General features: G+C 40.6%; 2 protein-coding genes and 1 long non-coding RNA gene across 6 annotated transcripts; 1 reads left to right on the top strand and 2 right to left on the bottom strand.

Annotated features, from left to right (window-relative positions):
• Positions 1 to 27,133: 27,133 nt before the first annotated feature.
• Positions 27,134 to 36,269, bottom strand: ecrg4b (ECRG4 augurin precursor b). Its single transcript, XM_067458347.1, has 4 exons — positions 36,194 to 36,269; positions 33,435 to 33,482; positions 29,995 to 30,161; positions 27,134 to 28,105 (listed from the first exon to the last, which is right to left on the bottom strand). Exons 1-4 carry the CDS (start codon positions 36,261 to 36,263, stop codon positions 27,956 to 27,958), a joined length of 435 nt encoding a protein of 144 aa, XP_067314448.1. The 5' UTR covers positions 36,264 to 36,269; the 3' UTR covers positions 27,134 to 27,955.
• A 2,866-nt stretch (positions 36,270 to 39,135) lies between these two features.
• LOC137093528 (uncharacterized) lies at positions 39,136 to 44,526 on the top strand. 2 transcript variants are annotated; one of them, XR_010908477.1, is made up of 7 exons: positions 39,136 to 39,196; positions 39,290 to 39,348; positions 39,691 to 39,793; positions 40,916 to 41,019; positions 41,142 to 41,222; positions 41,354 to 41,435; positions 44,133 to 44,526. It is a non-coding gene; the product is annotated as an uncharacterized lncRNA (long non-coding RNA). The 2 variants fall into 2 exon arrangements; XR_010908476.1 differs by lacking the exon at positions 39,136 to 39,196 and having other exon boundaries at positions 39,203 to 39,348.
• A 5,323-nt stretch (positions 44,527 to 49,849) lies between these two features.
• otos2 (otospiralin 2) lies at positions 49,850 to 71,181 on the bottom strand. 3 transcript variants are annotated; one of them, XM_067458345.1, is made up of 5 exons: positions 70,988 to 71,181; positions 69,489 to 69,566; positions 69,282 to 69,351; positions 59,721 to 59,738; positions 49,850 to 50,261 (listed from the first exon to the last, which is right to left on the bottom strand). In XM_067458345.1, the coding sequence occupies exons 3-5, from the start codon at positions 69,343 to 69,345 to the stop codon at positions 50,077 to 50,079; spliced, it is 267 nt and encodes an 88-aa protein (XP_067314446.1). In that variant the 5' UTR covers positions 69,346 to 69,351; positions 69,489 to 69,566; positions 70,988 to 71,181; the 3' UTR covers positions 49,850 to 50,076. The 3 variants fall into 3 exon arrangements, with proteins under 3 accessions (XP_067314446.1, XP_067314447.1, XP_067314445.1); XM_067458346.1 differs by having other exon boundaries at positions 69,282 to 69,354; positions 69,513 to 69,566; XM_067458344.1 differs by having other exon boundaries at positions 69,282 to 69,354; positions 70,988 to 71,180.
• Between the last annotated feature and the right edge of the window lie 908 nt (positions 71,182 to 72,089).

Below are 72,089 nucleotides of genomic sequence, written 5' to 3'. Positions count from 1 at the left end.
TAGATAACAATACACTGCATCAAATATCAGATTTTCTGCATCTGTGATATTTGATTTTGTAAGCCTAATTGCTCCGTCACAATAACAGTATTAATGTCCCATGAATTTCAATGCTGATTGGTGTGAATGGTAATGAATGGTCACACTGTGAACAACTATCCCTTATAACTTGCTTCTGAATGTGTGCTTAAATATATATTTAGGTATATAACCTACTTCATTACCTACTGACACACTTCAAATATCTAATCTACACTCCCCAATGAAGTCTGTCTAGTTGAGAGTAGGCCTATATAGGGTTTCTTAAAAAGAGAGTTACTGTTTAGCAGGCTCTGAACGAAGCTGACATGTGAAATTGTGTTGCATTTCTAGGCTGGTTGTGAAATGGAAAGGATCTTTCAAAATAATAAGCCATTGTAGTGCATGGTTCTGCTCTACTCAAAGAGGCAAAGAAGTTGGGGGAAACAAGGAAATGCACCAGTCACTGGCAACTATTGCAGATGTTCATATGGCGCAATTACTGTAACATCTCTAACAAATGCATCTGTCAACTGATATATTCAATAGACCCACCCATTGTACATTTACAATGCAACCCACAAATGCACATCATTTTGTGTTTGCAATTTTAATGTAAAGCACAAATATGTTTCACACAAATGTAGAAATGTGTTTTGGCAGCCTATTTACTTCTTTGTACTTCTTTGTATTTGTAAAGGAGGCCTTTTTTGCCTAGCAGATAAGTCTCTAAATTGCATACATGTGAATCACAACAGTCTCATGAATGTGAAGCTAAAGCACTAATAAATGGCTTAAATGTCACACACATACTCCTGGGCATAATAATATATAATAATTATAATAATATAATAATTAGCAAGATATGCAGTAAATAAAGTAACTTAGTGCAAAATAGCCTTCTCCAACTTGCAGGAAGAAAAGTCAGTCTTGGTCCACTCAATGTTAATGGTGTTAAACACTGTTTGAGTAGTTTAAATATACATCATAGTTTGTTTGACTTTAAAGTGCAACCAAATATTCACTATAGGGTTCAAATCTAAACACTTACCAGGCCAAAACATGAGCCTAATGGACTTGTTCTCAAGCAACATCTTGGGTATCTTCGCAATATGGGCACGAGCATCTTCTTGTTGAAAAATATTATCTGATCATTCCTGTTTAAATAACATTTAGGTAATATTGGTGGGAAGCAAGCAATATTCTCCCGTACTCCAGAGCATTTCTAACAGTCAAGTAGCTCACCAATACCAGTATAAACACACCATGCTTCACTCTGGATGCATTTTTAATATTATGACATTATTATAAAAAATTTTATAGAAGCACTGGACCATCACCATGCAACTTGTGATTAATTGTGATACTTCACTTCGCAACTTGCCATATTCTGCCAATAATTACAGTCTTTGAAAGTTTTCTGACCAATCATTTGTGTAGTATGTGTGTGTGTGTGTGTGTGTGTGTGTGTGTGTGTGTGTGTGTGTGTGTGTGTGTGTGTGTGTGTGTGTGTGTGTGTGTGTGTGTGTGTGTGTGTGTGTGTGTGCGTGTGCATGCATGTACTATATGCCTTCAGCCACACCTTAAGAAAAATTTGCTTTTCACTACTTCCATAGTGCTAGCCTGGGGTGCGTTTCCTGTACAACGACGTAGCTCGCAGATTAACCACCATACAGTATGATGCATCTTTGTGAAAATGAACAACCTAGTCACAACTGTTTCTCGAAACCATGGTACCTGTGTCACAGATCCATAGTTCAAACTACGTTGGTATGAGCCGTCATTCTTCTTCTTCTTCGATCTAATGGCTGACTGGAGACATGAGCCCATACTGCCACCTATAGTAATTTGGTTTTATTTTCTCTTTTCTTCGACTTGAATTACGTTTTTGAAATGACGTTACGTAAGAGTCGAGTAATAACGAATGATTTGTTTGTTCTGCAATACATTATACACACACGGAGTTAAAAATGTGCTCTTTTCTGATCCCAATGTCAATAATTTCACAATTTCAGATAAATACTATTTCTTATGTAATATTGATAGGCTACTGTGGTGTGGCAAGCAGCGGGGCAAGGGACCGCGAGAGCGGGCCGGTGATTAATGTTCACGAGGGCCAGCTGCGTGGCACACCGGTCTCGTCTCGCGGCCATGTGACGGGAGCATATAAGGAGGAGCAAGGACAGCGGAAGACGAGAGAGGACCAGGCCTGGAATTTATGTTTAGTTTTCTTTATGTGTTTGTGGGCAGTCGTCCGTGAGGGGCTGCCCGCGGTTTTACTTTCATTTTGTTTATTTATTTTGAATAAATGTTTGTTGAACGTTCGCCGGTTCCCACCTCCTTCCTTCCCATCTACGAACTGTTTTACATTGGTGCCGAGGCCCGGGAGGAAGGAGGGACGCGCTGTCGGAGAGCCCTCGCTGCTGAGGGGGATCGCGGTGCTGAGGAGTTCGGGCAGCGCGGATGATGAAAGACCGCGAGGGCTGCCCGAGGCGATGGTGCTGGAGCGTGGAAGGTGGGAAAGAGACCTCGCTGCCGTGCCCCTGGGTCGAGGTGGGGTGGCTGCCGTCCGAGAGGGAGCGGAGGAGTCGCCGCGCTTGCCGTGAGCCGGAGCCTGCTGCCATCCGCCTGAGAGGGGAGGAGCAGGGAGCGCGGGGCTCGCTGCCGGGTCCCTCAGAAGGAGGAGTCACCGCCGGCCGCCAGGGGGCGGAGGAGGATCGAGCTGCCCACCAGGCGTCCAGTGCCATCGCACAGCACCGCGAGGAAGAGCCTCTCGGCGGGCGGAGGGCCGAACGGCAGTGTGTCTGGGAACCGGACCAGATATTTTTTTTCCTCTTTCTTTCTTTTTTCCCTCTCTCCCCTCTCTCGTCCGCTCTCTCGGGCTCCTCGTGCTCCCGTCTACATTTCTCTCGCCTCTCTGTCCTTACCCCCAGGTGCCGCGGCCACCGTGATCGCCCCCCCCCGGGAGGGGGGGGGGAGTAGAGCGCAGTCTCGGGAGTGCCCCCCGGCCTGCGAGGGGCGATGGGGGTATGTGGTGTGGCAAGCAGCGGGGCGAGGGACCGCGAGAGCGGGCCGGTGATTAATGTTCACGAGGGCCAGCTGCGTGGCACACCGGTCTCGTCTCGCGGCCATGTGACGGGAGCATATAAGGAGGAGCAAGGACAGCGGAAGACGAGAGAGGACCAGGCCTGGAATTTAAGTTTAGTTTTCTTTATGTGTTTGTGGGCAGTCGTCCGTGAGGGGCGATTTATTTTGAATAAATGTTTGTTGAACGTTCGCCGGTTCCCACCTCCTTCCTTCCCATCTACGAACTGTATTACAGCTACTTAACCACAATTGAAAAAAGATGGGTTTTGAAAAACTGTGATGTACTGTTTTGGGTTGCTTATTTTGCTTAATCTTTCCTAGTTATGTCTTCTTGCCATTCTGACGTGTTAATGAAAATTACATGAAAACCCCAATTTCCAATGCTTGAAATTGCAGTTCTTTTCGAGAAGGTTGTGGAAAATAGTAAAGTCCAGCTATTTTCAAAGCTGAAAAATAGCATAACAAATGCTGACTGAGGGCTGTGGCACGTAAGAGGGAAGCAAACAAGACTGATGGGGTATCAGTTCAGTTCCTCCTGTCCCTACAGAGGAAGAGACAGTTTTGGCCATCCTGGGGCCTGTTGCAATGGAAGGATCCTTGGAGATATGGATTCATGTGCATCAACCAGGCCTTTGCCTTCAAAGTCCAGGCCTCCAACATCAGGCCCTCTCCAGTCTGGCCCTTCAACATCAGGCTTCACATCTTCAGAGGGTAATAAGAAGAAACAATGCTTCCAATTCAGTTGTTAGCTACACTGCATTATTATGCTGTTGGAAAATTATGGAGGTAGTGGGTGATGGCCTAATGGGTGGGTGATAGAAGTACACATGATTCTTTTGTGTGGGCCACTTCTGCAGTTTGCAGGTTGCTGAAGAGGGTGCATGGCTTTGGTTATAGCTGGCTGCTGGAGACATGTCCTCTTCGCCCATACGTCCTGTCACCTGTACAGCATCCAGCCACCACTGCAGTTTAAACCATTTGTTTAAAGGGGGGGTGAAACACTCAGTTTCAGTCAGTGTCATGTCAATCTTGAGTACCTATAGAGTAGTATTGCATCCTGCATATCTCCGAAAAGTCTTTATTTTTTTTATAATTATATAAGAAAGATGCTCTGTTCCGAGTCTTTCCGAAAAAAGCCGAGCGGGTGGGGGCGTGTCGTGTGAGCGGAGCTAAATAATGAGGTGTGCCCGCTGCTGCTATTGTGTTGAGTCGAGTGCGTCGTAAAGCTGTGTCATCCCTAACAGCGGGAAAAAAACTTTATTCAAAATAAAAATATGGCTTTTAATCAGATACAGCCATACATCTATGATCCGGAATCAGACCCAGAGGCTGCAGTTGAACAGGAGCAGCAGCAAAAACGACTAGAGCAGGACGTCTCTATGTGGTACAAGTTATACACTAACTATATAATATGCTTAGCGGCTTGTGTTATTTACATATTTATACTTGAATTATATCGTCGTATTTTTGTCTTTGAAGGTGTACATGTGGGAAGTGCAGTTGTGCACGTGTGTTTGTGTGTTTACGCGTGGTTTGTGTAGACAATTGTAACGTTATTAAGCGGACTGGTTTTGCACCGCAGGCTAGTGTTTACATAGAAAGACACGGAATAGTAGCGCATTTGAATGAAGAAGCGTGCTTATTTAGTTCAACATATTTCCCCCCTCTTTGTGTATTGTTGTTTGGAGTGCTTTTACAATACACAAACATAAAGTTACACATATAGTGGCCAGCTAAACAAATGTACACGCACTACACATCGCATGCTCCATTGATCAATTAACTATACGTGATCATGTTTGGGCTACTTGATGAGCATAGACATTTGAAGCACTCTTACTCACAGCCTGCGGTTCTAACGTTAGGACCTTTATCGTTGGGACTGCTCCATCCTTCAGCATTAGGCGATTGGAAAAGCCGGCGTCAAGCTGGGCCTTGTTTATGAAACAGTTGGCACCGAAATGCAGCGAACAGATATAAACATTCGCGCAACTCAGTTGCTGATCCGGAAAAGCAAATTACATCCACTGTTGCCTTAACGCGGGGTTTTTGGGGAATCTGTGCAGGACTGTCTTGGTCTGGCAACCAAAAACGCACTTTTTTGGTGACATTGTTATGTGCACATCACCTGTGCAGCAGCCTACGAGCCAGCGCTTTAATTGGGGTAGCCTGTTACTTTCGCTCTCTCCCTCTCTCTCTCTCTCACGCGCTTCCGGTAGAATTGTCCGTAAGGCCCATACACGGAAATTCCGCCCCCATTAACGTCAAAGGGGACGCATGATCTCAAAAAACTTGCCGAAACTTATGACTAACCGGAAGTAGTATTTTTGCAAAGAAATACTCCCATCAAACGTCCACCTTAACTTTTGAAACTTTGTCTATGTTTAGTATGGGATTCCAAGTCTTTAACAGTGTAAAAAGATCAGTATGCATGAAACAGCATTTCACCCCCCCCCCCCCCCCTTTAATGTGACATAATTTCTGTTAACTGAACACTTAAAAACATTTTTAAAAAAAACATTTGCAAACAGTGTATACCCTCTCTCTCTCTCTCTCTCTCTCTCTCTCTCTCTCTCTCTCTCTCTCTCTCTCTCTCTCTCTCTCTCTCTCAATGCGCAGTCAATGATGTCGACACAGCAAAATAACGACAAACTATGCCTCTAACCACAGGTGGAGAGCTGTCGTTCCAACGACACAAGTTTGCGATGCAGTTCGCGAATGTTCGTTAGAACTATGGTTTCGCCAAACACTGAATCGTTGAACTACGTTGGTAACGACGGAACTTGCGACCATAGTTGCCTCACGATGCTTTTGGGAAACGCACCCCTGGTCTTACCAGACTCGTACATTTAATTTGTACAGAGACTGGCCACTCTCCATTGACAAGCGTTTACTTCTGCAAAGGCAGGTACTCTAAAACTATTGGATCTTCCCAGAGCTACTCTGGATCTGCCATAACCAATCGTTAAAGGTGCCCTAGAATGATTTTAAACAATATGTTAAATTGTTCTCTGATATCTACATAGAGGGCATGTGGCTTATTTAAGGGCAAAAATTGTCCAGATACAGTTTTACAGGTCCATTTACAACCCTATAAATTGTCCCTGGATGTAATGCTCTGTTTGTGCCTTATTTGGATGATTCATGAATATTAATGTTGAGCTCTGCTCTGATTGGCTTATTTCAGCAGCTCACAGCAGAGCAGTTCAGCTCTTCAGCTCGTGAGTCCTGACAGAACACAGACCGATTAAATGATACTTTAAGGAAAACATCTTAAATGGAGACTGCTGAAATGCAGCCTACTTGTTTATTTGGTGTTTTCAGATCCTAGAAAGAGCTCGCGTTCGTGCGGTTGCCAGATTTTAGTAATTAAATCCCCCAAACAGAGCTGTGAAAAGAACCCGTATACTATCCGGTGTTTTACCTAAACATGTTCAATCTGGCAACCACATGCACGCAAGCTCTTTCTCGCACGAGGATGATCTGAAAACACCAATAAACAAGTAAGCTGCATTTCAGCAATCTACATTGACAATCGTTTTAACTTATATGGTGGAAAAGGTGACGTTTGCTAGAAGGATTGAGTGAACAGTATACGGTTGTATTTTGTAATATAACATAATATTAACCTTTGTCATTAGACACACTGTTTAGTTTTGTATGGTACCTGGAGTTCCCTATCTCGAGGGAACTTCGAGCTGCGTCGAAACGCTAGGGGACGCCTCTGCGTGCCATGTCATGAAGCACTTGTGTAATCAGTCCAATAGCGGGACGATACGTCACGGGCGGGTGACGTCATCGACCAGGAAGCTATAAAGCATGCCCGGACCAAACAGTCACTAGCTTCTGTGTCTTCACAAGCGCTCTGTGTGAATTGTATGTCCATTTATTGTGTGTGTGTTCAAAAAAGAAAGAAAGAAAGAAATATGGCAAGTCAGTATAGGTGTTGTGTTCCTCCCTGTGGGGATACACACGTCCTAATGTGTGATGTGTTTGGGGCTCGAGCATGCCCAGTCAGCTCTCGAGGGGGTCGGCTGCGAGCATTGCGAGAGACTCCCAATGCGCATATTAAGATCACGCCGGGCACTCTTCGAGGAGAGTGCTTTGGCTCGCGGTCCTCAGGGCTCGGGTCCCGCTGTTGCCGAGGCGCAGCGAAGGCTCGCGTCCTGGGGATCGCAGTTGGATCTAGTGGCTAGTGGGTTAGAGACGGGTGATCCCCTATCTCTGCCTTTACCCGCTGGATCTCATGCCTCAGTTAGCGAGCTGGAAGCACGCTCTGCGGTTTTCTTCCGCTCGCGCTGAGGCACAAGCGCAGCAGCACTCCAGCTCCGAGGAACTGGATGTTGTTAGCGCTGATGATGATCTGCCAAAAGAAAACGACACACACACACTCATAAAAAGAAGTGCTATTGGTGTAACTCGCGCTGTGTCCAGGTTAAGTTTAGACTGGCCGGCCGAGTGTCAAGAATTTCGCCAAAAAATAAATAAATATATAAATAAAATAAGAAAGAGAAAGAACAATATAATGGCGAGCAGACAGTATGTTTGAGATTACGAGGGGCTGAATCTAGTGGCTCGGATCTCGCGTTTGCCGAGGCAGCGTGTAGATCACGGGTCTACAATATAGATTCTATGACTCGATCGCGGATCTCGCGCTTGCCGAGGCAGCGTGTAGATTACGGGGTTGAGTTTAGTGGCTCAGATCGCGTGTTTGCCGAGGCATCGCGTAGATTATGGGTCTGCATCTATCATTCAGAAAGGGCGACGATGTCTCGCGGGGAAGAGACGCTTGCGAGCTATCTCTCCCCCGAGTCCACATCGTCACACAGCCCCACAGCTGCCCACAACAAGCCGGTAAAAAAAAAAAAAAAAAAAAAAAAAAAAGTCGGCTTTGGGGGTAGGGCATATTCGGCAGCAGATCAGGCGGCCGCCGGTTTGTATACGGCGGTTGCCCTGCAAGCATATAAAACAAGCAGACCTGCTGGGGGATATTGATATTGAGATGTGAAATATAAAAATATATATATATAATAAATAAATAAATAAATCAAAATGTCCCTCTGGGGCTGTCGGGCGGGGCAGCCTCAGCCGAGTACATCCTTTCTCAAACCTACACCGAGCAAAACAAAGAGAGAGCGTGACTCGATCGCGATCGGATCTGAGGGCCGTCGGCGGATCTGAGGGCCGTCCTTACTGCTAGGAAGGCCTCGGCTAAGAAGTCCTGACGTCAGAGGCGCAGGACTTCCGATGGCAGTCCCCTCCGGGATTGTGCGGCTCGCCGAGGCGCCCGCTCTTTCCCGGTGCCATCGGGGGGGGCCGGTCTGCCAACCCTGCCACCGTTGGTGCTTCAGGGCGCGGCGGTCCCCGGCGAACATATATCTCCTTGTCCGCCCGGAAACGTAGCGGCTTGGGGATGTTCGCGCCCTCTCGTGAGGGCCCCGGGGCGGTCAGTTCGGTTGCTACCTGCCGGTTATCCGTTACAGGACACCGGGCTGACCACCCAGGAAAATCCAGAGACCAGCCTCGAGAGGCTGGTTCCCTTAGTAGATTTTCTGGCAGCGTGGAAACTTCTGCCGAATATCTCAGAATGGGTCCTGCTCACATTATAAAAAGGGTTCGGGTCACACCCACCCGTGTTCAGCAGGGTTACTCCTACGGTAGTAACCCCCGAGCAGCCTCTGGTCATGGAACGAGAGGTACAGACTCTTCTGCGAAAAGAGGCTATACACGGGTCCCTCCCCTCTGCAGAGAGTCGGGCTTTTACAGCCGGTACTTCATAGTTCCAAAGAAGGATGGAGGGTTAAGGCCTATTTTTAGATCTGCATCAGCTAAACAAAATGCTCACGATAAAACAGATCGTGTGTCACGTCAGGTCCGAGGACTGGTGTGTCACAATAGACCTAAAAAATGTATACTTCCACATCTCCATCCTTCCGCAGCACAGACAGGTCTTCAGGTTTGCTTTTGGGGGCGAAGCTTACCAGTATTGAGTGCTGCCATTCGGCCTAGCTTAATCACCCCACACTTTCACCAAGTGCGTGAATGTAGCTCTGGCTCAGGTGCGACTCCAGGGCTTTCGCGTGCTCAACTATATCGACGATTGGCTGATGTTAGCATAGTCGAAACAGTGGGCGTTCAGCATTGAGATGCTGTTCTCGCCCATATGAGAGTGTTGGGGCTAAGGTTGAACGGAAAGAAATGTGTGCTGGCACCTATAAGCTGCAGAGTACTACTTTTCTGGCGGTAGTCTGGGACACGAAAATAATGTTGGCTCGGCTATCCCCTCCCAGGATAAAAACGATCCTGGATACCGTGAACCAGATAAAGCTAGGTCAGTCACTCACTGTGAAACACTTTCAGAGAGTGTTAGGGCTGATGACAGCAGCGTCCAACGGGGTACCTTTTGGCCTGCGGTACATGAGACCCTTACAGTGGTGGCTCAGGACCAAGGGGTTCTCCCTGAGGGGAAACCCTTTTTCGCTTGATCAAGGTCACGCGGCGCTGCCTACGTGCCTTAGTGAAGTGAAAAGATCCTTGGTTCCTGTCCCAAGGTCCAGTTCTGGGGGCTCCTTGTCGTCGCGTAACGCTAACGACGGATGCCTCCCTAACTGGCTGGGGAGCGGTCATGAGTGGCCGCTCGGCCCAAGGTCTGAGCGGCCGTCAGCTCTCCTGGCACATAAACCAGCTGGAGCTGATGGCTGTGTTTCAATCATATAAAATCAAACACTTCCTCTCAGACCTGCGGGGCCGCCATGTGTTAGTTCGGTCAGACAACACTTCGGTGGTCTCGTATATAAATCACCAGGGGGGGTTGAGATTGCGTCGGGTGTGGAAGCTGACGCGTCATATGCTAACATGGGCCCACGGCAAGATGCTCTCGCTCAGGGCGATGTACATCCCGGGGGTCCTGTATGTAGCGGCAGACTCCCTGTCGAGGCAGGGAGTGATGCCGGGAGAATGGAGACTCCACCCGAGGTGGTGGGGGAGCTGTGGATCCGCTTTGGGCGAGCCCAGGTGGATCTGTTTGCGTCTCGAGAGACGACACACTGTCCAGCATATTTCTCCCTCACGCATCCAGCCCTGCTGGGGCTGGACGCAATGGTACAGACGTGGCCGAGGCTGCGTCTGTACGCCTTCCCCCCTCTGGCATTGCTCCCAGGAGTGCTGGAGAGCGTCCGCCGGGACGGGGTTCAGCTTTTATTGGTAGCCCCGCTCTGGCCGGGCCAAGTATGGCTCGCCGACATTATGTCTCTCCTAGAAGGTCCTCCCTGGAAAATCCCAGTCAGGAGAGATCTTCTTTCGCAGGCCGGGGGGGTCAGTACTGCACCTGCGCCCGGAACTGTGGAAACGGTGGGCTTGGCCCCTGAGGGGGCCCAGTTCATAAACACGGGTCTATCTACTGAGGTGATAGAGACCATGTTGCACTCCAGAGCACTATCCACAAGGAGACTTTACGCACTCAAATGGAGAGTTTTTGTCGCCTGGTGTACGCACCAGGCTTTGGACCCTGTTAACTGCCCGTTCGGTTCAGTTCTTGAGTTCCTACAAGAAAAATTATCCGCAGGGTTATCTCCGTCAACACTGAAAGTATATGTGTCGGCGATATCTGCTTATCATATTCCATTAGATAATGCATCATTGGGGAAACACCCTTGGGTCATGCGTTTCCTTCGTGGTACTTTGAGGCGCAGACCTGCGGCATGCTCGAGGGTGCCTACTTAGGCAGTGGCACCCTCTTGTCTGGAGTTTGCACCAGGAATGGTAAAAGCATTTCTCTTCCCGAGGGAAGGATATGCTCCCAAGGTCCCGACTAATGTGCCGGGACCACTAATGCTGCAGGCTTTCTGTCCGCCTCCGTTCACTAGTCAAGACCAAGAGAAGCTAAATCTGCTATGTCCGGTCAGGGCCCTAGATGCATATGTCCACAGGGCTGCCCTGTGGCGAAACTCAGAACAGTTGTTTGTGTGTTTTTGGGTCCCCGAGCAAGGGAAAACCGGCTTCAAAGCAGATGCTTAGCAAGTGGATAGTCGAGGCTATTTCGCTCGCTTATGAGTCGGCCGGACATCCTTCACCAATGAGGGTCCGCGCCCACTCCACTAGGAGTATGGCTGCCTCTATGGCTCTTATTTCGGGAGTTTCATTGTCAGAGGTATGTGATGCGGCTGGGTGGTCCTCTCCGCATACATTTGTGAGGTTTTACAATCTAGATGTAGCCTCTACACCGGGGTCCCGGGTGTTTCTGGGTTGATTCACACATACAGACATTTGGGACTCTGGCGGCGTGGGTATTGAGGTCCCCTAGCGTTTCGACGCAGCTCGAAGTTCCCTCGAGATAGGGAACGTCTCAGGTTACGTATGTAACCATGGTTCCCTGAGAGGGAACGAGACGCTGCGTCGAGATGCCATACTCCCGGCATGCCTGTGATCGATTTGTTCGACTTTTCCAGAAGCTAGTGACTGTTTGGTCCGGGCATGCTTTATAGCTTCCTGGTCGATGACGTCACCCGCCCGTGACGTATCGTCCCGCTATTGGACTGATTACACAAGTGCTTCATGACATGGCACGCAGAGGCGTCCCCTAGCGTTTCGACGCAGCGTCTCGTTCCCTCTCAGGGAACCATGGTTACATACGTAACCTGAGACGTTTCCTATTGTTACTGTAATAGCATCTTGTGTCATCTAGACAATGTGGTCTCTCTAAGAAACTTTCAATTTAATCAGAAATTGTTTAAACAGCTAGTCAATAAGTGGATAAATCACTACTTACTGCTTGCAGGAATGTTGCCCCTTAAGACGCAGAGTGACGCTTGCTTGAAATGAGCTGAACAAACGAACGATTTGTTGTGGTATCCGAATATTAAACCTCAACCATGACTGTTGACATATGACAACAGTCCCCTGCACAGCCTAAACATGACATGAGTCATGAGAGCCTTTTTTGCTATCCTCAAGTGTCCTTTGATGATTCGGCTCCGTCAGTTCCGCCTGACAATGAACCTGTTTGGACAGATGCAAATGTTGGGGGCATGCATATAAATGATCCCCAACGCTTGCGTCACGGTTGGGTTTATGTTGAGAAGCACTTATTTTTCCGTGGTGTTTTTGATTCACGAGATTTACATAAGTATAGGAGGCAATGGTGTTTGAGACCCACAGTATGTGATGTGCATGCACTGAACTCTTATTATTTCACTATGGCAAGGTTAATTCAATTTTTCATTCTAGGGCACATTTAACGTTTGGTTGAGACCTATGTCATGCGCTCTTCTCACATGGAAATCCATTAAAATAAATGTGCACGCCACCTAAGTGATAAAACCTAAAACTTGTGCATTCGGATTGTGATTTATTCACGGTGGATGTGTTTTGTGATCGGGAATGTGCTGCTCACGTGGTTAGTGACATGATTGTATGCTGTAATAAAATATCATATGCTTGGTATGTATGATAATGAATGCTGCCGTAAATAACGGCCCAATTAAAATGTTTACGTGCTTTTATAATAAAAAAATTGAGTGGTGATAAAATATATTGCTCTTGTAAATACATGCCAGCATTTTAAAGAAATACAAATGCATCAAAATAACAGCAAAGTGCAACCGTACGGTGCTCTGCAGTGGTCAAAAAGGATATAAACAGTGAATTTTGAAGTAATATATTCTTGAAAAGAGATGTGATTTTAACACGGGTGTGGGAGACGGACAGCAATAAAATAACTGACTAGTCCCTGTAACTTAAATGATGGCAATACCTTTCGACCCCATGAGGAAAAATTACTGTCTGAATAGAGCTTCAGCCAACTCCTTCAACACTAACGGAGCGAGCTGGAAAATTAAACTTTTCCCTAATTTACCCTGTGGTGAGGAGGAGGGCCACAACGTAATGACCACCAAAAAAAAAAAAAACAGCAAAGATTGTTCTTGCTCCGGCTTTAATTCTGGATATTTGGCAGCGGTGCCACAACAGACTAAATGGTTTCGTTCGCATCTTTTTCCTCCGCCATTACTGAACTAAAACACAAAATAGCGCACAACATCAACGGCATCGTTCTCAGCCACTCCCTCTGTTCTCTGTTAGGACCGGTTAAAATTTGTTTGGAGAAAACATGACATTGTTCAAAATACACCGCAGTCCCAGACGGAGTACTGAAGGAAAATGAAAATTGAGCAGAATTATGTAGAAGGGCGGAGCCAGGCTACCATAGTGCATGGTCTGTAGTCATGGTCTGGAGTCTGTAGAATAAAATCTACAAAATAAATTAACAAATTCATCTTAAAAAGTAAAGAATCTAAAAGAATTGAAGGAGATCCCTTAATTAAATATAGATTTACAGTAGTAACATTAAATTATATTTATTATATGATATGATTAATACCATATTTTCAGATATGATGGTTTGATTTTAAATATAGTGATTATCTCTAAGGTGGACCAACAATTAAAAAAAAAAAAATCAAATATTAGAACAAATGAGCACAGAATGGGCCAGAGGGTAAAGGCAACAGCAAACAGAGGGAGCTATTTCCGCATGTTTTCAACCCACGCATGAGGAGTGGGATTAGGGCTGTGTTGAAAAAATCGATTCACCAATTCTGAATCGATTTTCATATTCATTTCTAAAGATCGATACGTATTTTAGAGGATCGATTTAATAATAGGCCTACATTTTCCCCCTGAATTTTAATTTGCCGCGTCATTGAATTCACGCATGCGCGCGAGGTGGAAGGACATTAAAACAACAAACATGGCAGCTTTGAAAACTCCAGAACCACTGCGGACAGAGAATACTAGAGTAGGTAAACAAACTCAAGCCGAAGCTCTCGTCACTATACCGCCGCAGACGTGCTGAAAAAGCGCCGTGACAGACCGAGTTTTCCTCACTCTTGCTCTTCTCTCGTTATATGTTTGTTCATGGAAACGGAGCGCAGAGGAGCAAAGTAAATGTTTCACCTTCTCAAATGAATTCCTATGAAAGTTATGCTTCCAAAGGCATGAACTGAAAACACACCAGACTGAACACACGCTGTGAACAACTGCCGCGAGCGTGGTCACGTTTACCTCAGCTCTCATCACGAGAGCTCATTCAGCTCATCACGATGAATGTAATCTGACTCCTGCTGCCCTGCTACTCCTTTGCGCCAAGACTCTCCCTTTGCGGCTAAATCACATTATATTGAACAGACACGTCCAGTTTTTAATTGTAGTGTCTGTTCTCTAACTGAACTGGTTTTATGAAAATGAACATGGTGGGAAAGTAATCCAGTGATTTAGTAGCGGTGGCTTAGGGGGGTGGGCCTCTTAGGGCAGCGAAGCAGTCTGGTCAGTTGATATTACCTAGAATATCTAAATCAAACGCAGGCGGTCGATCCTTTTCCTATTTAGCACCTAAACTTTGGAACAGTCTTCTTAGCATTGTTCGGGAAGCAGACACACTCTGTCAGTTTAAATCTAGACTAAAAACGCATCTCTTTACAATGGCATACACATTGAACATTTTTAACTTTCATTATTCAAATCAATTGACTGATTGTTAGGCTGCATTACCAGCCGGAACCGGGAACACTTCCTATAACACCTGATGTACTCGTTACATCATAAAAAGAGCGGCATCCACACTAATGTTAGTCTCTCTGTTTATCCCGAGGTTTAATGCAGTCGGCCGGATCCAGGACGTGTCGGATGGTGGACCTGGTCATGACCAGCACATGGAGTGTCTGCTGAGACAATGTGTGTCAATTGGTGTCTCCTCTGAATTTGCCTCACCGGCACGTCATCCTCAATTAACCCGTCTCCGTGATGACTCCGATCTTTCAAATATTCATACTCTTGTAGACGTGCCATCCTAAATAAACCCATCTCTTGCGCGATACCCAGAAACTTTAAATATTCCTATCTAATATGATTTCTGACATGTAAGGTGGCCAGACTAATAATCATAGACTGTGTGTTAATAGGCCAGAGGAGAACTGGCACCCCGACTGAGTCTGGTTTCTCCCAAGGTTTATTTTTCTCCATCATGCCCTGATGGAGTTTTGGTTTCTTGCCACTGTCGCCTTAGGCTTGGCTTGCTCAGTCGGGGACACTAAAATTATGATCTGTTATTAACTAAATATACAAATAAAATAATAATTTAGATCTTATTTAATTCTATAAACTATAATACTGATCTGCCAACATTGTCGCTATATGATAAATTGAAATGAGCTGAACAGCACTGTTTTTCTCCGGAGCGACTGTACAGATAAATCAAATCTTTGAAACAATTATCATTGTAAAAGCGCTATATGAATAAAGTTGATTGATTGATTGATTGATTGATTGATTGATTGATTGATTGATTGATTGATTGATTGATTGATTGATTGATTGATTGATTGATTGATTGATTGATTGATTGATTGATTCTGGGAATTGTTGTCTTTCATCCCCATGAGACAAAAATACATTGAAAGCACCAAATTCAAAAATATTTTCACATTTCTAATACATTAATGACCCAGTTTAAATACAGATTAATCTTCCCAGCGCTGAAGTACCCTTTTAAGTGCTCATGGAAGAGATGAGCTTTTACCTGTCTTTTGAATGAAGTCAGTGGTTCTGTGTTTCTATGCTTGTAAATATATACTTTACTCAATTTAAGGCTTTTTTAAATACAAAATAGGCAAAATTATTTTCTTCAGGACACATTGAGTGCTTGATTCACACTGCCAGTGACATTATCAGTGCATGAGAGATGCTACAGTCAGAGTTTACAGCATATTCATGACACGCTTCCTGAGGGAAATGCCAGTGACTATCAACTGTTTCCTTTCCGTGAGTCTCTCCCATCTTAAGGCCAGAAATGACAGCATGCTGTCATGTCTTGTATCAGTGGGGGATCTAGAACATGGCTTGTGCATTACTGAGAGGAGCTGTTATTCTTCACACTAGGATTCGGGGACCTGTGATGTATTTCTAAACTTACCAAAAAGGTTTGATGAACTTGTTTAAACTAAGGAAAACTTTTCAACAAAATTGTATTAAATATAGTTGGAACTGTTGTTTATAGTTATGCTAATTAAGTAGGTAGTTAATAAGTATCTGACAAAAAATAAATAAACACACACACACACACACACACAAGTTAAACTTTTAAAAAACATCCCGTCTCCCTAAACCAAAAATGTATTATGGTCTGATGAGACTAAGATTGAATTATTTAGCCACAATTGTAAAAGGATTGCTTGGCAGAAAAAATAACACCGCACATCAGCAAAAGAACACCATACCATGAAGTGGCAGTTCCATGTCTGCTTTTCTTCAGCTGGAACTGTGGGTTTAGAGAAGGTGGAGGGAATCATCATTCATGAATAGCTCCAAGAAGCAGACAATTTAGGCACATAACCTTTTTGCACATGCTATAAATCTGGAAATTAAGAGATTTTCACCTTTCAGCATGACAGTGATATAAAACACATTAAATATAACATTGATATATATATATATATATATATATATATATATATATATATATATATATATATATATATATATATATATATATATATATATATATATATATTAAAAAACAATAATAATAAAAAAGATTAATGTTTTGGAATGGCCCCAACCTGAATCCTAAAAGGGTACTTCAACTCAGTAATAATTCAGGGGTGCACACTTATTGCGTTAATCATTCCAAGTTTTTTTTAAAAAAAAATTTATTGAGTGAAATGTGACACTTTTGTTTTCAATGGCATTGTATAGATTGTAATTTTTACGTTAAATATGAAAAAGTGATTTATCTTTGTTTTAATTTTTTTTTTTTTTTACAAAAACTTGCTGTTTTTTAATACACTGTAAAAAATTATTTAGAAAAAAAGTTACCTGGTTGCCTTAAAAATTTGAGTTCATTGAAATTAAAATTTTGAGTTAATACAATGAACATTTTTTGAGATTCGACAACCTTTATTAAAAGATTATTAAAAGATTTTGTAAGCATATTGGGTCATTATGTGTGTGTTACTTCTAGGGTTGGGCATTGAGAACCGGTTCTAACTTGGAACCGTTTAAAAAATAACGATTCCATTTGAATCGTTTAGAAAATTTATTTTCGGTTCCGATCTTTGGTTCCAAGCGCGCAAGTTTTGGTTTCCATGGCCACCTGATTTCCGGTGCTTGCGCGCCTGCTTGTTCTTTTAGCCATGGAAGCCCGGTAAGCGGCTCTAAAGTGTGGATTTATTGCCTGGGTCGGCACAGTGCAACTAGTGTTGTCAAAAATATTGATACTGAAAAATCTGAAAAGATACGATAGCCTGCTCAGCCTACACAATCGATCCCAGCTGCTCTCCTCTCCTCTCCTTTCTGACCGACAGCGAGTTGACGCGCAGCCGCATATTCTCATTCAGCCGGTTAACCTCTGAACAAGACGGACGCTCGTTCTGCTGGACTTTTCCTTACGACAGCGTGTTAGTGTTAGTGTGTGAGATCGGTCTGAATTTCGCGCGGGATTGCACATAATTCTACGAATCCCCGCAGATTTCAAGCTCACATCTGAAGCGCGCACACACACATAGCCTACCGTAATAAAGCCCCCTCTGACATACAAGTGCAAATATTTGCTTCTTTTTCCAGCTTATTATTGGTCAAATACACTCAAATAAATTCTCAGTGCACATTTTGAAGAGTATGTAAACACAGTCTTAAACAATTCAGGAAGAAATGAAGAATGAGTAACAGGAAAAGTGTTCAGGATCAATGAGTGCGGCAGTTCTTAAAGGGACAGCAGTCATTTGTTATTTAAAGTCAAACTACAAAAAGACAAACGATCCCACTGCCCTTGACTGATCAACTTGTGTAACTTTAATGGTTTTATATGAAACTATTTAATTTTTTGCAAAAAACATTATCCAATGTTATTTTAAATTTATTTAGCCACTTTGCGTTTTTTTATTCAGTTTCTTACCTGAATGTTAGACCTACCTGAAAAAATAAAGCAGTCTATTTCATTTATATCTTTTATTCTATTGTATTTATTTGTGCTATTTTTGTAATATGTATCTTTGTTTATTCAATTTACCATTCAAAATCAAGCTTACTTGTGCTGTGTGTAAACTATTGCAACACAATTCCCCCGTTGTAAAAAAATACATTGAGTTAACAAATATTTGTGAGATAATTTTAATAGTAATTGATCAATGTTTATATATGAGAAAAAGCTTAAAAGCTTTATCATATAAAGGGATCTCTTCAGAAGAAATTTTTGATTGCCTAGACTTTCAAAAGACAGACAAAAAAATATATATATATATATATAAAATATCTAATTTACAGTATATGCAGCGTTTTTCCCCCGTTGTATTGAAAATAGCGTTGAATATCGATGTGACATGTTTTGACTCCACCCCTCAAAGAATCGGAATCGAGAATCGAAAAGAACCGGAATTGAAAGTAAGAATCGGAATCGGAATCGGAATCAGAATCGTTCAAATCAAAACGATGCCCAACCCTAGTTACTTCTGATGACGCAGTGAAACATGCCAAATTGTGCTATTTTCATGATTTATCAATTTTTTTACGTGGTTCAGTTACAAAAAATATTTTGAGTTTCTATTTATTAAACAAATTTCCTTCATTGTATCAACTCAAATTTTCTGAGGTCACTTGGTCGCATGATTTTCAAAGTTGTCGGATCATTGTTCTTTTCACACTGCATGACTGGCAAGCATTCAGTGTGCACTGCTGTGTGCACATTGCATGATGGATCAGCGACAGGGGGTTTCACGTTGCATGACTTTTCAATAGGATGTATCAGCAACAACTCTGGTCTGCAACCTACATTTCACAGCTAAACACACACGAGTGATAAGGAATAAATGACGAGTCACTTATCACGCAAATTGAGCGCAAGATTACACTTTATTGCGTCTGAAGTTCTTGTGCAAGACTGAAATTGTTATTAAAAATGATATCCCGCAAGAAGCTTGTGATCCAAATTGTCTGTGCGCTGATTTGCAGTGAAAAGGAGAAAGAGAAAAATAGTTTATGAAGGAGGAGGAGGAAATAGTTGGGGAGACGTGGGGAGCAAAGATTGTGTGCTCTGCAAAGAGAATTTGAAGTGAATAAATAATTTTTCAATATGCTGATGTCGTGGCTGGTCAAGCAAATGTTTGTGCTTTGTTTCTGTTTGATATAATTGTTAAATGTATCTATTAAAATACTGATATTCTGTTCTATAACTATTCTACAAACTTCATGCTACCCTGTCTTGCTCTGTCATTGGCTGTAGGGCATCATCGATGTAGTTTTCAGTCAGAACACATTTCACACAACAGGGTTTTCAGATTTCGCAGATTTAGCATGCCAAATATCTCACAGACGACAGTGACAATTCGTGATTATCCAAGGCTATCTCACGACCAATTCGTACAAATTTGTACCACCTCACTCATACGAATTCGTACGTTTTGTCTAAACCCACGTGATGGGTAGGTTTAGGGGCGAGGTCAGGGGTAGGTCATTCGTATGAATTCATACGAATTTGGTAACTCGTAAAATATGTACGAATTAGCAACAATCGTATGAATTCGCATGAGTGAGGTCGTATCAATTTGTACGAATTAGCCACCTCGTAAAATTAGTACGAATTCCCGTGAGATCGGGTTGGATTATCACTCGCGTGAACGAGCACCGATTTTTCTTCAGGCAGGTGTCTGTAAATTTCAAAACCTGTCTGGGAGTGAAAATCGGGGATAAAATCGTGCAGTCGGCATAAGATGAGCACTAAAACAATGTAATAAAGGCACAAGCACACAGTGAGATTTTTATAGTATAGTGTAATGCATTTCATTGTCACTGCCACACAAAGTTGGCCTGGCTCCAGAGACACCTAGCTCTCAGCATGGGTGTCAGACATTCCTCTGATCTCAGGATGTGAGAAGAGGCAAAGAGTACTTTAACATTGAACCAGACCACAGGATCTCTCCCTTTGCTCTGTTGGATGTGCAGAGAATACTGTGATGCATTTTAGAGAGTTCAGAGATTGCAAGGAAGAATTATACGAGTAGTTAATGGGAGCAATTTGATGTTAAAGAAAAAAATGTATGCTGTTGCTGCTAACTTGATGGAAGGCACAACCCAATTGGGGCTATTAAGACATACAATCAAGCTTCTCAGTTTCATTAATGTCTAAAGGAATCTTTGAGCAGATTAATTAATTCTCTCACAATGCAAAGAACACTAAAGAGCCGTTCTGGCTATAGCACTTCCTTTGACCTGTTATCAATTATCTGCAATCAATGTTACTCTGTCGAAGCCGGACCGACGCCATGCTAAAGACATAAAGTTATTGAAAACATTATCGCTTTTAAGATCATGAAACAGGAGATATCTCAAGAGCCAAGAACACAGACAAGGTTTCTTCCAGCTCATCAGACTAATGGGTGCTGCCAGTGGAATAAAAAAGTTGAATATTTCAGCCACAAAACCATGACATCATGGTGCAGATTTCACATGCAAAACACATTAGATATAATTTGTTGCATAAAATCTTGACACCACAAAGGGCAATCGATGAAGCTGTGCTCAGAATTTTGTAGAGGGACAGAGTGATGGCACAAAGTAAAATTGAAAAGGGCCTTTTATTCTGTGCTTAACCCTGTTGTCATTCTAAACATCCCATTTTACCCCAGGTATAGAGGATATTTTACACTTGTAATTTAGCAGGCTATTAAACCATGCTCCAAATCAGGTTTATCACCACTTTTGCTGTGTTAACCACCACATTGTCACACTTGTAGTGTGAAATGATGCAGTGTGAGAATGTTATGCTAGATGTTATTCTAATGTTATGCAATACTAGATGCTTAGCAACAGACATCTAATTTACCTGGGATTAAAAGCAGGGTTTAGAAGATAGATAACCCAGGGTTATGTAAACCCAGTGTAAAAAGCCCTTGTGAATTGTTCCTTTACCAGGGGTCAAAAGGGGGGTTTAGAACAGCATTAACCGGGTTTAAGCACAGTGTTAAAGGAACACGCTGACTTTTTGAGACTTTAGCTTATTCACCGTATTCCCCAGAGTTAGATAAATCCATACATGCCATTCTCATCTCTGTGCGTGCCATAACTCTGTATAGAGCTAGCTACACCGCTAGCTTGGAGGTAAAGGGCTCCATCTATCCTAATGCTCAATAAGTGACGAAATAATGCCAACATATTCCTATTTACATGTTGTGATGAGTACAGTTACATGTAATAAGACCGAAGGAAAATGAAAAGTAGAGATTTTCTAGACAAGGCTAGGAACTATACTCTCATTCCTGTGCAATAATCAAGGAACTCTGCTGCCGTACCATGGTTCAGCACAATGATATTATGTAGCGCCTGAAAATAGGCTAACTTCTGTCAACAAAACCAAAGTGACAACCTGCTTGCACAGAAAATGCTATTTTCAGGCGCTGTGTAATATCATTGCACCGCTGCACACATGGTACGGCAGCAAAGTTCAGTAGGCTAGATGGAGCCATTTACCTCCAGTCTTTGTGCTAAGCTAGGCTAGCGGTGGGTGTGTCAGACAGAGTTATGGCAACCACAGAGATGAGAATTGTATGCATGGACTTATCTAACTCTGAGGGATACAGTGAATAAGCACAAGGCCCAAAAAGTCGACATGTTTCTTTAAAAGCCCATTGAGAAGAATACCAAGTGAAATGAAGATATACAAAAAAGGTAAAGATGAATGTTAACAACCTGATCTCACAGAATTCCGTGAAATGAACACGGACCCTTAACTCAAAAATCTGTGGTAGTTTCAGAATCGCCGAATATTCCATGATGGATTCCCTGTTTCAACACCTTATTCGTCAGTTTGATTTAGTCAGCATAATTTTATTTTCTTTTATTTTCTTTTTATTCAGACCCGTTTTGAAAACTTAACTTAAACCCTTCCCTAAACCTACCCATTTGTGTATTTTAAAAAACAGGATATAACAGGCAGATACACAGATACTGCAGGCACAATTTATTCAGAAAATACAAATATTCCAAGTGTTCCGAGGCCAAACGATTGATTTGTGTGAAGAAAATCCCCAAAAGCGATCAGAACGACGAGTCCATCCGCAGAATAATAATGCATTTCAAATATTGCCACCGGAAGAAACGTCAGGTCAGGTTTGACAGCATTTTCTGTCGTGTGTCTCGTGACCAATTGTGTCATTACGTCAGCTGTGATTGTAAAATGCCATTGGCTTTTGTGTGTCTCGTGACACATTTCGTGTCATGCTGAAGAGTCGTTTGTATCATTTGAATGAGAATGATAAGATCAACTCTGTTCTTCACATTAAGATATTGTATGACTTCAGAAGACCTGGAATGCAACATGAGTTAATACTTCTATACTGTTTTTGGTCCGTTTTTGCAATAAATAACTGTGACTGTAGTCTACATTTATTTGCCTGTTATGTGTTTTATATTGTTGAATGGGTAGGTTTAGGGTAGGAGTGGAGTTAGTTGCTCCGAAATATAAAAGTTATAAAGGCTATATATATATTCATAAAATCATGTCTACTTTTACAAATGCAAATAATTAAATGTGTTTTGGGAATCCGTGTGTGGACCACGGATGCTGACTGTCATTGACTTACATAGGCATCTCTTCCGTGAACCCATCACGGAATTTTCATCGATTCTGTGAAACTACCACGGATTTTTGAGTTAAGGGTCTGTGTTCATTTCACGGAATTCTGTGAGACCAGGTTGAATGTTAAACATGTACATTACACAGTGATGCTTTACTTCTGGATATAGGCTAATAAATATTCCCTAAACAGTATTTTTGTTTGAAATGTTGTCAAGATTAGGATTTGATATGATATCCATTCCTTTTTTATTCACAATTTCTACAGTGTCCCAACTTTTTGGAATTGGGTTTGTACTATATGAAGTAAGTTTACTAATATCAGTGTACTAGTATACTTGTAAGTGTAATTACAATACTACTTAGGACTAAATTATCCCAATATTTTGTGTATAAAGTATACTTTTAAGTATAGTCTGCTTTAAGTGTAACTGACTTAAGTCTAAGTCTACTTTTATTAAGTTAGACTTAAGTTAAGTCTAACATTAAGTTTTTTTACTGCAACTATACTACAAGTGAGCATATAGTTATAGGCCTACTGATAATTTAGTAACATTTTTTGTTTATGAAGTACACTTTGAAGTAGGCATAATCTCAGTAAACTACTAGTTTAGTAGTTTTATACTGCAAGTATACAAGTATATTCTTTAAATGAACATAACCATACTTTGTCAACAATTTTAATCATTTACAATTTTACAGTATGTATTATATTACATATAATACTATGCTCTTATGAAGGTATTTATTTATACTTATTAATATACCTTTAACTGTACTTTAACTATATATATATATATATATATATATATAAAAAATCTAGCTTCATGCATCTGTTTTTTATCAACACTTAAATTTAAAACATTTTTTTTTTCAAAGACTACTTCCGATGGAATAGGTTGAGCTTCACAAAGCTTCACAGTTGTTTCATCTTCAAGGGTTTAACATTTCTTTCGGTAACATTAGGCAGTTATGAACTTTATGCTGTTTAATGTCCAATGATTGCATTATTTTATATTCTTCTTTTCTTGTTTCTGCTTCTTCTTCACCTGTGTTTTGGTCTGGAGATTATTGACTGGAAGACGCACAATAGCGCCCCCTGTCCATATAATGTTCACATGGATAGCTAGAAAATTCGGTCTATGGTGGGGAAAAAATATCTATGTATGCTGGACTACACAAAAATTCACATACTCAGAATAAGAAACATATATGTTTCCTTTATAAATCAGTATTTTCAAATAATGTATGTTTATAAGACAGTATGTAAAAGTTTATGAAAAAAAGTATGTAATAGGCTACTCGTATTACTTTACTAGGCTACTAGTATTTAAACACAACTACAAGCCACTTAGAATAATAAATTACACTTTCAAGTATATCTCGATCAAAAGATTGATACAAGTGTTGGCCAAAGATACAAATAGACCTTTCTGTCAGTAGGTATGACAAGTAAAGTATATTTCTGAGAGTTAGGCCTACATAATAAAGTATACTTTCTTATTTTTAGTTTTAAAAGGTATAGCTACTGATAGCAAACTTGAATAAACTTTTTTGTAAGGGTTTCCACAGGTGTGTTTGATCTTCAAAAGTACCAGTATGTGTTGCATTGTTATAACAACAGTGTGTATAACAAATCGCTCAGTGCTAAAGATAGAAACATACCGTATTAGTTTACAGAGCTGGACATAAATGAGGGATTGTAAAGCAATAACATCAGGATGATGGCTAAACCAGAGCTCTGAGCCTATAGTCTTGCGCTTCACCCCTGCACACTCACACAGACATGTGCTTTCAAGCACAAAAAAATGCTCAACTTCACAAACACTGTTTACTGTTCACAGTGATAAAGCACTTGAAACACCTAATCACACTCACATTATAGCATGTGGCCACTCACGTTTACATAAAAGGCGAGAACATTCAGTATTATGCTACAAATTAATTTAGTCTGCTATTTATCAATTGTCATATCTGTTCTTTGCTCTGATGTAATAAATAGAATATGTGAGGAACATCAATGCAGAGTCACCATCTGCCACTTTAAAAATGTTATTGTAAATGAAGCGTTCTCTTGCTTGAAACATCCAAGCATTTCCCCTGTTCAATTTGCTGTTTTGTGGTAAAGGTAAAAATATAGATTTAAAAAAATGTCTAGTTTCAGACTTAGGTAACCCCTAAAAGGAACCTTGTTTGTTTCTGTGTCTCTGACCCTTGAGTTACATCGGCCTACCAGACAAACCTTAAAGGGGGGGTGAAATGCTGTTTCATGCATACTGAGCTTTTTACACTGTTAAAGACTTGGATTCCCATCCTAAACATAGACAAAGTTTCAAACACTAAGTTGGACGTTTGATGGAGTATTTCCATGTCAAAAATACTCCTTCCGGTTTCTCACAAGTTTCGGAGAATTTTTTTTGAGTATGGTTCCGCTTGACGTCGACAGAGCGGAAGGTCCTTGTATGGGCGTACGGGCTCTTCTCCTGGAAGGGTGCGCACACGCATGACTGAGGCGAAAGAGCAAAAGCACGCCCATAAACACTGCTCTCAAGGTGCAAATTCACTCGTACGTGCAACACTTATGTCATGCCGCGCTCCACTTTATTCCTATGGGTGACATCAAATGACTTTAATGCGCCCGCACAGCATTCTGGGAAGGCAGCGCTGCATTTGAACCGATTTGAACGCAGAAATAACGAGAAGTGTCACATCACGCTTCGGTCGTGTCGCAATAGTGGATCTCCACGGTCTCTGCTGTCACAGGACTTCACCAAATCAACAAGAAGTGTGTTTTTGACGGAACGGTCCCAGCGATAAAGGTTCACAGTCCTGCTTTGGAAACAGGCGGTGAGTAAAACTGCTTCAAATGTCTGTTGTTGGCTATCGTCACGTAAGTAAACATCAGTAAACAACACGATTGTGTATATGTTAGTTAATTTATCAATGGAGCATGCGATGTATGGTGTGTGTTTAATACATTTGTTTAGCTGACTAATATGTCAGTTTGTTTATTGTAAAACCACCTAAACATAAAGCTAGGCAAGGGGACGTTCTCACAACGTTACTCCATTGTTTTTTTTTATACACTAGTCTGATGTGCAAAACCGTTTTGCTTGCTACTGCTAAGGTTTAGTCGCATACAATAGTCCATAAACCAATTCATGTCATCATAAACTACGAGTAAAAGCACACAAATGTTGACAGGCCACAAAATACAGTAACTTACATACCACAGAGACGGACGTCCTGCTGCTGCTGTTTCTCCTGTTCAGTTTATTTCATCCTCCGGCTCCTTTTCTGAATCATATATGTATTAGCTGAATCGAATAAAATGATCGATAGCCATGGTTTATTAGAGTAACGTTTTCTTTTCCACGCTTGAGGATGACAGCTTTCAGCAATCTCTCGTGCAGTAGCTGTGCTTGTCATTCTTTAGCTCCGCCCACACGATACGCCTCCAGGCGCTTGGTTTTTTTCCGGAAAGACTCGGTACAGCCTATATTTCTTTTATAAATATAATAAAACTAAAGACTTTTCGGAGATATGATGCAATACTACTCTATAGGTACTCAAGATTGACATGAGATTGACTGAAACTGAGTGTTTCACCCCGCCTTTAACAAATCTGAACAATAACTTTCAATGCACCATAAGCTTTTCAGCCTACAAAACAAAAATATAAATAGGTCTGTTCTAAGCTATTCCTCTTGACCATAAAAAAACCCTTTTTTATCAGCATAGTATTTTTCACCAGTGTGCCAGGTGAGTTTGCTTAAGAATTTTGGAGTAAAAACTCTGATACACAGTCATTTCTTTCAGTTTGTATCACTTTCTTATTTTCATGTTTGTAAATTCCAGACTATGACTATGATGTAAGTGAGTCATTGAATCCAATTAACCGATTTTTTAAAGCTACACTGCAACCTTTTTATTTTTTTCTTAGCTAAAAACACTTAGTTCTTTCAAAAATATATGTGCTCATTAATGTATATTTACTTCTTTCAAGTTATAAAGTATTCTAGTAAGTTTATAATATGCCATTGAAAATACATACGGGTGAGGGGTTTGAATGCTGGTCGCCATCTTGCCCCTATAAATCTTGAAAGTATATTAGCCAAAGAGGGACATACCCATAAATTCAAGCTTCGCCTTTCACGTTTTAACACTCGATGGCACCCATAGACAGTAGATGGCACCGTGTCGAATGTGAAGAGGGGGATTGCCATGTTAATATTGAACTATTATTCACTGGATGGTCATATACCTTTTCACCGCTAGATGGGAGAAAATATCACACAGTCTAGCTTTAACAAAACTGATGGAAGAATGGAACTACAATTGATCAATTGAAGATTTCACATAGTCGGAAATATGTTTGCTGATGGAGAAAAAATGACAAATTAACTGGTAATATTGTGTCAAAAATTACTCAATACTACACATTTGTTTATTTAATATTTGCATAAAAAGTAATATCACACTCACATTGTGTTGCTTGTCCCACTATTAGCATGGCTGTGAATTACATATGGCATGATCATGTAACACCAGTGCTCTCATGTAATATTACAAATGCATTTTTTTACATTTTTTATTTATTTTATTTTTTAATAAGAACATGCAGTAAGAATTCTTAAAACCTTCTTTGACCATCTGAATTTAGGAGAACAATAGATTTAGCAGATATATTTAGCCTATGCACTGTCTATTGCCTCCTATTCATAATTTAGTATTTGTAAAGGAAGTGCCCTCAGCCTCAGATGTTGGGGCTTTTGTGTGAATCGAGTTATGAAATCATTCCATTCATTTTGCAGTTAAATGAGTCATGTTTATCTATATTCAACTGATATCCTTTTTTGTACATGCTTACGCAAGTCTGTGTCTGTCCAAGTGTGTCAGACACATAATGTCTGTCACCTCATTGAAGTTTTATTCAAGATGTAGCCGCTTCAAACTTCCATTATATTTACAAATACAATACAGTCATGCAATCATAGAATGCAAAAAAAGAGTAATTTTTTTTACTCTTCATTAATTCCACTCTCTAATTTTGATTTGCTTCCTCTCACGCGATTGCATAATCCTATTTACTTGATTTTTTTTTTTTTTAAAACATCATATATGGGACATACTGTTGGTTGTGGTATGTAGATTGACCTATAGAGAAAGGGATTGAGTTATAAGTCTACCAACAATCTCTAATTCTTACAGCGAATAGATAGATTGTAAGGAGGTTTAATAGTAATCATAATTGACATTGGCCCCGTGTCTGTAGGAACTGGGGTTGTGTTGACTCATAGGTGCATTCTCATCATGATGATGCTGCCGCCCCTGGTCATTTGATCTGGCCTGGTCCATCCAATAGGAGAGATCAGTCTCAAGTCTCTGTAAATACATAATGGTCGAATTAGAGCGGATATTACACTGTATGGGAAAGGATTTAGGGTTACATTTTGGCTCTTTTTATGCAGACACAACAGAGGTGGACAGCAAATTAATGAGGAAAGATGGGTAATGGAATGGAAAGACTCACACTCAGAGCATCACAACTAAACATGTCAGCAGAAGCACATGCACTTACAGTGACTTGACACCACAGCTCAGATTCAGACTCATATATCATATATGTTGTGCTGTTCTTATTGTTGGTGATAAAAAAAAGTCTGTTTTTATGGAGAAAAAATACAAAAATAAATACAAAAATAAATAAAATAAAATAAAATAAAATAAAATAAAATAAAATAAAAAAAATAAAATAAAATAAAATAAAATAAAATAAAATAAAATAAAATAAAATAAAATAAAATAAAATAAAATAAAATAAAATAAAAACCTTTTCTTGCATGGAACACAAAAGGAGAAATTTTGAAGGGAAAAAAAGTACAAAGATTGAGGACTAGATCGTCAAAAGCTATTACACTTTTTGGATATTACTTTTCATTAGTGTGTAATAAAGCTGTTTGTGAATGTAAAAGGTCTGCAATGTTTCAAAGTTTCTGACACGTGCTATAAGTGGTAGATCAATTACAACAGACTGGGCCCTCTGACCAATCAGAGCAGAGTAGGCTCTTGGAAAGAGCAACTGAATCCTTTATCGAACCATTTCAGACACTGAGAAAAAGAGGTGATGCTGCAATGTATATTTTGAGAAAACCTTGGACACATGTAAACGTATTGTTGGAGATCTCTAAAACAAAAATAGGAACCTTAAAAAAAGCTTAATAGACACTGTAATTCCAGGTCTTTTAAATCAATCTAATAGGCTATAGTTTTTGGTGAGGAACAATTGTTGGGTTCACGTGACATTCAGAAACAAATGATCTCCGCACAAACAGATCCATGAAAAAAACTAAAAACACTGTATATGCATGCCAGACCAGTTTAGTTGTCACTTTGTAAAGAAACACTATGTGCCTAGAGTGAACATGTAATACGCATTTCCGTAGTTTACACTTGAGATGTTTTGTCTTGTTTCTAGTAAAATTCCAGTAATATTCTTTAAACAAGAAGTATTTACTAGACAACCAAAAGTAATTGTCTTGTTTTGGGAAAAAAATATTCAAAATTAAGAGAGTTTTTGCTTAAAATAAGTAAAATAATCTGCCAGTGGGGGTAAGTAAAATAATCTTAAAACAACTTTATTTTATTTACCCCATTGGCAGATTATTTTGCTTATTTTATTTTCTTAATTTTTATTTATTTTTTTCCAAACCAAGGCAATAATTTTTCCTTATCTATAATTGTTTCTTAATGTAAGAATTTTTAGATATTTAGACTAGAAACAAAACAAAAAAAATTAACAAGAAATGCATTTTTACAGTTTTCTATATCGAACCCCTTTTAAGTTTCTTTCTTGTAATTTTTTAGCATAAAAGGTTATTTGGAGTAACTTCAAAGAACCTTTTATGCTAAAAAAAATTAGGCTAAAAAGGTTCAATAATGACAAGAAAGAACCCTTTAGGCACTTAAAAAGGGTTCTATATGGAACCTTTTAAGGGTTCCAAATATGTAGCGCCGATAGAACCTTTTCTTCTAAGAGTGTAGTTTTAACTGAGACATAACCTTGTTCTACTGCTACTCTCATTATACTTTGGGCTCAGCTTCATTTGACTTTGCTGATAATTACTTGACATTCAGTGGTTCAGTGTGAAAAAATCAGTGTGAATATTTAATGTACTGCGAAATAAAACAATGAGGCTGACCGCATATGATTGCATTTTGACAACTGACATTTGACACGGACACAAAATGTGCATGATTAAGGTTTTACTCACTGCCTCATCATAGCCCATGTACATGAATTGCTGGATCCACTGCTGGACGTCGGGACGGCTTCGGTCCCAAAGGTTTCTCTTAGTCCTGTGAAGAGCTGACAGAAACTCTTTAGCCTTGGACTGCAACACTGCGATTTGTACTTTAGGCATGACTTCCAGCCCCTTTGCTGTGTAAACAGAAAAGGAAACATTCAAGGCCATATAGTCAGAGGAATGTCCTAAGTTGCCTGAATTTTGCCTATAGTTAAACTCGTTCCTGGGTCAATATATTTTGTTGATCCTGTAACGATATTCCTGTCCAAAAATTGCATAACCATATCCCAACCCCTAAACCTAACCCTATAAGCTATCCTTAAAATCAGAGAGAAATGATTGATGAATAACACTGATCTACATAAACTGTAAACTTGTCCCTCGGATCTGATTGGAATGTTGTTCTAATATCACCAAAAATGTTAATCCAGGAACATGTTGCACTTGGTGAAATCAGGTTTTGTGAGTTATGATTACAAATGCTTACCGTCTGATTCAAGTTTAAATACTTAGTTCAATCGATAAATGAAAATTATGTAATTGATTACTTGCTCACATTGTTCCAAACTCATAAGACTTTCATTCATCTTTTGGACACATGAATATATTTTTTTTATGAAATTGGAGAGATTTCGGTTCAAAAATCAATCAGTCAATCAATATTTATTTATACAGGACTTTACAGCACACAAAGTGAACCAAAGTGCTTTCCAATAAAAATAATAAGACAACTAATAAAACAAAACATTTGAAAAAGAAACCAACAGCAATAGAATACAAAGAATGCCACAGCAACTGCTAAACATTGAAAGCCAGTCTAAATAAATGAGTTTTAAGCTTAGCCTTAAAGAGGCCCATATCAGTGATTATACGTAAATCAGCAGGGAGCTTGCATAAATAAAACATAATAATAAAAATAATAAAAATTATTTTAATAAATTATTTTGTATAGCATCTTTAAAAGTTGCTTTCTCAAAGCGCTTTACAAAACAAGCAAGCATACCAATATAAACTTAAACAAAAAAATACAAAATGACACAGGAAAAAAAAAGTGAGTAAATAAACAATAAATAAACATTTATCAAGAGCAATCCTGAAACTGAAGTAAAAACAGTAACTTTTATTATTCTGTAATTGATTACTTGCTCACGTTGTTCCAAACCAATAAGACTTCCATTCATCTTCAGGACACAAATGAAGATGTTTTAATGAATTTTGAGAGATTTCTGTTCCTCCATTGAAAGTCTATTCACCCAAAACTCATGCTTCTAAATGTTAACAAAGAGTTTGTAAAAGAAATCCATATTAATTGCATGGTTTATTCTGAGTTTTCTGAAGAGACAATCACTTTACATGATGAACAGGTTTATTTTGGCTTTTATTCACATATAAACATTGATCAGTAAATGTACATAGAGCACTCAAAAGCCGCACTCTAAAATAAGTTCCAGGTAAACATTTCCCCCTCAAAATGGCCTTGTGAGGTAGTACTTTTTCGGTTCATAGACTTTCGGGGTTGAGCTCACCCTGCATTTTTTTTCATTCTAAAACTCGATTGTGTTGCGTGCAGGAAGGAATAGTTATTTGCTATTTGAATCAACAATGAAGTTTTAAAAAAAAGAAAACAGATGGACAGATGACGAGGTTCAGGCTTTATTAAAGGCCCACTGAAATCAAAATTGAAGTTGTTTTGCTTTTAGTATGACTGTGTTAGCCTTAAAGTTATGAATAAGCTGATATGTTCCAAAACAATAACACAATTTGCATTTAGGAGATATAAGCATTCAAAACATACAGACTCTCACTTCCATTTTGATGACATCATCGCAGACTTCACCTTCTCATCAAATCTTCTGTCCAATCAAAATGCTCTCTAGAATCTAAAGCCCGCCCCCTACACTGCTGAAGCTGCGGCTGAAATCGGTCCGTTTTGAACACATTTACTAATTTCTACATGGTGAAAGGCACATAGCGCACTATACATGCGATAGAAAACTTTTCAGTGTAAATATGATTTCATTTGAGGCGAATGAAGTCTGTTTTCACGTTAGTTTCACACACCGCAGCGGCACACACACCAACGGCTCTGGTCTAAATTTAGACTACAGACACGAGAGTGAAGCACGGATCATATGACGCGAGTCGGCGCAGACAACCAAACATATCGGACCGATTTGAATTCCGCACAGAAAGCTGCATTTCAAAAAGATATGTATGGAGGATATTATAATGATTAACAGTTAGAGGAAACTAGTCAAACTGTATATTAATGAAACGCTATTGGCTGTTTCAAAAAAGGGGAGGAGCTGCTAACAGCTGGAGCCATTTCAAGGGAAATTAAGTCAGTTGATAATAATCATACTTTACACATGCATAGTTTTTTACCAATCATGCATTTCTTCGCCAATAAGCTGATGTGTGGTAGGCGTTCTTGTGCAATATAGCTGCCGTCGCATCATCCAGGTGGATGCTGCACATAGGTGGTGGTTGAGGAGATTTCCCCTTCTATGTAAAGCGATTAAAAAATTAAATTAAAAAACAGAAAAAGCGCTGTATAAAGGTAAGGAGTATAATTAGTAGTATTATAAAGAACCTAGACACTGTATGATTTCAGATGCAATAGAGAAAGGCCACAGGAAAGGACAGTTGAAGGACCAATCAAAGAAAGAGGTTAAAATTGCCCAAATGTTATTGCCAAAGGGTATGTGAAAATCTCTCTTTCTGAAAATATAGTTTTTTTTACAGTATGTGAGAAATGTGTGTACTGAATTATTATCTGTGAAGCAAAGTAAATTAGCCAAATTAGTAACATTTTTGCATCATCAATTATTTGTATAATTTTATGCTGGACACCCTTTTTGTAAAGAAACCATTCATTCAAATATAGAACATTTTCGACCCCTTTTATGCATCTGTGTAGGTTTTTTGGTTTGTGAATTCTAAAACATCAAGCTCCAGGTCAGTTTAAAAGAGAAACATGTGCTTTAAGCACAGAGGATGATAACAGCCTAAAGCGACAGCACCCCTGCCCAATTATCTTGCTCTGATGATGATACACAGAGACTCAACCAAATCTACAGCCCAAAGCTTCCGCACCTCCATGTTATAAATACCAACGACATCTTTTGTTTATAATCATCCATGTTATCTTCCCTAGGAACATATCAGCCATCAATCTCTGTCAGTTTTGGAGGTCAGAAGCTGATGGGGAATTCTGGACAAGTGTGAAGAAATTGATGGAGTAAAAAATGCATCAGGCTATAATTAAAGATTCATGGTAAATGATTAAACTGCTGGTAAGATGGACAGGGTGGGTGATTAGTTGGAATATGCCGGTAGAATGAGAGTGTTAATAAACCATGAATCACTAACCAGTAAAATGTATATATTGAAGTTAACAATCTCACCATCTCTTTTCATGAGGATCCTGTGAAGTCTACTCTCAGATGAACCACCTAAAACAAGCAAACAATGTTGTTTAAATATATTGAAATTAGATCACATTGGTTTGCAGAAATGTAGGCCCGATATTTATTAACACTGTAAGTAATTCCATAGTTGGTATGGTCCAATATCCAGAGGTGGACAGTAAGGCCGTGTGTCCATCAAAGTGTTTTTTCACACTGCTGGCTGGCGTTTTCAATTGTTTTCAATGAGGGTGCTGCGTTTTTAGAACACCTGGAGCGCAACGAGGCTCTGAGCGAGTATTCCACGCTCAAGCTCTGAGCGCTCAGTGTTTTTGACTAGTCGCCGAGAGTTGAAGAATGTTCAACTTTGAGTAAAACGCAGCGCTCAGCCGTCCAATCACAGTGGAGGAGGGGCGGGACAAATACAACACAGACCAACCGCCACATTCTGCGTGTCATCATCAGATGAAAACAAGCAATAATAACAGAACAAAATGATTTAAAACAAAAGCCAGAGCAAATACATTACATTGGATCTGCAGTTTTATATAGAATCAATACAGAAACAAACTACCTGTGAAATTAGTAAGACTTCTGCAGATTTTCTGTATCATAACAAGCAAAGAGTCTCAACTGAAGAAAAAAAAACACAGCTGGCTGCCAAAACGCTCTCAAGCGCTCACAGCGAGGTGTTTTCAGCAGAGTGCCTAGCGTTTTCTGCTGGCTAAAAACGCTTTGGTGAACACACGGCCTAACTAAGTAAATTTACTTGAGTACTGTACTTAAGTACACTTTTTGAGTGTCCGCACATAACTAGAGTATTATTTTGGGGGGTAAACTGAACTTCACTACATTTGAAAGACAAATATTGTACTTTTTACTCCACAACATTTCTATCAAGTTCCCCAAAGTTGAAAGTCATTGCTGTTAGAAGCTTTGAAAGTCAGAGGTTGGATTTTCTTTTCTTTAAAAGTGTTTTTTTTTTTTTTTTTTTCAGACATCCTATCCGTAATCATTCTTGTAGGGTCATGTGAAATTTCCCAACATTTTTTGAACACTGTTTAGTTCATAGCATAATGGAAGAAGACGGTTCTTCAGCACAGTGTGTTGGCCATACATTGCCATACTTAGAAAGTATATTTCAGTTTTCTGAAAAAATAAGAGAAAAGTAAACAGTTGGGAGAATGTAGGATGTGTATCAGAGTACAGGGTCTGTGCATTCAGCCTTAAAATGACAGCAGCATGGTAAAGAGCACACCAATTCATTGCACACCAACTGAAATTTTTCAGGGCTTTTATTGTTTTAATACTGATGATTTTGGCATACAGCTCATGAAAACCCCATATTCCTGTCTCAAAATTAGCATATTTCATCCAACCAATAAAATAAAAGTGTTTTTAATACAAAAAAGTCAACCTTAAAATAATTATGTTCAGTTATGCACTCAATATTTGGTCGGGAATCCTTTTGCAGAAATGACCGCTTCAATGCGGCGTGACATGGAGGCGATCAGCCTGTGGCACTGCTGAGGTGTTATGGAGGCCCAGGATGCTTCGATAGCGGCCTTAAGCTCATCCAGAGTGTTGGGTCTTGCGTCTCTCAACTTTCTCTTCACAAAATCCCACAGATTCTCTATGGGGTTCAGGTCAGGAGAGTTGGCAGGCCAATTGAGCACAGTAATTCCATGGTCAGTAAACCATTTACCAGTGGTTTTGGCACTGTGAGCAGGTGCCAGGTCGTGCTGAAAAACGAAATCTTCATCTCCATAAAGCTTTTCAGCAGATGGAAGCATGAAGTGCTCCAAAATCTCCTGATAGCTAGCTGCATTGACGCTGCCCTTGATAAAACACAGTGGACCAACACCAGCAGCTGACATGGCACCCCAGACCATCACTGACTGTGGGTACTCGACACTAGACTTCAGGCATTTTGGCATTTCCTTCTCCCCAGTCTTCCTCCAGACTCTGGGACCTTGATTTCCAAATGACATGCAAAATTTGCTTTCATCTGAAAAAAGTCCTTTGGACCACTGAGCAACAGTCCAGTGCTGCTTCTCTGAAGCCTCTGCTTCTCTGAAGCTTCTCATGATTGCGGTTTTTTAAAGCCTCAGGAATCGTTTGCAGGTGTTTAGAGTTAATTAGTTGATTCAGATGATTAGGTTAATAGCTCATTTAGAGAACCTTTTCATGATATGCTAATTTTTTGAGACAGGAATTTAGGGTTTCCATGATCTGTATGCCAAAATCATCAGTATTAAAACAATAAAAGACCTGAAATATTTCAGTTGGTGTGCAATGAATCTAAAATATATGGAAGTTTAATTTTTATTATTACATTATGGAAAATAATTAAATTTATCACAATATGCTAATTTTTTTAGAAGGACCTGTATATATACAGTAGAGAGAGAGAGAGAGAGAGAGAGAGAGAGAGAGAGAGAGAGAGAGAGAGAGAGAGAGAGAGAGAGAGAGAGAGAGAGTACATTATACCAAATTACACTACAGAAATTTAATTGAATTTCGCATGATTATTCTTGTAATTACATTTCCACGGGATCACATGCATTGTAAAACACTGTTGAGTGTTAAGTTCAAATCCTAACATTTTACAGAGCTTGAAGCATTTACATTTTGTCTCACTTCACAAAAACTGTTTACAGGGCTTGTATGCTACTACACCCTCATTAACTAATGAAGCCACTTCTGAAATGTGACTTATGAAAGCTCAAACACACTATGGAAAGCCTTAAATGACATACCTGAGGGTGAGCAGACAGAAAGGATGCTTATGAGAAGGATGGCTTGCGCACAGAGGCTGTGGAGTGACATGCTGTTGTTCTGTCTGCAGTGGCTGTACTGTGAGGTGGGGAAGGATTTGGTCTGGGGTGAGATGAACAACAAGGCGCCATCCTGAACGAACAGGCAAACATTCCTACAGGCGACCTGTTAGCGCTTGTGGAGGAATGTGTACAGGAAGCCAACAAAGCCCCCTACCCCTAACAAATACCACAGTGTGCTTGATGTTTGAGTGCTTGTATGAGTTGTAGAGTCTCAAGTTTTAAAGCAAACTAAATTTTGGTCAGCTTTGTGGATTTGGTAACACCTTATTTTACAGTGTCCTTGTTACATATGTAACATGTAAAAACAGTAAATTATGAATAATGCAATTTACCCTAACCTTACACTGTCAGACAAAATGTGCAAAGAGTTTACCTTTAAGGGGAACGGCAGCTTTTTTTACTGTGGCAGTATTCTTAAAAGGACATCTTTGTACCTTTTTTCCCCTTAAAAGCTGCATATTAGTAACTAAGAGTACCAATACCTTAAGGTAATACTTAAAACTTTTTGGGGTAGAGGAGACCGGGTATGGTTGTGACACTTTTTTCTTCAGCACCTAAAACTACCCCCCTTTTTTTAGCTACATGTCTGAAACTTAAAGGCAAAGTACCCACATTTGTCTACTACAAATGGCAACAATTTAAATTTCTCCAAGTATATCACACACTTTTTGAGATGATGACAAATACTAATTGGTCCTTATTACAACTTATACCACTACTGAGTAGGTTGTAACACATACTAAGGTAAATTACAGCAGGTAGACAAAATGCTCAAAAACTAACGCAGACAGCATGTAGTAATTTAAACATTGTTGATTCGGTGTTGATGCATCAATACCATTTACATTGAATTAAAGTCATAACCCAGACAACTTCCGGCAAATTTAGGTTTGCTCTGCAAGTAGTCAGGCAAAGAGCTCATTCAAACCCATTTCTAATCTGTTAAAATAGCGGCACCAATCAGAAACGTTGGGGCGGGCTTTACACGATGACAATAGCGCAGCAGATTTTGTACATTAGATGGATGCCACCGTAGAACATTACTCGTTCGAATTAGCTATCGCATCTGTTTTAAGCGATTTAAACTTTTACTTTTCGTTAAAACCTGAGCAAAGAACAACACTCGGCTATCAGATGTGGATTACACATTGCACGGCTACTTTGAAGAGGAGGATGAGGAGTGTGAACATCACACCGCAGCTTTGGATCATCTGGCTTTTCTGTGCTTATTTCCTCAGACTAGATCCAGTAATCTTTCCAAAAAATAATAATAATAAATAACTAGTGTAACTATGCTCAAGTCTGAAAATGTTCTAACACATCTGAAATTACTGAATTTGAATAAAGTTTGTGAGACAACAGAAATTTCCAAAGACTCCTCAATATTATTTTATTTTCAAAATATTGTAAATCTCGTTCTAATCGCCATACAAATGCGTTACGATGGGGGTAAATGCGATCAGAGCTTGATCTTTTCTGTTCGACTGTCAATCCCAGATGTTTCAGTCGGTCTGAGATGCTATTAGGTTTTCCAAATTTGGCAAAAATGTTGATGGAGGGGTGGTGGACACCAGCTACTATCATATTTCTTTTACAACAACGGCAAAAGTCGTCAGAAGCCATTGCAACATCTCCCTCGAAATCACAAACCGAGAACTGCTGTCGCATATGTTTATCCATCGCTCTGCAAACGTCATCGTCCGATGGTGACGTCCCTTTGGAAATGATTCGTCTATGAAGCTTTGCAAGACCATAACTCAGTCACTACTGAGAATGGCTGGTTTTGTTTTACCAGGCTAATTTTAACCACAAATCATCAGTAATATCATTGATTCAACATTACAAAGTGATATTTTTTCAACATCACTTTTGCACCCTCAGTTAATATTGAAATAATGTTGAGATTTCACCATAAATCAACAGTAATAGCATTGATTTAACATTACAATGTGATATTTTTTTAGCATCACTCTTGCACCCTCAGAAAATGTTGGGTTTTCAACAAAAAAACAAAAAAAACTACTGTAATATCATTGAATCTACATTGTGAACTGATGCCAGTTCAATATCACGTTTGCACCATTAAATGTTGAATTAATGAATTAATAAAAATGGTTACGGTAATGCTATTGAATTAACATTACACTTTGATTGATTCTACAATATTTCTACATCACTGATGCTGAATCGATATTGAAATGAACAATTTACCTTATTTAGACCTTAATCTCTTTATATATAACAAAATAGCCATGCCAGTCACTTTCCCAATAAACACAATATGTTCTTTTTTATAATTTGTGTTTCAGTGCTCCAGTGTCAAAATCTTGGTGTTAAGGACTCTTAGAGTAAAGAGTTAATTTTCTGGTGTTGAATTAACACTGCTAGTGTAAACCGCACTCTCTGGCAGGTGAACATATTCAGAGTTAAATATCAGAGAGTATAGTCACATCCGGGACATTTCGGCAGCGGAACAAGCTCAAGCCTCGAACTTTTTCTCACAGACGCCATTTTCTTTGCCTCGCGATGCGTAACACCAATGAGGGGAAACGCTGATATTGCGTGTTTCATCCTTTGGTTCCATCTCATTTACGTATCCATTTTATAGCATTATATTGTTTTATAACTAGTTATGTGCTGTGCACGGTTAAACAGCTCTCATAGAGGCATTTTCGTTGACGTGATTCGGACGGAGCAGACCAGGCGGGTGCTTTTTCACAGGGAAACGCCATAAGTAAGTGTTTTAGCTCATTTACAATATGTGTTTTATAAAATGTTTATTTAACGCGATATTTAAATGCTCTGCACGCTTAAACGAAACAACCTTTCTCACATGCGGCATTTTCTTTGACTCGTGAGTGTGGAACTGACGACGAGGAGGCGGGTGCACGCCGCTTGCACGTTATGAGGGAAACGACGAAAGTAAGTGTTTAGCCTAATTTGCAACGTGTTTTTTTAATGACGTCGTTTAACGATATCTAACGCTTTTAAAACGCGCCTAAACCTTTCTTACAGACTAGGCTTGTGACGCAGTTGAGACACGGAGTGTGCTTTTAACAGAGAAAACACCTAAAGTAAGTGTTCTACACATATAATAATCTGTATAATTGCTGTATAATTATGTATTTATGTCTTGGAAAAATCACTGGCCTCACTGGTGAAGCAGCATCAAACGGGGGTTTCTAACATGCTTTCTCTTCCCCGTTATAGTTCATTCACCGAACTGTAATCTTATTGCACTACTTAATCTTTGTGTATGATTTTTATTGGGTAGAATTCCAGATTCAAAGACTCATATTACTAACAAAGGAAAGCTATTTTTTTGCGAAATCAAGTGACAAAGTTTTAGGCAGGATTGTTTTATGAACTTTTAAAAATGTTGACCTAATTTGCTTTTGACCTGTCTCTGTCTTAAGAAGCATCATGTTCATCAGCTGCATCAACATTGATTTTTGACCACCCCCCTGGACTGAAACCAAGGCTGACAGATGACCATGCTTTCTGTTCTGCAGCAAAAAGGTATGTTTAAGGTATAGAAAACTGTAGTGCTTTTCTTGGCAGATTATTGGTAAATATCTTTAAGCACAGATATTGATCAATAATATTTATTTACAATAAAGGACAACTAAGGCAAAACGTGCATGCATCCCTCCATGGATGCTGGATCTTATACACTAGAGATCAACAGTGTGAGAAAGAAAAAGATCAATGTCTATGGTGATACACTTTTATGATGATAAATGCACTTTTATAATGGATACCTGCACTTATGATGATAAATGCACTTTTATAATGGATACCTGCACTTATGATGATAGATGCACTTTTATGATGATGGATGCACTTTTATGATGATAGATAGATGCACTTTTATGATGATAGATAGATGCACTTTTATGATGATAGATGCACTTTTATGATGATAGATGCACTTTTATGATGGATAGGATGCACTTTTATGATGGATAGATGCACTTGTATGATGATAGATGCACTTTTATGATGATAGATGCACTTTTATGATGGATTGATGCACTTTTATAATGGATAGATGCACTTTTATAATGAATACCTGCACTTATGATGATAGATGCACTTTTATGATGGATTGATGCACTTTTATAATGGATAGATGCACTTTTATAATGAATACCTGCACTTATGATGATAGATGCACTTTTATGATGATAGATGCACTTTTATAATGGATACCTGCACTTATGATGATAGATGCACTTTTATGATGGATAGATGCACTTTTATGATGATAGATGCACTTTTATGATGGATAGATGCACTTTTATGATGGATAGATGCACTTTTATGATGATAGATGCACTTTTATGATGGATAGGATGCACTTTTATGATGGATAGGATGCACTTTTATGATGATAGATGCACTTTTATGATGGATAGATGCACTTTTATGATGGATAGATGCACTTTTATGATGATAGATGCACTTTTATGATGGATAGGATGCACTTTTATGATGATAGATGCACTTTTATGATGGATAGATGCACTTTTATAATGGATAGATGCACTAAAGTCTGTGTTTAAAACTAATGAAACGTGTATACTTTAAGACTGTTTAAAGTATTTCTTCATCCTCAAACTATATTTTGCTCGTTGCCAGCACACCTACCATATGACTGAAAAACAGAAGAACAACTCCACAAACTGCAGACCAATACCCTTGAAAGTGTCACTATTATTGGAGGACCAATACTTTTAGAATGGGTAAGTCATTCTTTCAGACTAAATATTTATGCAAAATGTAGGCTAATTATCACTAACTTTTGGTTAACGTTTGGATATGCCTTCATGTTTAAATGTATTGTTTTTGCTGTTTGTGTTTTTAGGAGAATTTCTATGATGCAGCAAGTAAAGGGTACCTGGCTTGGTGTTTGAAGGCTGTACAGACTAGAACCTGTCTGGAGATGGTACGATTTAACATATAACATGAGAGAATCATGGCCACAAACATCACATTTGTTGGTATTTGGCTAATAGAATTGAGTCAAACTAATTGTTTTCATGATTTGACAGGTATATATTTTCTGTTTGATTTTAGACTCAACAGATTGGGAAATCACCTGCCCCCAACATCACAAAGTCAGGAAGAAGGGAACAAAAATCATTCCAGCAGATGACTAGTAAGTGAGATTTCTTAAGGGTTAGTTCACCTAAAAATGAAAATTCTGTCATCATTTACTCACCCTTATGTCGTTGGACACCCTTAAGACCTCCATTCATCTTCAAACACAGATGAAGATATTAGTGTTGAAATCCGATGGCTCAGAAAGGCCTTCATTGACACCTATATCATTTCCTCTCTCAAGACCCATAAAGGCACTAAAGATGTCGTTACAAAGCCCATCTCACTACAGTGGCTCTACAATCATTTTCTGAGGTGACGAGAATAGTTTTTGTGCGTAAAAAAAACTAAATAACGGCATGGCAGATTTCAAAACACCGCTTCATTAAGCCTCGGCGCATTTTGAATCATAGACAGTCCATGCAACTACCACTTTCAAGCCACAGAAATATATAAAGGTACATCATTAAAGTACTCCATGCAACTCCAGTGTTTTAACATACATTTTCATTAAACTATGCAAATGCCGTGTTTGCAAAATATATTTATATATATATATATATATATATATATATATATATATATATATATATATATATATATATATATATATATATATATATATATATAAATGGGGTTGAGATTTTTTGAGCAAATAAAGCACTTGTTTCATAAAAATGAGGTTAAACCCATGGAGTCACATAGATCACTTATGATTTCCTTTGTACCTTTCTAGGCTTTGGAAGTGGAGGCTGAATAGGCTGTAAATGAAAGGACAGAAATTTCTTAGATATTATTAAAAATATGGAAAAAAAGATGAAAAAAAGTCTTACGGGTTAAGAACAACATGAGGGTGAGTTATTTAACCTGTTAAGCTGATTTCTAAATTTTGAAAAAATCCTAAGAAATGTATACTCAGACTAAAACAAATACAGTTTGTGAATCCTTTGCACTAAAAGCATAATTATGGTCTCATTTGAAAGCAGACACCTGGCAGTTTACTGTAAAGTCAAAATGATAATATTTTTTATAATAAAAAAAAGCTATAATAAGCTTCAAAGTTTTGTAAAGTTATTAGAAATTTATTTGTATGATATATCTTTATGAAAATAAAATTGAAGTGGGCCTTGGAGAAATCTAGAAATGCACTACAGCTAAAGCCACAAGTCTGACCATGTTATATTTCAGATCTGAAGATGAGCAGTCTAAAACTCTGCATTTTATTAAACGTTTTACAAGATCGTTTCATGTGATTTTATTTTGAGATATCGCTGAAATATCAACTGATGTTTATTGCCACATCTTCTCAGCTTTCAGTCGCTGTATTGCCTCTATTGTTTAGAGGTGCAAACTGCCCCATTCAGTTTGTCTCCCCGGCATTCACACTTCTGCGGACTGGTTATGGCTCCAATTATTATTCTTTTGTCTGCATTATAATTACTAACGATTCTCTATTCAAACTGTTCTATTCAAACCTCATTTCTAAATCAAACCTCTCACTTTACCCTCACTGAGACTCTATTGAATGCATTTCATCCAAATAAGCATTTCAGTAGTTTTACATTTAGAAAATGTTCATAAAAATAAAGTATTTACTCAGTGGCAGGTGCATCTAGGGCAAGCTAGCATGTTAGCTTAGCACACCAGCAAAACAACAATTTATACGATTAAAATCATGTTTTATTCAAAACTTGCTTCATATCACTTTATATTTTATATGTAGAGTGTTTTATATAACAATATGTGATCTCATATAGCTTCGGGTCAAAAAATCTGACAGAAAATATACAATGCTAAAAGCTATGTGGAATAGCATTGCATTATAAATATCATCTATTATGAAACCACCCAACATGGCATAAAGAACACAGACCAACCATATATTGCCGCGATTGTGTGTTTATTGTCTTAAAACGTGTTTATCTGCATAAAATAGCGATCTGACGATCCCAGGGAGCTGTGTGGATATGTCCATATGTCAGATACTTCCTGAATGTCACATGGTGTGTCTGTTCTTCATGTGTTCCCCATGGGGTGAATTTTCAGTAGTACAGCTTTCCAGCGCCCTCCGGCTGCCAGAATGAATTGAAAACACAGCATATCACAGCCTACTGCTCTCATAATCATTCATCCGCGGATTTTGGATAAAGATTGAATAAATAATACTTCTCTGTATAGAAATTTGACTCAAACGTGTGAGAATCTATCAATATTTCTCCACATCTGCACACTTTTGAAGTAAAAGCCCTGAGGGAAGTTGTTTTGTCGAGTGTCTTCATGACGACCAAGGAGGATTTTTTTATGAATGGGAGCAAATGACGCGCATATTACAATCAAAAGGTAGCGACGCCCAAGATCATATTCATAACTCCTGGAACATATTAACACATTACGGTCACTATAAGACTTTGAGAATAAAACAGAGGTAAAAAAATTAAACTTTAGTCTTAGATCTTTTTAATGATGTATAGTTTGTCAAGGTAATTACTTACATCTGATAGTAATTTTGAGCTAATTTAAACAAAGAGACCTTCAGTGCGTCCTCGTCCTCGTGACGGTTATCAGGTTAATAACAGAAGTAACTTGGGTGAAGTAAGCCTTTAATGTACTTGGAAATCAGTCAATTCTAACCAAAATAGTTTATTGGTTGAGTCACCAAAGTCCAAGATGATTGAACTTTTTGCACCATAAACTTACTGTATTTATAAAATACAACTAGAATTAATTGTAATTGGTCTGGTATTGTGTTGTTTAGGGAACCAGGATTCCAGAGAGTTGGATCTACACAGCTTTTCCTGTTCTGCATATGAAACCACAACTGAACTGCACTGTTAGCAACTGGACACAACTGATCCACAGATATCCTGTGACTGTTTTTTCATCTGCTGAATGTTGTGTTGACTCAAGTACTGCTGTTCTGTTGCAAAGTTGAAGGTACTGAACCAACTTCACTGACACAGGACATATATTCACTGACATGCAGGACTTGAAGTATTACACACTTATAAGCAGCTTTAATAGCTTATGAAAGAAATGCATATATTATGCCTTCATCATTTATTTTAAAAGTTAACCTTCTGTGATGTAAATGGACTTGCTTGTAAATAAAGAACTAGTTTAAAACAACTTTTTGCATTCTTTATTTTTTACTTTACAATGAACAGCGTGTGTGTGTGTGTGTATGTGTGTATATATATATATATATATATATATATATATATATATATATATATATATATATATATATATATATATATATATATATATATAGACTGATTTCCATTTTTCTGAAGTGTTAGGTCAACACCAGAACAGTGTAGAATTTTAACTCTGCCAGTGTTTTCTACAAAGCTGCACTTAACTCTGTAAGAGTGTTGTTGTTATCTGCATTGGTGTTAATATTTTACTCTATTAGAGTTTATTGTAACACCGAGTTGGGTGTTGTGAGAGGCAATACTTTTAAAAGTGTTGAATTAACACTTTGCGGGTGGTTCCCATATATACACTTTTAAAGTGTTGAAATTAACTCTATTGGTGTTGATTTCCGGATTTCAAATTTACTGTGTAAATTTAGTGATTCAGGAATATGAATAATGATCTGATTTGGGGGGATAAGGCACAGGGCAGTTAGGCCGTCGACAATAACTCAATGTATAATTAATGTCAGCATTATCAGGAGGGTGCTTGTCATTTTTTTAATTGTCCATCTTCATCCTCCTCCTTCCTTTTCTCTCTATTGAAGAAGCATCAGTAAACTACAGAGAAGTACATGCTAAATGAAAATCATTTAATAAACCAAACCAATCAGGGGCCAATTTCAAACTACAATAGATGTTTTTCAACCATTTTTCAACAGACTTGTTTAAGTATGCATTCTTGTCACCTATCAGACGTGCACTTAAATAAGCCAACAGAAAGCAGGTTAATGCTTTACATGCCGCACAAAATCAGGGTAAGAGGCAAAAAACTACTTATGACCATACTCCCATAAAAGAAACCGGGTCACCGTTTACATGACCATGTTCGTTGTCGACTTATTAGGCATATAAGCGGCTTAAGAACGTACATTTAAACATACTTATTGTATCAATGCAACAGTTTTATTTAAAATTTTACTGCAAAAATAAAATGTTAACATGGGGAGTGTATGTGCATAGGCTATTGTGTGTGTTTGTGCATGCACACGTGTGCGTTTGTTTGTGCATGTTTTGTGCATTTATAGAATTATTAAAATCACAAAAATGTTCTTAGTTGTATGTAAGTGGATGGTTGTTTCTAAACAGGTGTTACAACCCCACCACTGACACCCATTGTTTAGCTGTATTAGCACGGTGCTTTGAAACTAGCAGGTTGATATGCCATTCTTTACTAGAGAAACTACAATTTGACCTGAAATAATTCATACAACATTAATCATAATGCTAGATGTACTAAACAAATATAATCTTTTTTTTTTTTTTTGTACTTTCTTACCTCAGAATTAGATTTTCTGCTGTAGCGGAGAGATAGCAACACAGGCAGGAAAACCTCCATGTGGGATCATTAAGGAAGCCAGAGGAAACGGAAACTGACTCCTATCTTATCCGTGATTCATGGAATTGATATTGTTACAACTCTATTGTTACAATTAGTTTTTCACGTGCATATGATACACACTTTATGGCGTGCATATGACACGCTCTTTGGTAGGATTAGGGTGGTGGGGTGGGGGGTTCGTACGCATAATACGGCATAAACTGCGTATCATATGCATGCGAAAAACTCATTTTGGTGCATGCAGTCCATGAGATTGCACACTCGTACTATTTATACGCATTTTCCTGAGATCGGGCTCCAACTATACCCAGTCTCCCCTGTCCCAGTGACAAGCTGCTGTACTCCTAAAAGTACAATTTTTGCATATTTCTTTCTGACAGCATAGTTACTATTACTCAACTCTTAAATGTATAACTATATTGTAAAAGGACTTATTTAAATAAGGTGTAACTGGGAATTTTCATCATAAAGTTAGTCTTCTTGCTGTAAGAACAATTATCATAAGCATCAGCAGCAAACAAGCTTATTAATATCTAACAGGAATATGCATCAATCCCTTAATAAACTGACATTGCCCAGTTACAGCAAACAGGCTGTTGAATGTTTATTTTATGCTGTCAGTCTAGTAATCCTATTTTATGCTAATTTTTCTTTCCTGTTTTTCTAGAGGGTATATTTCGAGGCAAAAGCAGCAAAACAAGTTGCGAGGGAGACAGATGTTTCTCCAGATGCAACGAACATCTTTCTTTTTCTTTCTAACTCAATTTCCTGCCCCAGCTTTGAAGTGACTGCACGCTGTAGGACATCAAGCAAGCTTATGGCTATTTCACAAATATATGTACGGCAGTAGCTTCCTGGTTGTATGTTTATGCGTGTGAACTTGCAATGCAGAGTTCTCATGTCACACAATGCACCAGATGTTAGCCATTTAATAAAGTTAGTGGAACTCACTGTAGATTTCCAACTTTTCTCCAATTATGACGTCTAAGACGTACATTGGACATCTCAGGGGTTTTTTTTTAAATCTTCATTAGTGCAAAATATACACTACCGAAGTTTTTGAATAATAATCAGCACCAAATCAGCATTTTAGAATGATTCCTAAAGGGTGATGTGACACAAGACTTGAGCAATGCTGAAAATTCAGCTTTACCATCACAGGAATAAATTAATAATGAAACATTTTACATTGTAATCTTTTGCTGTATTACTGTTTTACTGTATTTTTGAACCAACCAAATAAAGTCTGGTGAGCATAAGAGACTTTCAAAAACAAAATCTTAAGTATTCCAAACTTTTACATGTGTATGGATGAGTGCATCAAGCATCAAAGTCAGTAACACTTTACAATAAGATGTATAAAGTTTAACAATCAAAAAACAACAAACTATACGAGCAAACATTTTTATAATTTCAAGTTGTATAAATCACCATTCATGTTTAAAATATACATTGACCTATTAATTAATGGTGTAAAATATTACTCTATGGAACCATAAATGCTGCAAAAAAGTGATGTTCATTTTTTATTTATCATATCTAATGCATTTACTATTGTTAATGAATTTAACCGTGTTGTCAAATTAATTAACAAATTAAGTCAATTAATGAATGAGCCAAAAGAAAATTCCATTTCAAAAGTAAATCGCTGGGAAGAAAAATGATAAAAATAAAATAAAATAATAATAATTTGTTTCTATTGACTCTATTCTAAAAGCTTACACTTATGATAGTGTACTGCTCCAACATTGTATACTGGAGTTATTCTGCTGCAGTCAAACAATAACATGTTACTGCAAATACTTGTCCTGAGGGAGATGACCCTTTTTTAGAGGTCATCTCTTAGCACCTGGACTGCATTCCCAACACCTGCCTGCTCTGTTGCTGCTGAACTACAGCTCTGTGCCCTTCTACATGTCGGTTTGTAACAAATTTGCATAAAGCCAGCCTATGATCTTCTTGGCTGCCCAGAAACAATTTCTATTTTGATCTGCCTTCAAATACTGTATTGTAGCTGAGGACTGGAAGAGTTTGGTTCGTGTTGTCAACATGTCGAGAAGACACATTGTCAAATCCACATTGCAAGCAATTCCAAAGGATGAGGACTCATATTGATGCGCTAATTATGGCTTTGTTTGTATCACTAAGCGCTGAGTATGCCTCCAGAGCTGAAATTCCATCTGACCAATCAGAGCAGAGCTCTGAAAAAAAAAGGAGTTTCAAGAGACTATGGACTTTTCTCGATATGCGTTCTTGAGGACTTGTGAAACATCATCATTTTCTGCCCATGTTCTGTTCCAATTCAAAGTTAACATCCAACCAAGTACAGTTCAAATTACCGGAACTGCCCCTTTTATCCAGGATGTATCAAAGGGTGACTTGTGTGGACTTGAGACAGCCAGGTATCCCTAATGCATCTCTCACCAACCAGCAAGCATCCATAGCGGAGGAGAAAATAACATAATTGAAAAAAGTATTGTGTGACGGAATGTAGTTTTAAGAGTTTTTCAGGCAAGAATGTACATATTTAAAGCTCAAATCAGTTGTTGATTTTATGAAGATGGCGCCGATTTTAAAATTGTACTTTTTTTAGAATTGTGAGAGCCAGTTGATTAGTGGGTGCTCGGGACTCATTAACCCCGACTGGAAGAGCCTTACCTCAGCTAGCGAAGCTCTTTCTTATGTTTGCCTCTTTCTCTAATGTTCCTGTAGTGAATAAATGAGGTATAATTAAACTTGTGCATATAACAGGTGATCTTTGGTCATGAATCTATCATTTGTTCCCTGGCTAATCGATTTGGCTGAGGGCAAAGTGAAGTTTCATAACTTTACATATTTAGGGTATTTAAAGGGATATTTCCCCATGATTTACTCAACCTCAAGCCATATGACATTATTCTTTCAGACGAATTGGAGTTATTAAAAATGTCCTGGCTAATCCAAGCTTTATAATGGCAGTGAATGGCAGCCTAAAATTTGAATGCCAAAAAAGTACAACCAACCATTATAAACGTACGCTCTGGGAGTTTAATAAAGGCCTTCGAACGCGAAGCGATGCATTTGTGTAAGAAAAATATCCATTTAGCATGTCATAAAGTAAAATCACTACACTGGAAAAAGGTGTGTTAGATTTACATGATTTAATCATGCACTGTAAAAAATTATTTAGAAAAAAAGTTAATACAATGACAATTTTTTAAGATTCGACAACCTTTATTAAAAGATTATTAAAAGATTTTGTAAGCATATTGGGTAATTGTGTGTGTTTTATTTCTGATGACGCAGTGAAACATGCCAAATTGTGCTATTTTCATGATTTATCACATTTTTATGTGTTTCAGATACAAAAATATTTTGAGATTCTATTTATTAAACAAATTTCCTTCATTGTATCAACTCAAATTTTAAATTTCAATAAACTCAAAATTTTAAGGCAACCAGGTTACTTACTTTTTTAAGCTAAACCAACAAAAACCAACCAACATTTTTTACAGTGTGTACATTGGGTTCCACGTGAATCAATTAAGTTAAACAAACATAATTTGTTCACATAACTTCAACATTATGGAATGTAGTAATTTTTAAGTAACCCAATTGAGTAGTCTCAAAATTATTTTATATGGCTTCCTAACAACAGTGGAATGCACAGGGGGGCTTGAGACCCTGCCTCTTTAATCAAATCACAAGCTTATTTGAACACTTATTTTAACACTTAGGTTCAACAATTTTACTCTTCTCGTCTAGTCCCAAGCAAAGCATTCTGGGAACTACAGTTTCAGCAAAAATCACTTTTGAGTACTTAATCGGTTCACATTCACCCCAAATAATGTAATCTAGTACCTTTAGAATATCATATAGAGCACTGTTAGGGGCCATTTAAAGAAGAACCAGGACAAAAATGTGTTCTTTCCAAGCAATACAAAAAACTTTAAAATCTGTGAACAGAATATGTTTAATTGGTTTAAATGCTGTTACATTAGGGGGTTTATGTCAAATTTAAACAAAAAAACAAAAGGACAGACATTAACCTTTCTCAGTGTATCTTGTCTTGGCTTAAATCAAGTGTAGAATAATAAAGGCAGTTTGTCTTTTTTCCAAGAGCTGTGCCATAATGAAAGAGGAAAATGGTCTACATAATAATACAGACTCAGACTAAGACAGCGTTATTCTTCTGGAGCGGGAGGGTCGTAGCCCAGGCGGCTGGCAGAAGGGAAGTGAGCCCAGTAAGTTCTGGCCAATTCCTCAATCTTGTCATAGCCAGCGTGAGAACGCAACTCTTCAATCCAGCCGAAAAAGTCTGAAGATGTCATCGCCCAATTAGGCACACTCCTTTTTTCTCTTGATTCAGCTGTGAGCCAAGAAAGAAGGCAACGAGGTCAACAAGAGAGATACGAGAACAGATCCTTATATGTGACCCTGGACCACAAAACCAGTCATAAGTCGCATGGTATATCTGTGGCAATATCCAAAAATACACTCTATGGGTCAAAATTATACATTTTTGTTTCATGCCAAAAATCGTTAGGATATTAAAGAACTGTTCCAAGAAGATATTTTTTACATTTATTTCCGTTAATATATCAAAAATGTATTATTATTAGTAATATGCATTGCTAAGGACTTCATTTGGACAACTTTAAAAACAATTTTCTCATTATTCTCAATGATCCAGAATGACAGATTTTCAGATAGTTGCATCTTGGATAAAACTTTTTCTATCCTAACAAACCATACATTTAAAGCTTATTTATTCAGTTTCAGGTTATGTATAAATCTCAATTTTAAAAAATTGACCCTTATGACTTATGACCCTTATGGTTCAGGGTCACATAACAATGGTTTACAATCGGGTACAATGGGGTAAAAGGCCTTCCAACTTTTAGAAACCATCACAGCACTTCCCTAAATATCTGTTCCCTTTCAGTCGGTCACGTTCGACGTACGTCAGAACTGAACCGACGAATGGGATCTTACTTTAGAGACCAATCCTACTTCGAGCATCTAACAACGAGCCAATGAAATTTGGCATGCGATCACGCATTCCACGCTCCGCCCCGCAGCGCGGGTATAAAACAGGAAGTGGAATGATAGATCAGCGCTTTCTACTTCGGAGCCGAACAGTTTCATTGCTGTTTCTACGAAGAGCTTTCTGACTACGAGTCAAAACACTTCCTGTGAAAGAGAGTCTGCCAGTGCGGGTGATACGGCGCGTCAGCGAGAGACCGTCCTTCAGTGATAAGAGCTTGTTGGTTCGCTGAGCGTTTCCTGATAAGAATTGGTTCGCTGGGCGTATACATTACATACACAAAACATCACTGAGAGCTCACACAGGCTTGCAGATCGAACTGTGTGGAGCCGCGGTCATCTCCCTGAGTGCTTCAGCACACTAAAAGAGCGACTTCCATTTCACAAAAGAGCACCACGGTTTGACCCTGCGTCTTTTTCAAGATGTCATTCAAGCCGTGTGTTTCTGGGTGCGGTCGATTTCTGTCTCCGCTTGACGGACACGTTCGTTGTCTCTCGTGTCTGGGCGCACAGCACGCTGAGGCTGCGTTCGTGGATGAGACATGTTCCCATTGCGGGAATATGTCCATTGCAGTGTTGCGGTCCCGTCTCCAGTACCTCAGAAGAGGTGGAACGCCATCGTCCATCCCCCGATCTAGTGGTCCTCCAGCTGCAAAGCAGAGGGCTACTACTTTGGCTGATGACCTTGGTGGGGACCTGAGGGTGTCGGTCAGGGTAAACCCGACGGGTCTCACGGCTCCTCGGGCCCCTCCCCCCTCCACTGTACCGGTGGAGCTTCCGGAAGGGCGCGCTGACCTCCCACGTGGAGCGCCAGTCGTCTCTTTTGGGGCTCCGGCGGAGGACCAGATGTCGGTTGCTGCATCGGGGGATGAGCTAATGGGTTCCGAGGATGAAGACTCGGCTGCGTTGCCCCCTTTGGGTGTGACAGCGTTGCCCGAGTCTGACCCGGAACTTACAGCTATGCTTGCCCGGGCCGCCGCAAGTGTTGGGCTTGAGTGGAACCCTCCACCACGTCCCGAACCTTCGCGGCTGGATGATTGGTTTCTCGGGACGGGTCGCGCTGGTTCTCAGCGTCCCGCCCCGGTGCCATTCTTCCCGGAAGTGCATCAGGAGCTCACGAAGTCGTGGGTGGCGCCGTATAGCGCTCGCCAGCGATCGACTGACTCCTCCATCCTCACCACTCTCGATGGTGGTGCAGCTAAGGGTTACAAGGGGATCACTCCAGTTGAGCGGTCGGTTGCGATGCACCTGTGTCCTAAGACCGCTGCGGACTGGAGGCACGCCCCGCGTCTCCCCTCCCGGGCGTGTAAGTTCTCGTCCGGCTTGACGGGCAAGGCTTACTCAGCCTGCGGAGAAGCTGCATCAGCTTTGCACGCCATGGCGCTCCTGCAGGTCCACCAGGCCAAAGCGCTCATGGAAATGCACGAGGGTGGTTCCGACCAGGCAGTTATGCAGGAACTGCGTGCCGCGACGGACCTCGCCCTCCGGGCGACGAAAGTCACGGCACGCTCCCTGGGTCGGGCGATGTCCACTTTGGTGGTCCAGGAACGCCACCTGTGGCTGAACCTGACAGACATGCGTGACTCGGACAAGTTTCGGTTTCTGAACGCCCCTGTCTGTCAGGCCGGCCTCTTCGGCGACGCCATCGAGGACTTTGCCCAGCAGTTCTCGGTGGCCAAGAAGCAGACGGAGGCCATCAAGAATATCCTGCCCCGGCGGCCCGCTGCTGCCTCCACCCAGCCGCCCGGGGCAGCCCCCCAGTCTGCTCATCGCCGAGGGCGTCTCCCGGCGTCCGCCTCCGCCCCTGCCAAGCCCAGGCAGCAGCCTCCACCCGCGAAGCAGGGAGCCGGACGCAAGGGGGCCGCCCAACCCGTCCAAGGGCCTGCGAAACCTGCCGGCAAGCGCAAGGGGAAGCGGCCCTGAGACGGGCAGCCCAGGGAGAAAAGGAGCTGCTCTGAGGGAGATGATGTCCGCATCCCCCCCCCCCCCCCCCCCCCCGGAGGAGGACCGGGGGGGCACCACTGGTCATTACATCTCTGCCGCTGGCTCTCCAGAGTCCAGCGGTACCCACATTTTCACCAAAAGAGCAATTTCCTCTCTCTCTGGGCCCCAAGAGGGTCAGGTTGGCAGTGTGCGACGCCCACGGGCCTTGTCACTCCTTTCCTACCCTCCCGTCGCCAGGGGGCAGCTGTGTGGGCCTCAAGGACACCCCCGGGCCTTCTCACCCACACACTGCCACTCTCGTGAGCACTCAGTCAACACTCCGGGCCGCCCACGGGCCTTCCGGGTCGGGGCTGAGTGCTTCACTTCCCTGCCTCCGGGCACTGGACAGCAGAGTGGGCTCCGAGGACGCCCCCGGGCCTTCTCACCCACTCTCTGTCCAAACCAGGAGTGCTCAGGCAACACTACGGGCCGCCTCCGGGCCTCCCGAGTCGGGCCAGAGTACTCCGCTTCGCTGCCCCACCCCGGGCACGTCTGTGGTGCCGTTGGTCCCGCTTGTACGGTCTCTGGGGGCCTGGCTAGGTCTCCCCAGGCCGTCTCGCTGGCTCATCCGTACCATCAGACTCGGCTACGCGATTCAGTTCGCGCGCCGGCCGCCCAAGTACAAGGGCATCCTCTTCACCTCCGTGCGAAGCAGCGATGCTCAGGTCTTGCGGTCAGAGATCGAGGTCCTACTGGCGAAGGACGCGATCGAGCCGGTTCCTCCAGCCGATATGAAGACGGGGTTCTACAGCCCCTACTTCATTGTGCCCAAGAAAGGGGGTGGGTTACGACCAATCCTGGACCTGAGAGTTCTGAATCGGGCCCTGCACAAGCTCCCGTTCAGGATGTTGACGCAGAAACGCATTTTCCAATGCATCCGTCCCCAGGATTGGTTTGCAGCGATCGACCTGAAGGACGCATACTTCCATGTGTCTATTCTCCCTCGACACAGACCGTTCCTACGCTTTGCGTTCGAGGGGAAAGCATATCAGTACAAGGTCCTGCCCTTCGGGCTGTCCCTGTCGCCCCGCGTCTTTACGAAGGTCGCGGAGGCAGCCATTGTTCCGCTCAGAGAACGCGGCGTTCGGATTCTCAACTACCTCGACGATTGGCTGATCCTAGCCCAGTCGAGGGACCAGTTGTGCGAACACAGGGACCTGGTGCTCAGTCACCTCAGCCAGTTGGGCCTTCGGGTCAACCGAGAGAAGAGCAAACTCTGTCCCACACAGAGGATCTCTTATCTCGGTATGGAGCTGGACTCGGTCAACCGGACGGCGCGCCTCACCGAGGAGCGAGTCCAGTCGGTGTTGAACTGCTTGAATATGTTCAAGAGCAGGACAGCGGTCCCACTGAAATTCTTTCAGAGGCTCCTGGGGCATATGGCATCTGCAGCCGCGGTCACGCCGCTCGGATTGCTTCATATGAGACCGCTTCAACGCTGGCTCAATGGCCGAGTCCCGAGGTGGGCGTGGCAGAGCGGTCAGTACCGGGTCCCAGTGACTCCTTACTGCCGCCAAACCTTCAGCCCGTGGTCCAGCACTTCGTTTCTCCGGGCCGGGGTGCCCCTAGAACAAGTGTCCAGGCATGCTGTGCTATTCACGGATGCCTCCACCACAGGCTGGGGGGCCACGTACAACGGGCATGCAGTTGCTGGTCTGTGGACGGGGCCGCAATTGCATTGGCATATCAATTGCCTCAAGTTACTGGCAGTACATCTGGCACTCCGCCGCCTCAAGGGGCCGCTGCGTGGCAAGCATGTACTGGTCCGTACGGACAGCACCACGGCCGTTGCGTACATCAACCGTCAGGGTGGTCTACGCTCCCGTCGTCTGCTCCAACTCGCCCGCCACCTCCTCCTGTGGAGTCAGAAGCAGCTGAGGTCGCTTCGGGCCATTCATGTCCCTGGTGTGCTGAACCAGACAGCCGACGAGCTCTCTCGTCAGCCGACACCTCCGGGAGAGTGGCGACTCCACCCCCAGGCGGTCCAGCTGATATGGGACCAGTTCGGAGCCGCACAGGTCGACCTGTTTGCCTCTCCGGACTCGACCCATTGCCAGTGGTACTATTCCCTGACCGGGGGTACCCTCGGCACAGATGCACTGGCGCACAGCTGGCCCCGGGACCTACGCAAGTATGCGTTTCCCCCAGTGAGCCTTCTTGCACAGACTCTGTGCAAGGTCAGGGAGGACGAGGAGCAGGTCTTGTTAGTTGCGCCGTATTGGCCCAACCGGACCTGGTTCCCAGAACTCACACTCCTCGAGACAGCCCCTCCTTGGCCGATTCCCCTGAGGAAGGACCTTCTTTCTCAGGGACGGGGCACGCTATGGCACCCGCGTCCAGACCTCTGGAATCTTCATGTCTGGTCCCTGGACGCGCGGAGGTTCTAGATGGACTACCACAAGCTGTCGTAGATACCATCGCTTCAGCTAGAGCCCCCTCTACGAGGCGCCTCTATGCTCTGAAGTGGAACCTGTTCGTTGAGTGGTGCGCTTCCCGCCGGGAAGACCCCCGAAGGTGTTCGATCAGTGTCGTGCTTTCCTTCCTGCAAGACGGGTTGGAGAGAAGGCTGTCTCCCTCCACCCTCAAGGTATATGCTGCAGCAATAGCAGCGTACCATGATGTAGTAGAAGGTAAGTCCGTGGGGAAGCACGACCTAATCGTCAGGTTCCTCAGAGGTGCGAGGAGACTAAATCCTCCTCGTCCATCCTCGATACCCTCTTGGGACTTAGCTCTAGTGCTCAGAGCACTTCAGAGCCCTCCCTTCGAGCCTTTGGCGTCTTGTGAGCTTAAGATCTTGTCAATGAAGACAGTGCTCCTGACGGCATTGGCCTCGATCAAGAGGGTAGGGGACCTGCATGCACTTTCGGTCAACGAATCGTGCCTAGAGTTCGGGCCAGGTAACTCTCACGTTGTCCTGAGACCCCGGCCCGGATATGTGCCCAAGGTTCCTACCACTCCCTTCCGGGATCAGGTGGTGAACCTGCAAGCGCTGCCTTCGGAGGAGGCAGACCCAGCCCTGGCTTTGCTGTGTCCGGTCCGCGCTCTTCGCGCTTACGTTGACCGGACCCAAAGCCTTCGGACCTCAGAGCAACTCTTCGTCTGTTACGGAGGCCAGCAGAAGGGAAAGGCTGTCTCCAAGCAGAGGTTAGCCCACTGGATAGTGGATGCTATAGTCTTTGCCTACCAGTCCCAAGACGTGCCTTGCCCGTTCGGTGTAAGAGCTCACTCCACTCGGAGTGTTGCTTCTTCCTGGGCGCTGGCTCAAGGCGCCTCGCTGACAGATATATGTAGAGCTGCGGGCTGGGCGACACCTAACACGTTTGCTAGATTCTATAGCTTACGTGTAGAGCCGGTATCTTCCCGCATCCTCGCCCCTAGTGGCCAGGAGCGCTAAGTGCCCGTTCTAAGTGTCGGCTTGCGAAACGCCACTCCCGCCCTCTGGGCCGGATACGTGCGTCTATTGTCTCCAGTTGTGTTCCCCGGGAAACCGGCTAACCCTGTCGAGCTCCTCCGTCACCCCTCCGGTGTCAGACGTTGCGGACCGTCTGACGCCAGGCCTGCACCCGTATGCTTGTGAAACGTGGCTGTAGGCTGGGTTCCATATGTAGCGGTTCCCTCACGGCAACCCCATATGTGTATTCTTCCACGGTATCAGCTACCCTTCGGGCTAGCCCCGTGTCTTTCCCTCGACAGAGCCCGCTCTGTCGTCTCTGGGCGTGTTCTTTCCCCCCTTCAATCAGGCTGGAACCACCCCAGAGACTGCCATATGTTGCACTACCCTGCCAGGTTAGTCCTTATGTGTATTCTGCCACCTCTCCTTTCCTGAAGGACGTGGCCCCGCAGCGCAAGGTTATTATAGTTTTGCTTTTTGAAATTAGTTTTTATTTTATTATCGTTTTCAATTTTGCTACAAATTTCAGTTTAGTTTTAGTTAGTTTTACAAATGGTTTTGCTAGTTTTAGTTTAGTTTTTATTTTGCAAATACATTTCTATTTAGTTTTTATTTATTTAGTTTCAGTTTTAGTTTTAGTAATTATAGTTTAGCAGAGTTACCATAATGAAGTGTAGAGACCAAATCAAGGTTTTTAATTTCAGCAAAGTTTAATTTTTGCACAGATTAGAGTTTAATCTTACTAAACATCCTTAAGTGAAATCACTTGATAAACGAGCATTATTGTTTAAACCCAGGAAGGTCTTACAAAACATGCATAAAGTTGGGTCTTCACCTTTGAGCAAAAAAGCTTGAGTCAAACTATGACCTATACAAACAACGATCTGGAGATTAAAAATGAAATAAATTATATTTTGATATTAAAAAATTATATTTGATATTTGATTGACATAGGCTAATACTTATATTTGATTGACATAGGCTAATAGCCTACTCAGAGGATCTATCTTAAAGAACAAAATAAATGCAACGTAAAATATAAAAGTAAAAATTATAAATTCCAGACAAACTCATTCATAACAAAGATGAAATATTGTTAAACAATTAAAAGCTTATTTTAATTTCTTCAGTAATACAATGTAGGCTAGCAGTGTAAGACCACAGCTAACGTCATCTGAATAAAGCCAACACACACTGTTGTGTGTGTGTGTGTGTGTGTGTGTGTGTGTGTGTGTGTGTGTCTTGCTATAATTGTAAAGGGGACCAATGTCCTCACTTATCTAGTAAAATATTATGATAACTGACTAGTAAGGACATTTGACTGGTCCTCACTAGTTAAAAATCCTTATAAATCGGCCAAAACATGTTTGTATTTAAATCTATTGTTTTGCACGTTCTTGGGATGGGTAGGTTTAGGGATAGGGATTGGGTTAGGGTTTACAATATATCATTAACCTGATCAAAATCAATGGAAGTCCACGCAATGTCCTCACTTATATAGTGAAACAGACGTGTGTGTATGTGTCCTGGTATTCCCTACGTTGTGGGGAAATGTCTCCACACAGATAATACTATTATTAGTAGTAAATGATTATGATAACACCTTTGAGCCTGTCAATATTATGCAAACATGAAATCTCAAACGGACAGTAGGCTAGTACTTGCTACTAGTTGCTGACTTTTGCGCCTGCGTCTCTCGTCGCGTCGGAAACGGCATTCTAAAACAGTGAGCTTAAGTTAAAAGAAGTTCAACGTGCATCTCATTACCTTGTGTTATTTCCCATTTCACTGCCACGGATGCATTGATTCTTTGTGAACTCCCGTTTAGGACTAGCGATGTGTTGCCTGTCTGCACGCGTCCGTCACAGGACAGCGGTTAATGTCCTCCTCAGATCACTTCACGCGCAGTTGCGCAATATACAGACACTCGCTCAACCGCCACAGTCAGATTTTCCACCACATTAAAGAAAGCTTATTAATAACGAAAACGAATATTTATTTTTGCTAATTATTATTTTATTTCAGTTAGTTTTTTAGTAAGAGTAGTTAGTTTCGTTTAGTTTTAGTTTTTTATTTATTCAGATTTTTTAATTTTATTTCAGTTTACGAAAATGTTTTTTGACCAATAGTTTTAGTCTTAGTTTCAGTTTTCGTTTACGAAAATAACCTTGCCGCAGCGTGCCCTCTCTCTCAAGAACGAGGTAGGCACGCTTTCCCAGCGTTATCCAATAGTCATTCTGAGTGGGTCTTGCAGAAACAGCAGTGACTGTACTCCCTGCTTGGAGCCCTGACTTCCGTACCATACTAGACGGTGCAGTGCGCTCAAGCAGGACGCTGGAAGGGCCAGCATCCTGGCGTTTTCCATAGGGATCCCATTCGTCGGTTCAGTTCTGACGTACGTCGAACGTGACCGACTGAAAGGGAACGTCTCGGTTACGTATGTAACCCTCGTTCCCTGAAGGAGGGAACGGAGACGTACGTCCCGTCGCCAGATGCTGTGCTTCCGCTGGGAGTCCGGTCACCTTTCGGCTCCTCAGCAGGAAAAGCGCTGATCTATCATTCCACTTCCTGTTTTATACCCGCGCTGCGGGGCGGAGCGTGGAATGCGTGATCGCATGCCAAATTTCATTGGCTCGTTGTTAGATGCTCGAAGTAGGATTGGTCTCTAAAGTAAGATCCCATTCGTCGGTTCAGTTCTGACGTACGTCTCCGTTCCCTCCTTCAGGGAACGAGGGTTACATACGTAACCGAGACGTTTTTATGCACTGATGGTAATAATGTAAAAATGCTGTAGATTCAAGTAATTATTGGAATTACCACACACATACAAAAACAATATTTTAAGAAGTCTTTTTTGTTGTTGTTGTTGTTGTTGTTGTTTGTGGAATACAAAGTGGTTTTAAAGACCTCAGAAAGGCCAATCACAGAATATTAATTAATTACTTTAAGCACGAGGAATGGATACGGTGTGAAAGATGTGCAAAGTGATACACACTGGGATACATTTGTGAATTACTCATTACTGCATTATCTATTACATTACATGAAAATAGATTATTTAATATAAACAAACTATTTAATGTTTCAGATTATGTAGCTTATTTTATAATTATATACTTGTGTATATGTTTTTCTCCAATTGTCATATTTTAGGACCCCATTGCACGCATACAGGTTACAAAAAACTTTTGCAGTTCAATCAACTTGGAATATTTAAGTTATTTCAACTTAAATTATGTTAAACTGACTTAAAAAAAATTATTTACATCTTGTATAACTAATAAAAAAAGTTTAACATTTCTTAACTTATTTTGATGAGTTAAAACAATGTAAAAAAAAATATGTTATCAAAAATTATTGAACAAATAATTTTTTACAGTGTAGTTTATAAAGTGATTTAAAACTCACCTTGGTTTTCCTCTGCCCCTGTAATGGAAACAAACAGAGGCACATTGAATATATAATTAAATAATATATACTAAATAGCAAGAAACCAAGGCACCAAAGCAAATAGAAAACAAACTAATGGTATTGGTGAAGCACTAATAAGACTGTGGCACATTTGTTATGAAAGCCGACAGCAATGTGACTTTTGAATTACTGCACTGGTCTTCATTTAAGACTAATCATTCCAACAAAGCCCTGTTTTTGGTAAATCTGAACAAAAGAACAAACAAGGAATTTTAGATTAAATTTTAATTTAAATGATAGCTACACAGAGAGCAGCAGTTCATGCATATACAGTGCACAGAGTGCTTCTGAAGGTCTTGATTTAATGCCAAGGATGCCACATTATTTATAAGCTCCCATTCATCTGTTATCCTTGTCTGTTACAGCTTCAATGTTCACAGCAGTCGACTGGTAAACTCCCGCGCACACACACTCTCAGGTAAAAAGAAGCAAAGTTGTCTGATTCGGTAAGCAGTCCCATGTTTGAGAGGAACAGCTGAGCTTTAGTCTTCTCTCAATGTTCTGCCAGTGTTCTTTCGGGGGTTTTAACATGTTTGACAAAGCCAGAATGTTCAGCTAAACAATTACATCAAACCTGATAGCCTTTAGCTGTTTTTACGATATTTATGCAATTTTGCCATTCTTGTCAAAATCCTGAACCGAATATAACAGCCCTAACATGAGCGCTAAAAAATGGGTAAAAACTTTCTATTAAACCTTTTTTATAATGCATTATAAGAGTATTGCCACATATATTTATGTGTGTGTGTGTGTGTGTGTGTGTGTGTGTGTGTGTGTGTGTGTGTGTGTGTGTGTGTGTGTGTGTGTGTGTGTGTGTGTGTGTGTGTGTGTGTGTGTGTGTGTGTGTGTGTGTGGCATATAAATCATACAGGATTAGTTTTTTTGAGAAAGTAAAAATGCAGAATGTTTTCTGTGATGGGTAGGTTTGGGGGCAGGGGCAGTGTAAGGGGATAGAAAATACAGTTTGTATGGTATAAAAACCATTACGCCTATGGAATGTCGCTATGTGTGTATCTGTGTGTTTGTGTGAGCCTGTTTATGTGGTTTATGAGGACACAAATTTGTATAACTACATGGGTATTACACTGGTATTACTCTATAAATGTGGTTTATGAGGACATATCAAATGTCCTCATAATTCAAATGGCCTTAAAAACATACTAAATGATGTTTTTTTGAGAAAGTAAAAATGCAGAATGTTTCCTGTGATGGGTAGGTTTAGGGGCAGGGGCAGTGTAAGGGGATAGAAAATACGGTTTGTACAGTATAAAAACCATTACGCCTATGGAGAGTCCCTGTAAACCACATAGACCAACATGTGTGTGTGTGTGTGTGTGTGTGTGTGTGTGTGTGTGTGTGTGTGTGTGTGTGTGTGTGTGTGTGTGTGTGTGTGTGTGTGTGTGTGTGTGTGTGTGTGTGTGAGTGTGTGTGTGTGTGTGTGTGTGTGTGTGTGTGTGTGTGTGTGTGTGTGTGTGTGTGTGTGTGTGTCTAAATTCTAAATTGATCCAACAAACTTTTTCCTATGAAGGGCCAAAAATAAAAAAAAAGTAAACTTGATTGAGAGCCGAAAGTAATTTTTTTACAGTTTGCATGGTTTACTGATTAATTATTTTGGCAACAATCATTAAAAAGTAGCATAGCATTAAAAATGTAATAACAAATAGTCTAACTCTCTACCATATACAATTTAATTTAATAAAATGATGGGCTATCAACTTGTGTTGTTCTGGTTTTACCTTATTCCAGTCTAAACTTTTTTTTTTCTTTTCTTTTTTTTTTGCAGTAATTTTCTACACATTATCAATATAAATATTATTAAGACATATAACTGGATTATTAAGACTAATTCTTACTAACCCCTCTTGTTTAATGGGGTAAGCACACTTGCACTCTCATTTCAGAGGCATCTCTGCCCTAGAGAGAGCATGGAGTATTTTTAAGCAAAATTATTATTTAAAATTTTAACTGCAAAAACTCACACCCTACACTCTGCATTAAGCCAAGAGTGTGTATATATGGTAAAACAAATGCACTATAAAATAAATGCCGATTTCGGCTTAACAGACACTTTGTTAAAGCAATGGAGACAATAAAAACAAAACAAAAACACACACAAAAAAACGAATTCCTGTACACATGGAAAAAAACATATCAAAGCAGGCATACTAAATTAAACCACAACACAACAAAATCGCTAGCCTGGATGCCAGCCAAACCTAGCCCCGCCCACAACATTTTTAGGTCGGGCAGTTCGGTCTGGCATTGCTCCATAGAGGAGTAATTATCCCCGAACAGAAACTGTTCGGACCAATGAAATCATCAGGGCGGGCTTTAGACGATGACGGACAGATGATCAACAGTAACGTAATCATGCACGTCATCAAAGGGGCTTGGATTATATTTACTCGAATCCTAAACGGAGAGCTTGTTTGTATATGCATTCACCTTCACAATTATGTTGGGTAAGTATACTTATATACTTGTATACAGAGTATACTCTGTGTATCAATAAATTATTTTTATTTTTTTACAACACCGGCTAAGATCGTTTCCCTTTCAGTCGGTCACGTTCGACGTACGTCAGAACTGAACCGACGAATTGGGATCTGAACTCAGAGACCTATCCACTTCGAGTGTATAAAAACGAGCCAATCGGAGATTGGCATGTGATCCACACATTCTATGCTCCGCCCCGCAGCGTGGGTATAAATAAGAAGTGAAATGGCAGATCAAATGCTTTCAACTTCGGAGCCGAACAGTACATTGCTGTTGCCACGAAGAGTGTTTAAAGACTGAGTCTTGGAGAAAGGAAGGAACTGCCAGTGCGGGTGTTATAGCGCTTCTCAGCGAGAGACCGACCCTTTGTTGCAATCGTTTGCATTCAAAACAAAAAGAGCTTTCCTATTGTTGGTTCGCTGGGCGTTTCCTTTTGAGTGTCACACGCAGGCTTGCACTGTGGACTGCGTGCTGACCGCGGTCATCTCCCTGAGTGCTTCAGCACAACTAAAAGAGCAGTTTTCCATCCTAAAAGAGCAACACGGTTTGACCCTGCGTCTTTTTCAAGATGTCATTCAAGCCGTGTGTTTCTGGGTGCGGTCGCTTTCTGTCCCCGCTTGACGGTCACGTTCGTTGTCTCACGTGTCTGGGCATTCAGCACGCTGAGGCTGCGTTCGTGAATGAGTCATGTTCTCACTGCGGGAACATGACCATCGCAGTGTTGAGGTCCAGACTCCAATACCTCAAGGAAGGTGGAGCACCCTCGCGCATCCCCCGTTCTAGCGGTCCTTCTGCACCTAAGCAGAGGGCTGCTACTCTGGCTGATGACTTGGGTGGGGACCTGAGGGTGACGGTCAGGGCAAACCCGACGGGTCAAATGGCTCTTCGGGCCCCTCCCCCCTCCACTGTGCCGGTGGAGTTCCCGGAAGAGCGTGCTGACCTCTCACGTGGAGTGCCAGCCGTTTCCTTCGGGGCTCCGGCAGAAGACAGGATGTCGGTCGCAGCATCGAGGGACGAGCTAATGGGCTGTGAGGATGAGGATTCGGCTGCGCTGCCCCCTTCGGGTGTGACAGCGTTGCCCGAGTCTGACCCATAGCTTACGGCTATGCTTTCCCGGGCAGTCGCAAGCGTAGGGCTCGAGTGGAACCCTCCACCGTGTCCCGAACCTTCGCGGTTGGATGATTGGTTTCTCGGGACGGCCCGTGCTGGTTCTCAGCACCCCGCCCCGGTGCCTTTCTTCCCGGAAGTGCATCAGGAGATCTCGAAGTCGTGGGCAGCGCCGTATAGCGCTCGCACGCGATTGACGGACTCCTCCGTCCTCACTTCCCTCGATGGCGGTGCGGTGAAGGGTTACGTGGGAATCCCTCCAGTCGAGCGGTCGGTGGCGATGCACCTGTGTCCCAAGACCGCTGGGGACTGGCGTGGTGCCCCGCGCCTCCCCTCCCGGGCATGTAAGTTCTCGTCCGGGCTAACCGGCAAGGCTTACACAGCCTGTGGAGAAGCCGCATCGGCATTGCATGCCATGGCGCTCCTGCAGGTCTACCAGGCCAAAGCGCTCATGGAACTGCACGAGGGAAGTTCCGACCAGGGCGTTATGCAGGAACTGCGTGCGGCGACGGACCTCGCTCTCCGAGCGACGAAAGTCACTGCACGCTCCCTGGGTCAGGCGATGTCCACACTAGTGGTCCAGGAACGCCACCTGTGGCTGAACCTGGCAGATATGCGTGAAGCGGACAAGGTGTGATTCCTGAATGCCCCTATCTGTCAGGCCGGCCTCTTCGGCGACGCCATCGAGGACTTCGCCCAGCAGTTCTCAGTGGCCCAGAAGCAGACGGAGGCTATCAGAAACATCCTGCCCCGGTGACCCGCTGCTGCCTCCACCCAGTCGCCAGCCGCAGCTCCGCCGCCGGAGTGTGGAATGTTTGGATCACATGCCAATCTCCGATTGGCTCATTTTTATACACTCGAAGTGGATAGGTCTCTGAGTTCAGATCCCAATTCGTCGGTTCAGTTCTGACGTACGTCTCCGTTCCCTCCTTCAGGGAACGAGGGTTACATACGTAACCAAGACGTTATTCCAGTGCGTGTGCAGACAGGGTTGCCAAGTTTTTACAACAAAATCCGCCAACTACTAGCCCTAAACAATAGCTTCTCGGGGGGTTCTCCGGGGGAAAATGGTGTTTGGGGGGGTAAAATGTGTGTATTTTGGCAAGGTTGCCTGCTAAAATTCGCACTCATGGGTCTATATATCACATAATAGTCGCTTCAACCCTTGGACATAGAATACAACCGCGAAAAAAAACACGGACTTGGCAACACAGTGCAGTTGAGCTCTGTTGACATTTAACAATGCGTTGCTTCGTTGCTCTGATTGGTTGTAGGTCTATCCAATTGATGTCTTTCCTGGTTCGGTTGAAACACGCCTCATAATCACAGCCCAATGGAGCAGTTTCAGACTCATATTCTGACTAGAATTGAGTATGACCACGTCAGGCTACAAAATCGCCGCAACACAACGGAAACCAGCTACAATGCTCCCGACTACGAGGGGGCTCTCGGAGTGCAATAAAGTTAGTTTTCCTTACAAAGATATAAACTCTACGATCAGTTTGAAGTGTGTAACCACCGTATATCGACATGAAAAATCACACACCTACATACATTATAGCTGCATATTTATACTCGAAAACCCTTTTACATGCTGTCACGGAGCTTGATGTCCAAGGGAACGTCTGCCAATTCCACCATGCAGTTGAAACATTTTAATTTGTAGGAATTAAAATAACTTTTAACATTTAAAAACAGACATATTAAAATTCCACAGCTTTATTGTATTCTAAAAAAAACTGACTCAATAATGCACAACACTGGAATTTGAAAATTTAAACAAAAACAAACATTTTAATTCATAAAATTATACGTTTCAACCACATGGTGAAATAATTGGCAGACGTTCCCTTGGGCATCAAGTGCTTTGACAGCGTGTAAAAGCGTTCACACAAGTATAAATATACAGCTATAATGCACATAGATGATTTTGAATTGATATTTCATGTCGATATACAATGGTTACAAACTTAAAATTGATCATAGTGTAAGAATCTTTGTAAGACTGGCCAATCTATAGAGCAATGGCAAGGAAAACTAACTTTAATGCACTCCGAGAGCCCCCTTGTGGTCAGGAGCATGTACACTGGTCGGGAGCATTTCCTTTGTGTTGTGGTGATTTCGTTGTGTTGTGACTTGTTTCTGTTGTGTTACGGTGATTTAGTTGAGTTGTGACTTGTCTCCGTTGTGTTGTGACTTGTTTACGTTGTGTTGCGCGATTTCGTTGTGTTGTGAATTGTTTCCGTTGTGTTGTGGCAATTTTGTTGTTTTGCCTTGTCTCTGTTGTGTTGCGGCGATTTCGTTGTGTTGTGCCTTGTTTCTTTTGTGTTGTGGTGATTTCGTTGTGTTTTGCCTTGTTTCTGTTGTGTTGTGGCGATTTCATTGTGTTGTGCCTTGTTTCTGTTGTTGTGGCGATTTTGTTGTGTTGTGACTGGTTTCTATTGTGGCGATTTCATTGTGTTGTGACTTGTTTCCGTTGTGTTGCGGCAATTTCGTTGTGTTGCGGCGATTTCGTTGTGTTGCGGCGATTTCGTTGTGTTGTGACTTGTTTCCGTTGTGTTGTGGTGATTTTGTTGTGTTGTGCCTTGTTTCTGTTGTAGTGGCGATTTCGTTGAGTTGTGCCTTGTTTCTGTTGTAGTGGCGATTTCGTTGAGTTGTGACTTGTTTCTGTTGTGTTGTGGCGATTTTGTTGTGTTGTGACTTGTTTCCGTTGTTTTGTGGCAATTTTGTTGTGCTTTGCCTTGTTTCCGTTGTGTTGCGTCGATTTTGTTGTGTTGTGACTTGTTTCCGTTGTGTTGTGGTGATTTTGTTGTGTTGTGCCTTGTTTCTGTTGTGTTGCGGCGATTTCTGTGTTGTGACTTGTTTCCGTTGTGTTGCGGCAATTTTGTTGTGTTGTGGTGATTTTGTTATGTTGTGACTTGTTTCCGTTGTGTTGTGGTGATTTTGTTGTGTTGTGCCTTGTTTCTGTTGTCTTGCGGCGATTTCGTTGTGTTGTGGTGATTTTGTTGTGTTGTGCCTTGTTTCTGTTGTGTTGCGGCGATTTCGTTGTGTTGTGACTTGTTTTCGTTGTGTTGTGGCGATTTTGTTGTCTTGTGACTTGTTTCCATTGTGTTGTGGCGATTTTGTTGTGTTGTGCCTTGTTTATGTTGTGTTACGGCGATTTTGTTTTGTTGTGATTGTTTCCGTTGTGTTGTGGCGATTTTGTTGTGTTGTGACTTGTTTCTGTTGTGTTGCGGCGATTTCGTTGTGTTGTGACTTGATTTCGTTGTGTTGTGGCGATTCCGTTGTGTTGTGAATTGTTTCCATTGTGTTGTGGCGATTTTGTTGTTTTGTGCCTTGTTTCTGTTGTGTTGTGGAGATTCTGTTGTGTTGTGACTTGTTTCCATTGTGTTGTGGCGATTTTGACCATTGAGAAACCTCTCACCACGCCCCTACCTCCTGCCACGCCCATTACTCCAAGCTGCAGCTACCCCTGTCTCTCTTGAGGAAACTCAACTCCAGAACTCCAGAGAGGAGGGGTTAATGTAATTTGTGCCTAATATGTTGAGCTAGAATATCTAACCACACCCTACAAATCTATCCCTCCGCCTCATTGGAGCTCCAGAGAGGAAGAGCTGAAGGTCATTTGACTCTGTAGTGAGTACCACTTGAATATGACTCACATAAGTAAAATAACTCATGAGGTTCCAGGAAATCCCTAATATAGACAAATGCATTAATCTTTTGCTGTTGAATAAAAAGAAGATAGAAATGCTTTAACTGCACATGGAATATGAAGAAACATGAAGACAATCAACACACAATTGCAAAAATATATACTTTATCTGAGTTCTTCAAGCCTTCTCAGGTATTTTCACAAGAAATAAATATTTAGAATGCAATGCTATTGACATAATATATTGACTGCCTTATTCTATGACAAGGAGCCACACCAGCTCACAAAAGGACTACCAAGGGGGTAATTTGTGGGGTTTTATATATTCTATTATCAGTGTTCAATCAGCTGTCACATAGTACTTAAATCTGCATTATTGTGATATTTACCCTAGGGCATTATTTATTTAAAAAAAAACAAGTTTTACTTTTTTACCTTATTAAATGTATAAGCATCATCTTTAATGTCAAATTCTTATATTTGATCAATTCAGTTATAATAAGAAGAACCTGGCTGTTAACAATCAAATTAAATCATTTGCACTGCAAAATTACAATTGCAATGCATAATCTTATGAGATTAATGTTTAAATACATGTTTGAAAGACATGTATTGAAAGACAAATGCAGACACTTGTACATGTGAAACTATATCACCAGGTGGCGGCAAGTGACCGTCTTACAAGTGAGTCATTCATCCAAAGTATTCGTTCAGAACACTGAATAAAAAAATAAAATAAAAATAAAAAAACCCCAAACATTTAAATGTTTTACCTCAGCATGTTTGTTCTGTGAGTTTCTTGTGTGTGCTGTTGTGCTCATGTTTCGATTTCTTCACAAAAGTCTCTAACAAAGAGACATGCAGTGCGAGCCTCCACAGCACAAACTTGTGACCAGAAATACATTATCAATCACTGTTTACACAGATAATTAGCCCCATGCAGGGCCTTTGCCAGTCATAATCCATCCTCAATCATTTAAGAGTCTTTTTTTGTTTTTCAATATGAGTAAACCAAAAGACAGTTGTGGAATAAAAAGACACAGCTGTGGGTTTAAAGTACTGTTTAAAAAGGCCACAATGGTTAGTTGGCAAAATAAAAAAAAATAAAAAAAGATTCAGAAGACCATTTAATTGCACTGTTAAATTACTTAAACTGCTAATCCTGTTTAATGTAGCCCAATATTCAAGTAAAAGGAACTGATAAAAATCCTGAATGACATCAATCTGACTTGTGACCCAGGCTGGATTTAAACCATATGTTTGCTCATCTGGCCAGAGAAGAACTGGCCCCCTGACTAAGCCTGATGGTTTCTCCAAAGGTTTTTTTTTTTTTCCTACATTTTTGTCACTAATGGAGTTTGGGTTCCTTATTGTCACCTTTGGGTTGTTAGTTGGGGACTCTTACTATTAAGCAATATTTCTGACATGACTGAACTGACACTATTGCATGAGAACTGAACTAAGCTATATGACATCATGTTTTCTGCTTTATAGGTGAATTAAACTCATTCCATAATTGATGGACATAGTTATTGAACTGAACTCAATAAGCACTGAACTGATTTCAACAGAATAATGACTATTTACTATTGTCTTTTTAGCAGCAGAATTGAAGTTGAAACATTATTTCCCAGTTTGCCACTGTAAAGCTGCTTTGAAACAATCTGGATTGCACAAAGCTCAAAAAATTACATGACTAATCAAACATTACATGATACAAACAGATTGTAAGTGTTTTATAAGGCAATATGCATGCATTATAATGCATTAAAATACCATTATAATGCTTATAAATACAGGCTTCATAGAAAGTGGTGCTTAAAATTATTTACAAAATTTCAGTGCACACTGCTTCAGATTTATGATGAATACAGATTAAGATTTTCTACTATACCCTTCATGTTTTAAAATAAATAAATAATTAATTGTATTAAACAAGGATGTTTTAAATACTTTTACATTGTTATTCTATTTCAAATTATTATTATTATTATTATTAATATGATTCTTTTCTGAAGGATCATGTGCCATTGAAGACTGGAGAATTGATGCTAAAAATTCAACTTTGACATCAGGAATAAATTACATTTTAACCGTTTTTACTGTGTTTTTGGTCAAATAAATCCAGCCTTGGTGAGCAAAAGAGATTTAAAATAAATAATACATAAATAAATAAATAAATTCACAATGACCCCAAACTTTTGAATGGTAGTGTACACCAAAGTGTCAGGTTTTCTTACCTGTGAGACAGAGCAGTCCAAGATAAACCACACACAGGAAGAGTGAGAAATACAGACGAAACATGGTCACCTACTGAAAGCATCACAGCAACAGACTCAGTATAAGGTTCTACAGTCATTTTCAAACTTCAAACAGATTCAAACATAAAACAAAAAAAATATATATATATATTGTATTAAAGGAACCACAAATGTAATGAATCTTACATCAGTTTGTCAGCCTAAGGTTACCTGGGTGCAGCAGCTACTTCTGGATCTGACGGCGATGTGTCATGAAGCCTAGAACTTTAAGTAGAACACCAAGTCAGGGCTGAAACTGTCTTGTTTACCTTTCACATGGACCTTTCATATAATCATACCCTTCATTTCTTTGCTCGTTCACTCTATAGCTCTTTGTTTGCAAGGGATTCTCACACTTTTCTCCACAACTGAAAGAATCCCTTGTTCAAGCGTCTTTACGGTCCAAAAATTCTCAGACTAAACCAAGAAGCCTTAGCCTACTTAGGGCACCTCTCTTTTTTAGAACAGCATACCCTACATGTCACAGTTCCAAAGAAACATTTCATTTTGAAATATCTCTACAAATGTACATGTAGGCCTACATGTTTAGCCTGAATGAAGCTGTTATCTGTTTTTCTCATTTTATTATTTTCTATGAGCTTAGGCCTAGTCAAACTTAGCCTATAAAAAGCTGCCATCACGGAATAAAGAGAGGATATTGCGACTTTTTTTCTCTGTCATTACTAGCTAGTCATATATATATATATATATATATATATATATATATATATATATATATATATATATATATATATATATATATATAAGAGAAATAAGCCTGTCATGAATTGTTCCACAAATGCAAATGTATCTCTCACAACTGACATTATTCCTCGAAATTGCAAGTTTGTAGGGTAGACCGAGTACACTTGGTACACTTTTTGCTTTTTCAGTTACCACACCAAAACTGAGGTCTGAAAATATATTTTTTTTCATTTTACATTTCCTTTACTTGTCTACTAAAATATTAATATTCCTTTACTTGTCTACTAAAATATTCTTAACATCCATAAGTAGGTCATATTGCCACAATTAGCTCATTAACACAATAAGCTTTTTCGTTCCATCTGTACCCATTTTGGGGACAGTTGGAACAGTACCCGAGTACAGTCGAGACGCCCATCCGTAATGCTGTAAAACTGCCCAACCCATTCATTGAATTTGTAAAATACCTTTAAAATGAGAATTCAACATTTTATTATTTCCATTCAGTATTTTATTTGATTATTTATCAATAATAAATTGCCATTTGCCATTGGAAGATTATTTTGCTTATTTTAAGCAAAAACTATAGGGAAAAACATGTAAATCCCAAAACAAGACTGATTTTTACTAGTCTAGTAAATACTTCTTACTTTATTTTTTTTTTAATTTTATTTCAAATTTTCCTCGATTGAAGAGAACGCTAATATGTGCGAAGCAAATATCACAGATCAGACTTGTTGTGCACGCAAGTTATTTGAGGTGTCTCAAATGGACCCCTACCAACTGTACTCGGTCTACCCTACTAACTTAATTCTAACTTTTCCCCCCACTAAATTGTGGAATATAAACTCGCAAGTGGCAACTGCCAGAAATCGGCAGAATTGTGAGACAAAACGTCAATCACCTTATGTTTTATTCGGTGGTGGAAAAGCTTCACTAACCTCTGTCCTCTGAAGCAGGGAACATAGAATGAAAATTGTAGCCTATAGTGTGAACTAACTATAAAACTTTCATTACAATACAATTTATAAAATTTTCAAGATGTGGTTTGCTGGCAGACAAAACGATGAATCCAGAACATTCCAAAAAGTTCCAATCGTTGATGAACCTGTTAAAATATAGTTTCAGCGCCCTCCAGTGACCAGTAGACCAGTTTTGCTATAACACTCTATAACACAGCTTTTACACTCAACCTGCTATTAGTTGCCTAATAATTACAGTAGGCTAGCATATTACTGTGCAGTGTGCACAATATGCAAATAATACAGGTACGCAGAGCGACCTGCAAACTCCCTGTGTGAGACTTGAAGCTGGCTTCTGCTCATGAAACACTTCAAACTATTCTTCAGTAAATTTATCTTTAATGAATTGCACTCCTGACTGGTTTCCTCACATTTGGTCTTGGATCCTAAACTGTTGTCCCCAAGCTGTGACTTAAATTGTCTGTGTTACTTAATGTTGGATGTATAACCTTGAAGAAGAAAATTTATAAGCAACTTTCACAATAATTGTATATGCAACTACTGCGTCAATACTGCCTTATTACAACCGAGCAAGACGGATGAGAAAAACTCATTAGAAAGTATACCTACAAAGCAAACGGGCCTATAGCCTACTGGAATAAGCAAGAAAGGAGCAAAACATTTAATGTTCGGTAGACTTTATACATTGTTTCTTTGCCTTATTATTCTCTGAAAGTTTCTGGGGACCCCTTGGAACCTTCCCTGGACCAGTTTGAAAACCCCTGATTTAGAACCTCACTTTATTGATTCCATGGTGACACGTCGCTTGTCACGTGACATCAATAATGCTGTATGACTGATGATGATCTGCTTTTATTTAATTTCTCCTTTTTTATTAAAAAGGTTCACAAATTTGTTAACGTGACAATTGGTATTCCTTTTGTCAAACAGGGGCTGTTACAGATTGACCCGTAGGGGGCAATCTAATGCCTTTCGACTTGCCTTCGGAGCAGCAAAGAAGAATTTCGTCCTATGTGTTTTTATTTATTTATTATTCGTCCTGTTCGTTATCGTGAATCGA

Source organism: Pseudorasbora parva, chromosome 12 (genome assembly GCF_024679245.1).
Source record: "Pseudorasbora parva isolate DD20220531a chromosome 12, ASM2467924v1, whole genome shotgun sequence".
Classification (NCBI taxonomy): Eukaryota; Metazoa; Chordata; class Actinopteri; order Cypriniformes; family Gobionidae; genus Pseudorasbora; species Pseudorasbora parva.
This window is presented reverse-complemented; position numbering and strand designations above follow the sequence as displayed.

Bases quoted from the DNA above. Each gene is read 5' to 3' on its own strand.
- ecrg4b (XM_067458347.1), bottom strand. From the start codon at position 36,263: ATGTCACTCCACAGCCTCTGTGCGCAAGCCATCCTTCTCATAAGCATC. The intron at 33,483-36,193 runs GTATGTCATTTA...TGCTTGTTTTAG, and splicing joins TTCTGTCTGCTCACCCTCAG to GTGGTTCATCTGAGAGTAGA. The intron at 30,162-33,434 runs GTGAGATTGTTA...CTGTTTACACAG, and splicing joins GATCCTCATGAAAAGAGATG to CAAAGGGGCTGGAAGTCATG.
- otos2 (XM_067458345.1), bottom strand. From the start codon at position 69,345: ATGTTTCGTCTGTATTTCTCACTCTTCCTGTGTGTGGTTTATCTTGGA.